General features: G+C 44.0%; 3 protein-coding genes, 1 long non-coding RNA gene and 1 other non-coding gene across 5 annotated transcripts; 2 read left to right on the top strand and 3 right to left on the bottom strand.

The window, feature by feature from the left end:
- Window positions 1–8,571: 8,571 nt before the first annotated feature.
- Window positions 8,572–17,975, bottom strand: LOC116359904 (sterile alpha motif domain-containing protein 9-like; the record flags this gene model as incomplete). Its single annotated transcript, XM_031813856.1, is given in 3 exon segments — window positions 8,572–10,528; window positions 17,569–17,617; window positions 17,793–17,975. Coding segments are annotated over 3 exon segments (2,024 nt in total), but the record flags the coding sequence as incomplete, so codon positions are not given.
- Window positions 17,976–18,170: 195 nt separating this feature from the next.
- LOC109881302 (serine/threonine-protein kinase/endoribonuclease IRE1) lies at window positions 18,171–47,258 on the bottom strand. The gene is made up of 23 exons (XM_031813852.1): window positions 46,929–47,258; window positions 40,985–41,105; window positions 37,406–37,439; window positions 36,997–37,069; window positions 36,326–36,398; window positions 34,691–34,813; window positions 32,545–32,646; window positions 30,067–30,328; window positions 28,748–28,826; window positions 27,589–27,748; window positions 27,187–27,302; window positions 26,886–27,089; window positions 26,302–26,545; window positions 26,008–26,098; window positions 25,516–25,705; window positions 25,190–25,289; window positions 24,785–24,984; window positions 24,409–24,556; window positions 23,611–23,738; window positions 23,346–23,469; window positions 22,572–22,639; window positions 20,210–22,482; window positions 18,171–20,003 (listed from the first exon to the last, which is right to left on the bottom strand). The coding sequence occupies exons 1-22, from the start codon at window positions 47,007–47,009 to the stop codon at window positions 21,862–21,864; spliced, it is 3,342 nt and encodes a 1,113-aa protein (XP_031669712.1). The 5' UTR covers window positions 47,010–47,258; the 3' UTR covers window positions 18,171–20,003; window positions 20,210–21,861.
- Window positions 47,259–47,336: 78 nt separating this feature from the next.
- LOC116359907 (uncharacterized) lies at window positions 47,337–48,698 on the top strand. Its single transcript, XR_004206803.1, has 4 exons — window positions 47,337–47,578; window positions 47,665–47,778; window positions 47,978–48,082; window positions 48,274–48,698. It is a non-coding gene; the product is annotated as an uncharacterized LOC116359907 (long non-coding RNA).
- Window positions 48,418–48,559, top strand: LOC116360036 (small nucleolar RNA SNORA50). The gene has a single exon (XR_004206878.1). It is a non-coding gene; the product is annotated as a small nucleolar RNA SNORA50 (small nucleolar RNA).
- A 399-nt stretch (window positions 48,699–49,097) lies between the features above and the next one.
- On the bottom strand, window positions 49,098–58,226 carry LOC116359906 (testis-expressed protein 2-like). Its single transcript, XM_031813862.1, has 5 exons — window positions 58,123–58,226; window positions 53,622–53,729; window positions 53,000–53,209; window positions 52,450–52,570; window positions 49,098–51,483 (listed from the first exon to the last, which is right to left on the bottom strand). Exons 1-5 carry the CDS (start codon window positions 58,197–58,199, stop codon window positions 51,328–51,330), a joined length of 672 nt encoding a protein of 223 aa, XP_031669722.1. The 5' UTR covers window positions 58,200–58,226; the 3' UTR covers window positions 49,098–51,327.
- Between the last annotated feature and the right edge of the window lie 1,732 nt (window positions 58,227–59,958).

The following is a 59,958-nucleotide window of genomic DNA, read 5'->3' as shown; positions in this document are numbered from 1 at the left end:
CAATAAACAGAGAGTTGCAGCAGCGTAAAAATGGAGTGAGGGGAAGGGTCAATGCAAATAGTTACAGTAGGGTAACCATTTGATTAGCTATTCAGGAGTCTTATGGCTTGGGGGTAGAAGCTGTTAAGAAGCCTCTTGGACCTAGACTTGGCGCTCCAGTCTCTCTTGCCATGCGATAGCAAAGAGAACAGTCTGTGACTAGGGTGGCTGGAGTCCTTGGCAATTTTTAGGGCCTTCCTCTGACACCGCCTGGTATAGAGGTACTGGATGTCAAATCTTGGCCCTAGTGATTTACTGGGCCGTACGCCACTATCTTTCTTGTACGTGCCTTGTGGTCCGGAGGCGGAGCAGTTGCCATACCATGCGGGGATTGAACCAGTCAGGATGCTCTCGATGATGCAGCTGTAGAACTTTTTGAGAATCTAAGGACCCATGTCAATATTTTCAGTCTCCTGAGGGGGAATAGGTTTTGTCGTGACCTCTTCACGACTGTCTTGGTGTGTTTGGACCATGATAGTTTGTTGGTGATGTGGACACCAAGGAACTTAAAGCTCTCAACCTGCTCCACTACAGCCCTGTCGATGAGAATGGAGGAGTGCTCGGCCCTCCTTTTCCTGTCGCCCACGATCATCTCCTTTGTCTTGATCACGTTGAGAGAGAGTTTGCTATCCTGGCACCACACTGCCAGGTCTCTGACCTCCTCCCTATAGGCTGTCTCATCGTTGGTGGTGATCGGGCCTACCATCGTAGTGTCGTCAGCAAACTTAATGATGGTGTTGGAGTGCTTGGCCATGCAGTTATGGGTGAACCGAGAGTACAGAAGGGGACTGAGCATGCACCCCTGAGGGGCCCCTGTGTTGAGAATCAGTGTGGCAGATGTGTTGTTACCTACCCTTACCACCTAGGGCCGGCCCGTCAGGAAGTCTAGGATCCAGTTGCAGAGGGAGGCGTTTAGTCCCAGGGTCCTTAGCTTATTGATGAGCTTTGAGGGCACAATGGTGTTGAACGCTGAGCTGTAGTCAATGAATAGTATTCTCACATAGGTGTTCCTTTTGTCCAGGTGGAAGAGGGTAGTGTGCAAAAGAGATTGTGTCATCTGTGGATTTTTTTAACATATTTTTATTTTACCTTTATTTAACTACAGTAGACAAGTCAGTTAAGAACAAATTCTTATTTACAATGACGGCCTACTAAATGGCAAACGGTCTCCTGCGGGGTCGGGGGCCTGGGATTAAAAATAATAACAATATAAATATAGGACAAAACACACATCACAACAAGAGAGACAACACAATACTACATAAAGAGAGACCTAAGACAACATAGCAAGGCAGTAACACATGACAACACAGCATGGTAGCAACACAACATGACAACAACATGGTAGCAACACAACATGGTAGCAGCACAAAACATGGTACAAACATTATTGAGCACAGACAACAGCACAAGAGGCAAGAAGCTAGAGACAACAATACATCACACAAAGCAGCCACAACTGCTGAAAAAGGGGGAGGCTTGCAAGCCGAAGAACACCATCCCAACCGTGAAGCACGGGATGGCAGCATCATGTTGTAGGGGTGCTTTGCTGCAGGAGGGACTGGTGCTCTTCACAAAATAGATGGCATCATGGAGCGGGAAATTATGTGGATATATTGAAACAACATCTCAAGACATAAGTCAGGAAGTTAAAGCTTGGTCGCAAATGGGTCTTCCAAGTGGACAATGACCCCAAGCATACTTCCAAAGTTGTGGCAAAATGGCTTTAGGACAACAAAGTCAAGGTATTAGAGTGGCCATCGCAAAGCCCTGACCTCAATAATATAGAAAATGTGTGTGCAGAACTGAAAAAAGCATGTGCGAGCAAGGAGGCCTACAAACCTAACTCAGTTACACCAGCTCTGTCAGGAGGAATGGGCCAAAATTCACCCAACTTATTGTGGGAAGCTTGTGAAAGGCTACCCAAAACATTTGACCCAAGTTAAACAATTTAAAAGCAATGCTACCAAATACTAATTGAGGTTATGTAAACATCTGACCCACTGGAATGTGATGAAAGAAATACAAGCTGAAATAAATCATTCTCAACTATTATTCTGACATTTCACATTCTTCAAATAAAGTGGTGATCCTAACTGACCTAAGACAGGGAATTTCAACTAGGATTAAATGTCAGGAATTGTGAAAAACTGAGTTTAAATGTATTTGGCTAATGTGTATGTAAACTTCTGACTTCAACTGTAAGTAAGAATGCTGTTCATCGATTACAGCTCAGCATTTAACATTATAGTACCCTCCAAACTCGTCATTAAGCTCGAGACCCTGGGTCTTGACCCCGCCCTGTGCAACTGGGTACTGGATTAGCTGACGGGCCGGCCACCAGGTGGTGAGGGTAGCTACTTCTAGTCACAAATGAGAGTGACCACTATATTTGTATATATTTTTTTATTTAACTAGGCACGTCAGTTTTTTTCTACACTTCCTCTTTCCTCTCACTAATCTTCTCTCGACAATGTTTACTTTTTGTCTCCAGATTTCTGTTTGAGTCATGTTTACGACCTCATGAGGGTCTCCTACTTGAAGCAACTAACTTCCTAACTACACACATGAAACATCCAGTTTAATCCTGTCCTATAAGAGTGGTATTCTATCCCATTTCACATATAACCATATCCTTGACCCTTCTAAAAGTCTGATAAACCTTGTCAAAATCACAATGTATACAGTATTAATAGAATAATGGGATACTACTTACGGTACCAGATAACTTATTCTGCTCCCGCTGATGTTGATAGCTTGTGAGACGTACACCGAATGAGGATATACTTCCTCTGAAAGTGGGATGGGTTAGAGGTGTGGCTGAGAAGTTCAGGTCTACCAGTACCACTAACAACGCAGGGTGTGATTTACTGTTGTAGGGAATGTAGAATGTAGATTAGAAAGGTAGAAACAGTATGAGAGAGAAAACAGAGGAACACTACAGATGTACAGTGTGCTGTAGAGTAGCTACTGTACATAAAACAGCAGACCATAAGGCCATATTCAATGAAAATCGATAACCAGAATAAGTCAACAAGTTTCTATAGACATTGAGAAAACCATGTTTGAAATGATTATACAATTTAGTTTCTTTATTTCACTCAATAGGCCTGATGTTTGTATTGTTGTGTGAATAACATGAGTCCAAACCTGTATTCCTGCAGGACCGGAAGATTGATAATGATTTTGACACAAAACCAATATCTGGGTTTCATTAAGAGGCCAACTGTCTCTAGTCCACTATTCTGCTGATGAATACTCATTTCAGCAACCCCTTCATGAAAGGATAACTAAGGGTTCAGATAGCACTAGAGAGTACTGCCCTGTATCACTGCCTGTCCTGCATCTGCTGGCCTTAGGAGGACGATACTATACTGCCAAGAGATGAGTCCTACTTTGCTGTACATGGCCTTCAGGTCAGAGACGGAAGAGGGAGCGAGAGAACTCACTCATTCCTTTTTTTCTGGTTCATGTACAGTCAATAAACATAGCAGACCAGACCCAGCTGCTAATGCATTGTTCCCTATGGGAAAGCCACCCCTTAAGCCGACCGGAATTGTGACAATTATTTTCAATGGCAAACGGCCTGAGTGGGAGATCTTTATTCATCCATCATCTTTCCTTGAGGTCTCTAGGGCCACGCTCAGGAGGGTGGAATGATCTGAACATGGTAGACATGTCTTGTATAGAACTGGCATCATTCCCCATTTTACATGACAGAGAACCATGTCTGTTCTACATAATATACAGTATTTCTATCCAGTATTTCCATCTGAGCATTCTGTAAAGTCAAACTCAACCCAGGTGGACTCTATGTAACTAGTTTATATTCTGAACATAAATATGTTGGGTATTAATTATACTCTACCACAACAGATAGGCATAATCCTCCCTTATTACAGCAAGTTGGTGGCATAATAAAAACACATTTTCCACTTTCTCTGGTGGAATCATATACATATACGGGTTGGAAGCAGCAGTTAGAAGTCTTTCTCCATAACAAAGGTCCCTGAAATGCTGAAGGTCAAAGGTGAACACTGTGCTTCACTATGTAGTGATCTGTGACTGTTACTGCACATCCTGACAACAATGCAGTGGATTGTGAATGTTAGCGTTGGTCATATCAATTGTGAAATACAGTTGACTCCTGACAAAATGTTAATTGTTTTCAACTCCATGCCGTTTTTTATTTAAACAGGGAGTCACATTGAGATGAAAATATATTTTACAAGAGAGCCTTGTACACATTACAATAAAAACAGAATATTACAACAACATACACGTATAAAACAATAGCATTCAGCACAATAAATAAAAACATCTAATAAAAGCAATCACATTCAATTACATAGAGATCCTCAATCGATGCAATTGTGCAATTACAGTAAATGAATGTAGGACAAAAAAACAACACACTTTTGTGCTGAAATTAACAAAGATGTGCCGTTAATAATGCACAACAATGATTGGTCATACATCTACTATATTTGATCTGATTGGTCATACATCTACTATATTTGATCTGATAGGTCATACATCTACTATATTTGATCTGATAGGTCATACATCTACTATATTTGATCTGATTGGTCATACATCTACTATATTTGATCTGATAGGTCATACATCTACTATATTTGATCTGATTGGTCATACATCTACTATATTTGATCTGATTGGTCATACATCTACTATATTTGATCTGATTGGTCATACATCTACTATATTTGATCTGATTGGTCATACATCTACTATATTTGATCTGATTGGTCATACATCTACTATATTTTATCTGCATGCCTCATATTGAGGAAAATATTTCACTGCTATTGAATACACTTCGAGTTTGCAACAAGAGGGTAAAATATCCAGCTATGATTCTATGACGAGATGCTCACTTATGTGTTGTTGATGTCGTGGATACACCTTAGCTTCATGCCATTTTGGTCTTCAGAGAAGGAATGGGACATCTAGTTGATGTTGACCACTGAAGTTATGTTGACAAACCAGAGTTCATTTCAGTAGACTTTACACAATGGACACTGTCCATCACAGTTCTAAGTGTTAGAAGCATTGCACTTCAGCCTACATACCTGCTTGTGGGTAGTTTGAACTCAACTGTTTTCATTATGTGGTCCTATGGATTCATGGGACAACCATTAACATGTTTATTTTCTATTTTTTATACATGTGAATTTCATGTTACTATTTTAGCATTGTTCACACATTTGCTAAAAGAAACAGTCACACAACCATTCAAAACAAACAAAAAGTTAAGGCAACTTTATTAGGCGTAACTAGTCATTCTTCATACAAAAAGACAATATTAAGACTGGTTAGAAAAAAATACATCAAATGTGAAAATCCTATATAAAGGGGCCATTTCACTGGTAAAACTATCATTAAAATGAATAAGAGAAGTACAAAGTAGTTGGTTATCAAATACCACATTTTGGGCACAATACATTTAATATTACACAGGCTTCCTGCATAAGACAAGATTTAATATAAAAATATATACAGTATTCAACAAACAAAAACAGATCATGACTGCATAACTTGACAACACATTCCTTAATATTTCCAGTCAACATAATGGTTGAACACAAAGCATTCCAACAAACAACTGTACACTTACAGTAAGCAAAATATCCATACAATTTGCCTTGTGAAATGGTTTTTACAGGCAGAATTTAATTCATTCTTAAGACACTAAACTGAATTTTGTACACACACACACACACAGTCTTCCTCTGACAATACGCTCTAAAACATACTCATTCATTGGTATGTTGGTCCAAAATGTTCAGGAGATATTCCATAAGACTCCTTTTCTGGCAGGATTTGTCTAAGTGGCGACCCTACTTTTTCACAGTGACGTTGTACGCAACAGGTCCTCTAAATGTGAACCCCAAGTAGAATGTGATGTTTTCATTGCCATAGGGCACAGAGGCTGCTTTCAGATGAGGAATAGTGAACTTCTTCTCTTTTGGGCCCTCAAGGTACACTATCCCATCTTCTGTCCACCCAGACACAGTCCTGAGCAGTTTTGCCATCTCTGGCATTTTCCACACCTCCCCACTGAACCACTTCATTCTCTTTTCTGAGATGGAGAGGACCTTTGTAATCATTTCAACCTTGCTTTTGTGAACAATCTTGTCCCACCCACTTCCATTACTAAGGAAAAAGTGTGTGTAAATCCTTTTCTTCCTTTGTGGTATATCCTTCATTTTGGTCCAGTAGCTCCTTTTGAGGTACTCAACAGCTGATAGAACAATGTTGTATTTGGTCTCTTTTTCAGGGTCTGTGTCATGATCTTCTGGCCAGAAGAGCAAGATGAGCAGGAACAGAGCACTGGACAGGCACTTCCGTTTCTCTTTTGGGAACTGCTGACTGAGTTTCTGAAGGTCTTTCAGAGCAGCCAACTTTGGAGATTGGGTTGTAAGGCAACTCAGAGCAATATGAGCTGCTATGTAATTGACAAGATCCATTTGATCCAGCCTGGCCATCAGAGGGTTGCTGGGGTAGAGCGATATGATATTCTCTAGGACTTTGACTTGGTCTCTTTCTTTCTGGTCAGTCAGAAGGGAGAAGATTGAAGTTATATTCCCCCCACCAAGCCGGTAAATGATCATGCGTTTCATGAATGGAGTTAAACTGCCAGGGTTCAACTGGCACAGCTTTGGGGCAATGCTGATAGAGGCATCACTGAAATATTTACCATACTCAGAGGATTTTCTTACCAACCATGTCATTGGATGGCTTATTTTCATCTCAGAGCTTTCAATTGTCTCCTCCTCATCTGCACTGATGTCTGTCTGGAAGTAACTCAGGTCCTCCGAGATCCACTCCAGGGCTTCATGCAGTGTCATTTGAAGGCCTTTCAAATTGATGTGAAAATTCTCCCAGGGCTTCTTCACTTCCTCAGGAATGTAATCAGTGAGAAGGTACTTCATACATTCTGAATGGCCATACGTTTTGCTTGAGAAAACACGCAATGAGAATACGAGCTTCAACAGACTGCAGCCAACTTCAACTGCAGCAAAAAAGCCACTGTTGTTCATGTTTTCAAGGTCTGAGATAGCAGATTTCTCACATTCTCTGAAACACTCCATTGCTTTCAGCGCAGTTTCAACAGCGTCTGCTGTATTTTCTGCTGTTTTTGGTACTTTCTCAATTGCTTTACACTTGGCGTTGAACCATCTTCTGTATACCTGGCCTTTCGTGTCAAGAATGTAAGAGTTGTTAGGCATTTGTTTCGCTGCTATCTCCGCCCAATCTTTTGCCTCTTCAAACTTCTCATGGGAGTAATTCAGGCGAGCAAGTTGCTGAGCAAAGAATGCATCTTTGTTGAAGCGTTTGTATGCCTCTTTGAGGAGCTCGATTGCCTTGTCAGGGGTTTCCTTTTCACTCACATGTTCAATGAGAGGAGAGAAAAAGCTGTTTGATTCATCACCTTTACTTACTCTGCAGCGTCTCATGAACAGGGCTCGCAGGAACTTCCCATAATCTTCTTTTCCAAATCTGTGCTCAAAAAGCCCATCCTCGTGGAGAAGATCCATGGCCAACCCACTTTGCTGCTTTTGGTCACCAAGGAGCTGCTGAAGGATTTCCTTTGCAACAAGTGGATGAATGATTCGAACTGATTCAATGTGCGTCTTGTCATCTCTCAGATGTATAAAGACAAGTTTGGCCTGCTCACTCAGTGATCTCTCAAAAGCATGCTGACGGAATCGATCTATATGAATGGTGAATACTAGCAGAGCTTCGCAATGGGACTGGGAAATGAATGAGTTCTGAACATAAGTGTTGAGCAATGCCACATACCGAATGAGCCGAGTGACAACCGCTTCATGATCAATGTCTTGGAGCAAATGTTTCACAAATTGCGCAACATACTCAACAATCTTCTGGTGTTCAAATTCTTCACTCATCAAGACGAATGTCAAAATGAATTCTGGCTGGTACTGTTCTTCAAGCTTCTGTCGTTTCCCAGCAAACTGTCTCTTCTCTTCTTTTGATAGTTTGTGAGTGACAGCTACATTCTGCAATGGTGCGTCTTTGCACATCTTCTCTGGGTTATGTGATCGTCTGCAGCTCAACATAATGAAGCAAGGTGTTCCTTGTTTGATTTTCTTAGTGTTGACGGCAAACTCTAATTCATTCCTCAGCTCATCAAGGTATTCTTTGTCACAGTCCTCAATCAGCAGGAGCACTGGGAGACATTTCTCAGGATCTTTTTCCTCATACTCTCTGAGCTGGACAGCATGTTCAGATACAGTGGCTGCCGAGTATGACGGCTTCACAACAGCACATCTTAGGTCTGTCCTCTTGTTCCATAACACTTGCCTTCCCACTGTGCTTCCACCGCTTCCTGGGTGATGGTAGATGTTGATACTGTTCACAGGTCTGTCTACACCCCATTTCATCGTGTCAGTGAGAAGTTCGGAGACCTCCCTGTATGCATCTCTTTGAATTACTTCTCCAACAAACCTCTTCTCTGCAAGCCAGAAATTCAACCAGGTCACTCTTCCCCCGTGGTAAAACTGTCTTTCAATGTTTTCTTTTTCTGCTTTGATGTAATCATCGCTTGTTTCATCACAATGATTGACACTCAGGATTTCCAAGGAATACATCCTTTCCTCGTCACGAGTTTCAAGAAGGCACTGTCCTTTCAGGTAGATAGGCAAGTGTTTGGTGTCTCGAGATGTTACAGGTTGGATTCGCTGCAGTGTCGCATCAACATGGCTCATTTTCATCCCGACAACACTGGAACGGTTCACAGTTTCTGTTCCACATGAACCCTCTGCAAAACTTTGCCATTTCTGATAGTTATCCTCAGATTCTGAGATGCAAATGATGTCTTCATGGCCTTCCATATCTGTGAAGAACTCATAGAAGGTGTGCAAAAGTGGTTTCTCAACAGGGGATGTGAGAAGGAAGACCACCAGGAATGCTCCTTTTGGCAAGACCTGTTTGCAGATCAATGACACAGATTCCCTCAGGAGTGTAATTTTTGTTTTGATCCATGTCATCTCATCACAGGGGTTTTCATTCCCTTTGTAATCGCTTCGTCCGTTGCAAAATATCCAGCTGGTTTGCTCAAACAAATGCAAATGGCTCACAAATTCGCCAATGCTCATACCACTTGTTATTTTGTAGTTCTGCATGAAATGCATATTTGCAGCATGGTGCTGAATATATTTACTGCACAGTCCTGACAGCTTAGAATCTGTGTCAAAGTCGAACACACAAAAAATATTCATGTTGAGCAAGAAGTCAATACTGCTCAAATCATCTGGTTTGAACTTGTTAGTGACAAGAATGTACCATTTCTCCTTTTCAATGAATTTCTTGCCACTGGTTATCAGCATGGTGAGTTTCCTTCCGAGGTCTTGGCAGATGTCCGGGGTGTTAACATATCGACAATGCTCAGCCTCTTCTCTTTGGGCATCTCTATCTCTGACTCGCTGGTAGAAGTCATTTTGATCACTCACTGGCTCGGTTTTTGATCCTACCCTTCGATAGATTGTTTCCTTTTCATGCTCAATCTTGTTAGAGGACTCTTTGAAGTTTGGCAAGCGAACAGAGTACACTCGGTTCTTAACAATGCTTATGGAGGGAATAATATCAACCTCCACCACGTATCTTTTTTCTGTGCTATTTATGTCCATAACCTCTATAAACCGAGGTGGACGTATGCACTGTCGCACATGCTCGCTGTCAGAGCGAGAGAAACTCCTTTCAATGTGATCCAATGCATCAACATATATATCTTTCTCAGAAACCAGAACACCAATTATCTCACCATGCACATAGCCTGCATCATCCCTACTGTCCATCACACCAAAGTGTATTGTGCCATTTGATCTGATATTCATGCAGCCACTACCGAATTTGAGAACCTCTTTGGCAAATTTTGCCTGTAGTCTTGTGCGGTCCAATTTGGCAGCATTGTCAAGTGACTTGTACTCATGACAGGGAGATATCAGATCAAATACACCAGATTCAGGTTGCAGAACACTATGTTTGACATATGTGAAAACAATGCCTTCTTTGCCAAATGGCCGTGGCTTGCAGTCTCTCTTCGTGGTTAACACATTGTCCTCAACAGATTGTCCTTGATGAGTTTGTTTCTCTTCCTCTGAAAGACCTTGATCGGTCTCTGGAATCTGGGGAGCTGATCCCGGCTTCTTCTTTTTACTTTCCTGTTCACTATTGTTGCTACTTTGAGGCTTTTCCTTGCCCCGAGTTGTCTGTTTGGTGTCTATAAGCTCATTTCTCTTTCTGATGATCAACAGAGCTGGTCCTGATTTCATTCCAATCTCTTTTCTCAGATAGTCCTCAGTCAGTACAAGGAGAATTCTCCCATCTACCTCTTCCTCATAAAGCTTCTTGATGTATTGCTCCTTCACTCCAATAGTTCTTAACCAAGAGCTCACGTTGGAGTCAGTCCATTTTTCAACAGGAAGTTCATCAGGTTCCTCTGCTGTAGAATATAATAGAAAAATCAAATAACTGATTAATTACCTATATGAAGTATTAGTAGAATATAAAAACATCATTACACCAATATCTCTTTCTTACCCATTATTGCACTTCAGTCTACGAGCTCACTGCTGTGTAGGGTCTTGCATAATCAGTCTGAGGAAAATAGTAACTTTTAATCAATCAACTACATCATCTAAAATAGCACTGCTTGTTTTTCTACTGTGTGTTGCTCAGTGAAACATATTTGAAATGAACAAACTACAAAAGAAGTACATCCTTTAGTAGGCTATGAATATATTTTTAAAAATGTCTTCTTTCTTGGTAGCCCAGTAAAGCAAAATGACCTTAAATGATGTTGAAAAAACATCTGACATTGGAACCATGTTAATTTTCAGTTGTAAGTGAAAGTTTAAAATACATATTTTAGGGATGTTGAAAAGACGACTCCTCTGGGTGTTGAAATGGTGTCTGACATTAAAGCCATGTTCATTTTCAGTTCTAAGTGAAAGATAAAAATCTGTATTTTTTGCTGTGGTTTCATAAGGTCAAATTGTAACCGTAACCAATTTCACTGACATCTCATGTCAATGATGAAAGTATTATGTCTCAATCCCAAAAATATTTGGTTCTGATTGATTTATTATTGCTCTCATCTGTCACTTGCACTTATATTAGCCATTTCAAAAGCTGAAGAACTGGCAGTGATCATGTTCAAAAGACACAACCAACCGAACACTAACTACAACAATATTCTCTATCGACATAACGTTTTAAAATATAAACACTGGGTATTATTCTAATGAGGTCCACCCCAAACAAGGCCAAATTGAGTTGGTCCGTTGGCGTTAATCGCATCTCCATTTTCTTCACTGCACGGATCCTTTTAAACACACGCATTTCCTCACGGAAGCTGTTAAGCACAGAACACAGCTACAGTCAATGCTTGCTGACGTCGCTGATGACTCTAGCCAAAATCATGTAAAAGTTATGCCCAATATCACAGGAGCTATGTTTTATTCTTTCTGCCACTGCTTTCAAAAAAATGGACTAAACTTTTAGGGACAAATTTGAGCAAATTCTAATTTTTTCAATAATCGTGATTAATCGCAATTAACTAACGCAATTAACCATTTTAATCGTTTGACAACCCTAAAGAATAGACATTTTCAATGTCCGTAAATGACATCTTTTAAACTTTAACTTAGAACTGAAGATGAACGTGACTGCAATGTCAGACAGAGAATACTTTTCAACATATTCTCTCTCATTGGGGTCTGTCTAAAAATGATAGTAAGACAAAAACAGTATGCCATAGCTCTATGTCTATGTTGGTGTGAATGGTGCAGATCTCTTGTAAAGAGTGCCCAAGACACCAAAACACCGGTGGAATGAGCACACTCAGAATCTCCGGGGGCTGTAAAACCCTTGCTAATATAAGTATATAATAGCCTCCTCCACAATCCAATGGGATAGCTGTTGATGAGAGAGGGGCCCACGTTTGCAAAGGGGCGCCCAGGAAACGAAGAGTAGGTCACCCTTTTGCCATGCTCTAGTTTGTCCAAGTAGAAGCGCAACACGTGTACTGGACATAAACGACGGAGACGCCCTTCTTCTGTAGAGTAGAAGGGTGACCGGTGGAAATCAATTAGCTCCAAGGCGATACAATTGTAATTGCAGCTGACCTTAGGCATAAAGGTGGGATTGAGTAACAACGTTACTTGGGGGAACCCCGGGGAAACTGTAGGCATGAATGGTGGACTAAAGTGCATGCAGCTCACTCACTCGCTTTGCAGAGGTAAGGGCAATTTTTTAATTTATTTTACCTTTATTTAACCAGGTAGGCAAGTTGAGAACAAGTTCTCATTTACAATTGCGACCTGGCAATCAGCAAACCGGTCTTAAAAGGAGAGATATTTAAAACTCCACACATTCCAGCTGCTCAAAGGTTGCTGAGAAAATAATTGCATCAAGCACAATAGGCAGGTCCAAAGACGTGGCTAAAGGGAAAGGGGGATACCTAGTCAGTTGTACAACTGGATGCATTCCACTGAAATGTGTCTTCTGCATTTAACCCCTCTGAATCAGAGAGATGTCTTGCTCAGGGGCAGAACGGCAGATTCTTAAATTGTCCGCTCGGGGATTCGATCCAGCAACCTTTCGGTTACTAAGCACTAGGCTACCTGCCGGCTTGGGGATTAGACGTAAGCGACATGCTTCCTTCATGAAACACAACTGCGGGTGTTACTCTACTCTAGTTGTCAAAGCCTAGATGACAGACCGAGAAAAATGCTAAATGGATCTAAACAGTGAACTGTTTTGGTCACACCACTTCTCGCAAACCAACCACTTTACAGTGAGAGTGTAGAAGGGGCTCCTGCACTCTGGGTAGTCTAGAAAACAGAGGCAAATCGCATTCAGATTCTCCTCCTCACAAGCCATGCACAGCGCGCCATAGTTTCCTAGAGGGCGGAAAATAGGGTAGAGACAGCGGTGATATGCTACATGAAGATGAAATTGACAACCATTTCAAAATAGAAACACATGCATTGGCTAAATAGATACATTGCTGCATTGCAAACATAAAACATCTAGACAAAGATAAATTAATTCACACAAGGAACCCACAGACCTGTCAGTGGCAGTGTCCCAGACAACAATATCTAACCTGTTCCGAATAAATAACTGGCGGGTTGCAGTAGGACGATATTTGCAAATTGGTGTGAACGGTGTCATTAAACAAGACGTGCTCATATTATTTATTTTATGTACTTGGTGAGAGGGCCTTTATCCGTGTTAGCTAGCTAGGGTTCACCTATTTGGCTAATAGCTTCGCTAGCTAGTACCACCTTAGCCGAAGACAACTGCGTGAATATTGTTGTTTCTCCGGTCTTGAGTCTCATATCACCATAGCATCGTGAGGTGTACTAAACGAGAGAAGCAAGCTGGCCAGTAGCTAGTTGGCTTTTCAGCATTGTTGTGAATTAGCCTTCACAGATGTGATAGCAACACTACTTGAGCAGGTAGGGAACTCCAAGTTATCTAGCCAGGTGTATGCCACTATGTGCAGGTAGGACTGCTAGTGTGGCTAGCTTGCTAGTTAGAAGCCTCACAGCTAATGCTAGTTAGGGCTAGCACAGTGTGAATGCCACGGCCATGAAGGTAGTAATGCATTATATAGCTAGCAACTGCCTTATGGCTAAGGTAACCAGCATATTGCTGGTCGGAGTGTGGGTTATTCACAAACGAGTAAACGTAGGTTTTAACCAAACGAGAGAATGGCTCAGTAGGAAGCTAGAAATGTAGTCCTGCTGAGGAGAGCTTTAATGGATGCAGTCACATCCACAAGGAAGAGAAGCAAGAATGACCAGGGCTGTGTTCAGTACGTTTTTACGATCTAGAATGTTCAATTGAACGGAAACGGCGCTTTACTGAATGACCAGTTAAAAATGGGGAGCGGTTGGGTTGTGGAACAATTTCAGCATTACCACTGCCCATAAAATAAACGTCCCTTTTTCAGGACCCTGTCTTTCAAAGATAATTCATAAAAATCCAAATAACTTCACAGATCTTCATTATAAAGGGTTTAAACACTGTTTCCCATGCTTTTTCAATGAACCATAAACAATTAATGAACATGCACCTGTGGAACGGTCGTTAAGACACTGACAGCTTACAGACGGTAGGCAATTAAGGTCACAGTTATGAAAACAGGAGACAAGAGGCCTTTCTACTGACTCTGAAAAACACCAAAAGAAAGATGCCCAGGGTCCCTGCTCATCTGCGTGAACGTGCCGTAGGCATGTGTTGGAGCGAACCATTGAGGAAAGCTCAGCATTGCATGTAGATAGATTTGGCTGCTAGGCTGAAGTAGCGAGGACATGCACATTAGGAGAAGATGATATCCAGGCCATATGACACCCAGACCATACTCTATTTTTGAAAGAATACATTAACCAAGACCATACGTGCATTCATGACAGCTGAACGTGCTGTGGTCAGCAGGATACAGGAAGAAAGATGTAGGCAAGATAACTGATGACTAACACGTAAAACATAAGCATGCAATACATACATTCTTTTTAGAACATGGAAAGAGTTCTGCCATCGTTGTAACCAAAAGCAGATACTAAGGGGGAGTAACTTTATTTACATATGTGATGTACACAAATACTATGTATGTATAAAAGCAGAGCCAGTGCTAAGAAGGGGCGGCTATTCCGCAGACCAGCACGGCTCTTAATAACTTGTATTAAAGTCTACATTGAATTCACAAAGTTCTTCTGAGAGTATTATATTTCTGAAACAATTCTCCACGACACATGCTGCAAGGAGGCATGAGGACTGCAGATGTGGCCAGGGCAATAAATTGCGATGTCCGTACTAGAGGTCGACCGACTATGATTTTTCAACGCTGATACCAATTATTGGAGGACCAAAAAAAGCCGATTGGCTGATTTTTATTTATTTATTTGTAATAATGACAATTACAACAATACTGAATGAACACTTGTTTTTATTTAATATAATACATCAATAAAAATCCATTTAGCCTCAAATAAATAATGAAACTTGTTCAATTTGGTTTAAATAATGCAAAAACAAAGTGTTGGAGAAGTAAAAGTGCAATATGTGCCATGTAAAAAAGCTAACATTTGAGTTCCTTGCTCAGAACATAAGAAAGTTGGTGGTTCCTTTTAACATGAGACTTCAATATTCCAAGGTAAGAGGTTTTAGGTTGTAGTTAATATAGTATTTATAGGACTATTTCTCTCTATGCTATGCCATTTGTATTTCATTAACCTTTGACTATTGGATGTTCTGATAGGCACTTTATTTCCAGTGTAACCGTATAGCTTCCGTCCCTCTCCTCGCCCCTACCAGGGCTCGAACCAGGAACACATCGACAACAGCCACACTCAAAGCAGCATTACCCATTGCTCCACAAAAGCCGCAGCCCTTGCAGAGCAAGGGGAACAACTACTCCAAGTCTCAGAGCGAGTGACGTTTGAAATGCTATTAGCGCGCACCCCGCTAACTAGCTAGCCATTTCACATCGGTTACACCAGCCATTAGCCTGATAGGCTTGAAGTCATAAACAGCACTGTGCTTGCGAAGAGCTGCTGGCAAAACGCACGAAAGTGCTGTTTGAATGAATGCTTATGAGCCTGCTGCTGCCTACCATTGCTCAGTCAGACTGCTCTATCAAATCATAGACTTAATTATAACATAACACACAGAAATACAAGCCTTTGGTCATTAATATGGCCGAATTCCGAAACTATCATTTAGAAAACAAAACGTTTATTATTTCAGTGAAATACAGAACCGTTCGGTATTTTATCTAACGGGTGGAATCCCTAAGTCTAAATATTCTTGTTACATTGCATAACCTTCAATGTTATGTCATAATTACGTAGAATTCTGGCAAATTAGTTCGCAATGAGCCAGGCAGCCCAAACTGTTGCATATACCTGGACTCTGCGTGCAATGAACGCAAGAGAAGTGGCACAATTTCACCTGGTTAATATTGCCTGCTAACCTGGATTTCTTTTAGCTAAATATGCAGGTGAAAAAATATATACTTCTGTGTATTGATTTTAAGAAAGGCATTGGTGTTTATGTTTAGGTACAGTCGTCCAACGATTGTGCTTTTTTAGCAAATGCTGGTTAAATCATCCCCCAGCGTTGCATCGATTATATGCAACGCAGGACACGCTAGATAAACTATTAATATCATCAACCATGTGTAGTTATAACTAGTGATTATGATTGATTGATTGTTTTTTATAAGATAAGTTTAATGCTAGCTAGCAACTTACCTTGGCTTCTACTGCATTTGCGTAACAGGCAGTCTCCTTGTGGAGTGCAATGAAAGGCGGGTGGTTATAGCGTTGGACTAGTTAACTGTAAGATTGCAAGATTGGAACCCCCGAGCCGACAAGGTGAAAATCTGTCGTTCTGCCCCTGAACTAGGAACGGTTAACCCACTGTTCCTAGGCAGTCATTAAAAATAAGAATGTGTTCTTAACTGACTTGCAGGGAAATTGTTTAAATGATTTTTCCACCATTAGTTTTTCCCATTTTAGAAACACTTAAAACAAGGGCCATGTTTTGTGTAGGCTTACCCTGGTGTGAGGTTTTGATATTCGTGTAAATCTTTCTCAGACAAGGTGACTTTTAAATCAATAAATTCAGCTCTATTTACTCTCAGATTCGAAAATTATAATTAATGACATCATGTAAGACTACAAATACATGCATGTCTCTCTAGCTGACACCTTTGCTAACAGGTATTGTTTTATTTTAAAACATGACCAAAATAGTTTTACTTTTATTTTTAAATGTGGCCAATTTATGCATTACTACATTTTGCTAACATTAGATAGTTAATCCAGAGATTCTTACCTTTGCCTGGATTCAGCAGTCTCGTCCAGATAGTAGATAGATAGTATTTGTAGTTCCGTCGGATAGCCTCATTAGCAGCTAATTAGCATTTCATTTTGTTATTATACCAGCGAATATATTAATAAGTCACCTTGTCCGAGAGAGATTTACAGTTATCAAAACGTTACGTAAATTTACACATAAGAGTCTAAAATCCCCTATGGGAAAAATGAATGGTTTGAACCATTTCCCTGTTTGACCGCTAGGTTATCTGGGTATTATGACTCATATTGTGGTACTCTTTGGAGGAGAAGCTCACCTCATTCACCACTTCACCTGTGTCTCCAACAGATGACGTGTGATTGGTTACTTTGAAAGATTGTGGACATGCCCATAGCTAGACATTGAAACGAATATTTGAAATATAACCTATTTCAAGACAACGAAGCTGCTAAAATGTTTAGTTGATTATAAAATCACAAGGGAATGCTGGCCAATGCACGGTTTCAAATGAAATGGCTCAAGCCTATTAACGTTGGCTACAGTTAGTATTTTTAAATGTTCAAGAATCTCTTAAGTAGCTACATACATCGTTTTAATAAAAATTAAATTTAATCTGTAGTCTCAAAAAAGAAAAAATAATATTGGGTTTACCAATGAGCGGGCGAAGATGAACCAGACGTTGGCGGGGATGTTGTCCTCTCTGGAAAAAAAAATATACTCCAGTTTTAGATTGCAGAGATAAGACTTCAATATAGTGTTTTTCCCCTGCAGCAGATAAACTTTACACCAAACAGAAATAAAGGGCTAAGAATGTGTCTTTCCTTTGCTGGAGAGCACTCTCGACAAGCGTAGCCTATAATTGATATAGTTCTCACCTCTTTAAATTGTTCCATTGCCAACAGAAATATGTTTAGCTCTTAATTCGCCGCACGTCGTTCATGCTTTGGAATATTCGGTGTGATAGAAGACGAATCTTTTCAACTGGTAGATTTCTGCTGCTGTACTAGATAGGTGGTGTCGAATGCTAGAACGCTCAGTCACTCCCTAAAACCATGGACCCGAACTACGTCAGATCAGAGGAACGACGTCACGAGGCTTGTTTTTATCCGTAAGTTTCGTTTAGGAGAAAAGGAGAGTTATGACACTGGCAACTTGGCATGGACCCCCTCAGGCTTGCAGTGGAAGTCCGTTACATAACAGGCAATAATGAATGTATTATGTTTGCTTAGTCCCAAGAATAACTGACAAAAATGTAAAGTTCAAAAGGCACAAATATAACGCTGATTTATTTGGCTTTTTCACTTAAAACAGCTGCATATTCGTTGGCAATGCAAGATGAGAAAATGTTGAAACAGTGTAGTATGGACAGTACATAACAGCTTACAAAATAAATAAAATATTAGACTATTACAGTTAAATGTAATACATTAAATACCTATTAATCTGTTATTCACTGACAATGGATATGATTGAATAAAACATGTTTCACTGGATCCTCGTTAAGGAATATGAGATGAGAGAAAATAAATATAATCCCTCCATCAAAGAATGGACAAAGAAACTCAAGCCCATAACCCGGAATGTAAAGGGAATACATTGTAATCATCCTATCATGACTTGTAGCCAAACAAGTTTTAGTTATGCCTAGTGTGTCAAGAGATGAAGCAAACAAAACTGGCTGACACCCTGCAATAAAAAACAACAATATTTATTTGTGCCCGATGTACAGCACAACGCTAACAGAGATAAGATAAAAGTAGAAAAGAAACACATGCTTCTACCAGTGTTCAATTCAAACACCCTTTGGAATATCTCTCCTTGACTGCACAGGAAGACAGGCACTGAAATAGTACTGAGTCAAGAGACAAGCAGCATCTGCAGCAGCAAGCAAAACTATTCCAGACACATCTACCCTCACAGAGCTCACATACACAACACAGTGTTATTTAAAAAGGCACAATGGCCACATATGATTATCATTGATTAAGTCATTATCTAGTCACATATACAAAAATATACACCTCTTTACAGTGAAAAGGCTCACTGAGGGAACGTTGTACAGTAAAACTACCATTGTTGACTTAAGTCTTCCAACATAAACAGAAGACTTCCTCCCTTGTATTGCCAAGTATTTTGTACCCAACAATACTTGACATAAGGCGGGACTCCATTGCAAATAAAACAGGTTCTCTCTGCCCACACTAGTTCATTTCCACCCTGGCTTCTTGATGCATCGGGGGACCTTGGGACGGTTCCATCCTGAGCCATTTTGTCTCAGTAGAGTAGGAAAGGCCCTTGGTTTGGGCTGCTGCTGCCCCGTCGGCAGGTCCCAGGCAATGCAGGCCTGGTCCTCACCAGCACAGGAAAGAGCCACAGGGCCCCAGTATGTGTCCACTCGTAAGGCAATCAATCAATCAAATGTATTTATAAAACGCCCTTTTTACATCTGCAGGTGTCACAAAGTGCTATACAGAAACCCAGCCTAAACCCCCAAGGCAACACTCCTCTGTGCCGTACCCATCACCTGGCTTTCAGGCAGGCTCCGTGTCCTGTGTGGCACTGGTGGTTCAGGTGGGACAGGATTTGTAAGGGGGATTTCTGAGGGTGTGGAGGGCTGGTTGGGCATCTGTCCATGGGGGCAGGTCTGGCAGTGTGGATGAGGGTGATGTAGGCAGTACTGGTTTGGCTGGTAAGAATGTGGATGATACTGGCAATATGGTTGTGTTGTTGTGATTGACAGTGACTATGGGTGTGGAGTCTGATACGGTCACTGACTGTATGGGTGCTGTGGATGGAATTGTGCCCGACACCATCACAGGCTGTGAGGGTATTGTGTTTGACAATGTGGGTTCCTCTGGCTGCGACGTGTGTGTCTGCAGCGGGGGGGTGGCCTCGTGGTGTGTGTAGGGAGTCCGTATCCAGTAGAGCTGCTCTAAGCTGGAGTAGTTGGGAAGGAAGTGCCTCCTGTGCACATGTGTGCATGGCCAGGTAGGTGTGGAGCGGGAGGTGAAGTAGGTGACAAAGTCATCAGCGATGGAGCCCAGAGTCTCCTGGACCTCAGCTGGTAACTCCCTGTAATGGTGCTTCTATAGGAGGGACAAAAGAAGAAGGATTCATATACACGGACATCTAAATCAGGTAAACACACATAGGAGGCTGTTGCATAGAAAAGGGTCTGCATACATTGTTACACCAAATCATAATTCACCAATTAAAAGTACAGCTTTCATGGTTGTTAACAAATTCAAGTAAAAAAACGTTAATAGATTGCTTTTTATAAATGTTGTGCTACATTTAACTGCCGAAACTGCTGTTGGTGAAGTCTCTTCCTTCGTAGGTGTTGTCAGAGGTCAGCATGTGGGAGAAGCCGAGATCAGGGATGATCGATGAGTTTCTCACTAGTAATTGGAAGTTGTAGGTGCGTTCAAGTGGATTTTTCCCAGTCGGTATATGGTAAATACCACCTTCCCACTTGGTTATGAATGCAGCATTAGTTCCACAAGCTCAAAATATCTGCAAACTAACACAGTAACAGATTAATGCTGATTTAATTTGGCATTTTCACTCCAACAATGGCAGACATGTTGGCAAAAGGAGACAAATGCAAAATTGAAAATGGAATATCATAAAACAAACTATTCTTGCATTCAGGATGGCATGTTAGAAATGAAATCTTAACACTAAAAGGCATCGTCAGGCGAGACTGCAAAAGATTCTGTTCACTTTTGCACAAAACCCTCTTCACTTCATTTTAAACAGCTTGCATTAGACAAAATACTGTACATTCTTGGGGTTTTTGATGTACAATGAACAGTACAAAATAAACCTGAAGTAAATGTATTCCACTTAAAAAATAAAATATGAACAAACTATAACAGTTAATTCATGTAATAAATGAAGACCTATTTAACTGCCAATCATTATACAGACAATATGATTGAATAAAACATATTGCATTGGATCATCATTCATCAAAGCTAGGATGAGAGAAAACACCATTGCTCAGACAGCAAAACCAGAATGTGAAGTGAATGTTTTCTGTAATCATCCTGTCATGACTTGTAGCTGAACCAATTTTAGTAAAGGCCTCGTGTGTCAGAGGTCAAGCAAACAAGACTTTGGGTGATGTCCTGCAATAAAAACACACATCAGATCACATATTGCCTTGTGCCTTATGTACAGCACAAAGCTATCAGAGATAAAAGTAGAAAAGATAAACACATTATGCTTTTACCAGTGTTTAGTTCAAACACCCTTTGGACTATCTGCCTTCGCCTGCACAGGAAGACAGGCACTGAAATAGTATTGATTCAAGAGAGAAAAGCAGCATCTGCAGCAGCAAGCAAAACTATTCCAGACACATCTACCCTCACAGAGCCCACATACATAACACAGTGTTATTTAAAAAGGCACAATGGCCACATCCCATGATTTCAACGATAGTCATTATCAAGTCATCACCTATACAATAATATACACCTCTTTACAGTGAATAGGCTCATTAAGAGAAAAAAGATTCCACAGTAAAACTACCATTGTCGACTCGTCTTTCAACAACATCAACAGAAGAATTCCTCCCTTGCTTTGCCAAGTATTGTGCCCAACAATACTTGAATACCTCACAATACTTGACATTAGGAGGGACTCCATTGCAAATAAAACAGATTCTCTCTGTACTACACATTACAGCCCCCACTAGTTCATTTCAGCACTGGCTTCTTGATGCTTCGAGGGACATTGGGACGATTCCATTCGGAGCCATTTTGTCTCAGTCGAGCAGGAAAGGCACTTGGTTTGGGCTGCTGCTCCCCCCTGTCGGCAGCTCCCAGGCACTGCAGGCCTGGTCCTCACCAGCACAGGACAGAGCAACAGAGCACCAGTATGTGTCCACTCGTAAGGCAATGCTCCTCTGTGCAGCACTCATCTACCACCCCTCATCGGCTCTCAGGCAGGCTCCGTGTCCGGTGTGGCTGGATGTGGCACTGGCAGTATGTGTGGCTCAGGTGGGACGGGATCTGTAAAGGGGGTTTCTGACTGTGTGGGGGGTTCTGAGGGCAACAATGTCTGTGGAGGCAGGTCTGGCAGTGTGGATGAGGGTGATGTAGGCAGTACTGGTTGGACTGGTAATGATGTGGATGATACTGGCTCTGCTGGTAATGTGGTTGGCACTGACTGTGGGGGGGTTGTTGTGATTGACAGTGACTGTATGGGTGTGGAGTCTGATACGGTCACTGACTGTATGGGTGCTGTGGATGGAATTGTGCTCGACCCCATCACAGGCTGTGAGGGTACTGTGTTTGACGGTGTGGGTTCCTCTGGCTGCGACGTGTGTGTCTGCAGCGGGGGCGTGGTCTCGGGGTGTGTGTAGGGAGTCCGTATCCAGGAGAGCTGCTCTGAGCTGGAGTAGTAGGGAAGGAATGACCTCTCGTGGGCACAGGTGCGCATGGCCAGGTAGGTGTGGTGCAGCAGGTGGGGGAAGCGGGAAGTGAAGTAGGAGACAAAGTCATCAGGGATGGAGCCCAGAGTTTCCTGGACCTCTGCTGGTAACTCCCTGTAATGGTGCTTCTAAAGGAGGGATAAAAGAAGAAGGATTCATATACACGGACATCTAAATCAGGTAAACACGCATCATTTAGCTGGAAAGACACCCATACCTTGTTTCTCATGGCACGGAGAAGATCTCTGACAGACCCTCCTTTATACGACCGGAATTTGCGTAGGTCTGCCAAGAGAAAATACATGCAATGAGTAATCCACACAGTACATTCTAATAATTTATCCTAAAATGTATAATTTATCCTAAAAGTCTCATAATACAGCAAGATTGAAATACCTCACAATGTCCTGGTCTAAAATGAGATATCCTATAATATAGTCTACCTGTCAGGAAATCTTCAGCCGACTAGTTCTCCACAAGGCATGAAAACTAAAACATAACAACAAGCTAAATAGACAAATGACTGACATGCAAATTAAAAACGAATGAATGCAACAGTCACAGCAAACCTTCTCTTACCATTTCTTTCACATACAGTGGCATATTAAGATTAGGATTAGAACAACCCTATGAAACAACCCTATTCAGATGAACACTCAACAGGAAGCAAAGCAGCCTTTCAGGTTGAGAAGAGCTCAGCTAAATGCTGCAGTCTGGATTGACAGGAAATGCAAACCACATCCACAGTCACAGCATTTTATATCAATGACTACACTCACATCTCTTCTGCACTAATCAGGTTCAGTATAAAACTGTAGTAGGTCATCATTTCTTAATGAAATATATACCCTTTAATTTATTAAAGGCACTAGCATAGTAGTAGGGTTAAAATTGAACTCGGACCAGTCTCTTTACCACTCATGACATGGACAAAGTCTTGTAAGACTGGTGTGTGGTTGTTGCTACAACTGATCTCAGGCCAGTCTCTTACCGGTCTGTAGAGGCACTGTGATGTGTTCCCTCCAGTCCAGCTTCACCACGGCCCGCCCCCCTCGCTCCAACTGCCTTACGATTGGTCCGTCCAGCGGCTCCTTCTCTATCCTGTCACTCAAGTCCTACAGGGGAAACAAGATTAAATATGGGTTTTTATTTAAAAAAGAAAATGTCGTTATTGGAAAATGTTCCGTTCACAGTTGCATCTCGTGCTGATTTATGTGGAACAGTTTAATTAGAAAAGTATTGGATTTGATTGTGACCTGGAAGAACTGCAGCTGTTTCTCCAGGCTCCAGAAGAAGGGGTGTTTGAGCACACTCTCAGCAGAAGGCCTCCTCTGGGGCTCCATGTTCAGCATCTGTTCTATCAGGTCTGTGGCCACGATGTCCTCTGGGAAAGACAAGACCAAGCACTCTGTCACTATGGGGCGATGTTGTGGCAGAATTGGGGTGAGCCATTGTCACTTCTCAAGAGTTATGTTATTGTTCTGTGTTGGACTGTGATGTTATGCATTTCATAACTCCTGTTATGTCTGCACCCTATAACAAGGCCATTGTGTTCTGGAACTGTTGCTTGTATAAAATAACTTGTAACAATATGATTGTATTATTACCTTCCACTATATAAGGGACATGTAGCCATTTACTCTTGGAGCTCCTTCCCTGACTGCGATCAGTGAGGGATCTACCTAGCAGCTTCTCGTCTGCATTAAAGATTCACTATTATAAATTAGTCTCTGCCTAATCTTTGGATCAAATTTTCCACAACAGCGGTCTCTGATGTGAAACAACTGATTGTCAATGTTTGGGTTTGCATTAAACAAAATTGCAATAACATCAGGACCCTGTCTGTCTATAATAACTCTAATACTGCCTTTACCAAAACTGTCCAATGTAAACTTATTGCTCTCTTTGTACTTTTAAAGGCTGAACTGATGCTTACCAACAAGAAACAACTGTTTCTTAGACAGTCAACATCCTGGTTTAAATCAAACCAATCCTACACCAACTTCCTCTCACCGCCTTCCTGTGTGTCTGAGAACAGGAAGTGATGTCCTCACCATGTTTGTGGGGCTGTAGCTGGTCCAGGCTGTAGGCTCCCAGCAGTATGTTGGCTTGCCTCTGCAGAGACTTGCCAAAGGGATGACATCCCCAGGACACCACATAGTAGAACACACAGCCTGCAGAGAAGATGTCCACCGTGCACGTCTACAGAGGAAGAGAGCGAGAGGTTAGGAGTTCAATAATGGCGTTCTGTTGATGGTTAGCAATCAATGTCTTTGATAAAGGCAAGATAAGTATGTAACAGTGAACTGCATTCACATCAATTTAAATTAGTATCAGACAGCGACAGTCACACAGGCTTTTGTTTCATGACAGCTGCTATCTGTAAAATCAGGACCAGTCATGTGTCCAGTAGAGAGAGGGACCACTCACAGGGTTGTCCTTGCAGTCCTCACTGAGGACCTCTGGGGCGATCCACCCCTCGGTGCCGGGCACCCCGGACCTCCTGCTGAAGCTGTGTCGGCCCACCGCCAGCTTCTTACACAGGCCAAAGTCAGAGATCATGGCCCGCGCCCGACCGTGGGCGTTGGGCATGGACACCAGGATGTTGTGGGGCTTCAGGTCTCTGTGCACTGGGGACGGGAAGAATGGAGAAGATCAGATCAGACTGGAAGAATAACCTGTAACCTAGGAGATCTTAGATGTTTACTGTACCTAGTCCAGCTGCAGTAGTCTTGTGAATCTTATTGAAAATATTACTGTATGGTAAGAACCTTTCTGTTCTTCATGAAAACCTATATTAAAACCTAGTGGAGGTGCACATCTTGTGATTATTACCTATATTGAGGGAGTGCAGGTGTGCCAGTCCTGACATGGTCTGCTGCAGCAGCATCACAGGCTCCAGTCCATGCCGATCAAAATCCTGTCTCTCCACATACTGAAAGAGGAAACAATGAGTCCGTATGCAGTGAGTGAGTAAAAGTAACAAGAAGCAAGTTTAAGAGGATGAATTAATTAATAAATGAATGAGAGCGTAAGCTGAAAGGTCAGGAAGAGAGAGGGTGTTGTAGGTGCTTAAGACAACTTTGGAGGGCCAGATACATTTGGCTCGTGGGCCGGGTGTTGCAGACCCCTTGGTTTGGTGGTCAGTGAGGCTGCAGTACCTCTTGCAGTGAGGCGGCACACAGCTCTATAGCGATGTACTGGAACTGGCGGTCCCTCTCTGTGCAGAAGTAACGGATGACGTTGGGGTGCTCGTCCGACTCGCGCAGCAGGTCCACCTCACGGTCAGCAAAGCTGAAGCATTCTGGGAGGATCCTCTTGACTGCCACGGCACGGTTGTCAAACTGACCCCTGGTGGACAGAGCAAGGGAAGGTTAGTAGAACATTCCTAAACAGACACTTTACAAAGAAAGGTTGACTTCTTGTCTGTATGTTTGTAAAACTGAACATTTGTCAAAGTAACTGAAAAACAAAAAGGTTGTGTCCCAATTCTCTTCCCACTTGCACAGAAATAATGGGGATGCGGCCAAAGACTCTCGAGAGTCTATATGACGAGTAGAGATGATTGAACAACTGAGTAGCCTCAAAAGGCACTTGACTTTCATTTCACTTTGTTACAAAATGTAGATACATTAGCCTGGGGTGAGACTTACTTATACACGATGGTTCCCTCTGCACCGTGTCCCAAAACATTTTTGGGACGGAACATTATCTTTCCAACTCTGACCATGTTGGAGTCCTCATCTGATGAACCATAAAAAAAGCACATCAGATATTGGAATCAGAAGAGTATCTTCTCTCCTTTTCAAAACAATTGCCAGGCATCAAGATGAACAGAGCAGTGCTAGACCTACTATAAGTGTGTGAGTGAGTATGTGTGAGTAATTGTGTGCGCATCAATGTGTGTTGTCTTTATCAATGTGTGTATCCACTTGTGTCCTCCATACCTCCATCCTCGTGCTCGTTGGCGGAGCTGCCCAGCTCGGGCACAGACAGGTTGGAGTGGTTGGATGCACGGGGGGTGATGTTGGGGGTGCCGTTGGGACTGCTGTGGTCTGAGTCAGCGTCCGGGGCCAGCAGGGGCAGGTCGGTCCCTGGGGGAGAGAACGGCTGTCTCCTCAGGAGATCCAGCCGCTCATCTAACTGCCTCTGGAACTGTTCATGCTGCAGCTGCTGCTGTTTGTGAACACTCTGGGAGAGGAGAGATGGAGAATAGAGGGTGTGTGTAAACCAGAAGTACATGTATAAGTGAGCTATAGTGTTCAAGTCAGGATTGTGTTATATCCATAACTCAGCATTTCAACTAAACTGTGGCCTTACTTCCTACATTTAACACAGAGCCTACCATCATACTGGAACTAAACTGTGGCTTCCTACATTTAACACAGAGGCTACCATCATACTGGAACTAAAATGTGGCTTTACTTCATACATTTTCATCACTCATGTTCAGCTTGTTGACTGACAATCTGTACAGCCAGGTAGTAACAGCCATACACCAGATCACCACTAGGTGTCAGTGCTCCCTCACCTTGGGGTAGATGATGATGAAGGCTACCCAGCCAGCCAGGAGGAAGGTGCTGAAAATGATGCTGGCCATGTCTTTAAGCATAGAGTCCACAGGGGCCTCCACCCTCACCTGTGAGGTTCGCCCCGGCTGCTCCTGGATGGAGGTGACCACCGGGGGGCTGGGGCCCACAGTGGGGCCTTCTCCCATGTCACTCTCATTCACCTTCTAGGGGAGGACGAGGGAGAAGATATTTTTTATACCCCAACAAAATCAAATCAAAGAGGAGAGGTTAGTTGGCATGCTGAAGGACTGAAACACACACCTCCTCTAGGGTCTTCTCTGTGGTGGAGGGGATGACATTGCCCTGCTGGCGTGGGATACTGTCAGGGAACTTCTCCAGGATCTTGTTATGGGCATCAGGAGGCGTCTCATGATGACCTGGGAGAGAAACGCATCCAACCAGCATCAGCATCATCACTATGATGATATTACAGTGTGTGTAATATCTATAAACATCAATAACATATTCTTAAATCATTATCATGCTGACATCACTGAAAACCAACTTCCATCCTTATTCTACAGCCACAACTGCATTGAAGTGTATGGACTTGGACAATGCTTGTGTTCCACATTTGAGAACTGAGCATCCAGCAGAGGGCACTATAATAACACAAGGTAGACACTGGGAAGGGGGGAAATGCACAAGAGGAGTGTTCTCTACCTATGAGGAGCAGGTGGTTCCTCATGAAGTTGATGCGGTTGCGTTCCCTCAGGGCAGAGTTGAATTTGACGCTGGTCCTGGGGGTGATCACACACTCCTCCTCCATTGTTACCTCCTGGCTGTTAGGACCCTCCAGCATGGGGAAGGTGCTGCCGCGGGGCTACAGGAGACACACAAACCACTAGATTATGGAACTTTTTTTAACTAGGGGAGTCACCTAGTGATTGACATCCTTTTAGTAGTTCAACGTTAATACACACTACCTGGCCAAAAATATGTGGACACCTGCTCATCGAACATCTCATTCCAAAATCATGGGCATTAATATAGAGTTGGTCCCCTCTTTGCTGCTATAACGGCCTCCACTCTTCTAGGAAGGCTTTCCACTAGGTGTCGGAACATTGCTGCAGGGACTTGTTTCCATTCAGCCAAAAGAGCATTATGCACTGATGTTGGACGATTAGGCACTGATGGTGTTTGATGGGTTTGAGGTCAGGGCTTTGTGCAAATTCTTCCACACTGATCTCAACAAATTATTTCTGTATGGACCTCACTTTGTGCACAGGGTCATTGTCATGCTGAAACAGGAAAGGGCCTTCCCTCAAAATGTTGCCACAAAGTTGTAAGCACAGAATCGTCTAGAATGTCAATGTATGCTGTAGCGTTAAGATTTCCCTTCACTGGAACTAAGGGGCCTAGCTCGAACCTTGAAAAACAGCCCTAGACCATTATTCCTCCTTCACCAAATTTTACAGTTGGTGTCCACATGTAGTTTAATGTTGTTAAATGTTGGCAGAAACTAATACATCCTTTACTACTTAGAAGGAAACTGAAATAAGTGGGATGTCACTATCAAACGGATTACATCAAATTAATCTCAACATCTTATTGTAAATAGATAGAAATAAGGGGTCTTGCTGATACTATCTCATGTTCCTCTGTGCTGCAGGGACCCAGGCCTGAGGGGATTGTGACCTGGGTTGTGGTCAGGTAAACAATCAAACCAACACTAGTGCAGGTCCCTGTGACTTTTAACTCACATCTTTGATCTTGGGCTAAGAGATCAGCTCCCAGAAGCGTCCAGTTGTTTGATGATGTTCTAGATTCTAGACTGAATGTCACATTTTGTTCTAACACAGAAGAGCCTAGTGCCACTCACCACGACCGTGACCCCATCATGCACCAGGGAGGGCGATGCGTACAGGCTGGTGGAGTACTTGCCTACGTAGAGTGTGGCCCTGTGAAGACAACAGAACAGGATAGTCTTAATGTTAGCTTTAAACAAGGAAGAGAAGCCTAATAGACTACCTCAACCAGGACATTTAGAATAGGGAGATTCTCTATTATACTGTAGACCGCTTTGACTTGAGTCAGAAAACTGCACTATTGGTTACAAACAGACAATTTCACACACACACACTACAAGATCACCCACTGAAACTCTTATTTCTCCTTTCTTCTGAAAGCTGGTGTAAATAGAAGTACAGAACTGTATTGTGAAACCATGACTGAAAGAGTCCACCTGTGTTGGTTAGATATGCATCCCTTTATGAACAAATGAAACACCTCTACAAGTCCTGACTACACCACCACTGGCTCATGCAATCATCAAACATAGATATAAAGAGATATTCAATACACCCCATCAATGATTCAGAGCCCTGGAATGCATATCAAAGCTCTAACACGAGATGGGGCCAACCCCTGTTCTCAGGATGGGGAGATCAACCGTAACACGTGCTGCTTGCAAAATCAACTTACTCAACCCATCATAAATTACTTGTGAGACTTCAAGAGTTCAGTTAAAGCATTTAAGGGGCCCCTGTTAACAAAATAAATGCCTTGAAGGAAAACAGAGATTCGGAGTAAATTATTTAATTAATCATAAGAGAGAAGGAAGTGGCTAAATAAGCGTGAAACTAATTCAACAGAAGTCAAAGGAGAATGGTCTTGGCAGAAATGCTGTGGCAAATGCTAAAGGGGAGAGGCTCTGCTTGGAGTCTTGCTGAGCATAGACTGGAGCTGGTAGAAACCAATCAACATTGTTTATAGAAAAGGGTGGGGCTTCTATTCCTAACCCATCAGGACAGAATCCTCAACCCAGATATGCAAATATATACAGTACCAGTCAAAAGTTTGGAAACACCTGCTCATTCAAGGGGTTTTCTTTATTTGTTGTTATTTTCTACATTGCAGAATATATGTGTATGCACATTCAATGCCCATGGCTATGGGAAGATTTGCATGAAAGTTCAAGCTAAAACAGTAGTCCGCTCTACACTTTAAAATACCCACCCCTGGGGGTATTTACTATAGATAAACAATGACATGAGGGTAAAATGGACACAAGTGACAATGAAAAAGTTTCATCCAATTGTCTGTGTTTTTCTATGAAAGCATAAGACGCCTACAAAGTCATCTAAGTCAGGGTTGTGCCTCCATAGCAGAGTAACTAAAGGGAAGCCACAGTCTACTTACATGAGCTTGTTTTTGGGCTTCTTCTCCTTGGGGAAGGGATACTTCCACTGTGTGATGCGGCCCACCTCGCCTGACATGAAGGTGAGGTAGCGCAGCGTTTCCACAGCGACGTTGGTGAGAGGCACCTTGCGCAGGCCCTCGCGCTGCCATATGTACATGGCCACCACGGGGGAGTTGTAATTCTGGATCCACTGGACGTCACCCGACTCACTGTCCACTGTCACCACCAGCCCGTCACCATTGGAGACAAAGTGGGCCATCTCTGTAAGGGGAGGGGGAGAGGGGGGGTTACATAAACTGGGTGTACGCATTGCATCATTGCAACTATGTGAAAGATGATGTGAGGTGGACAATACACATATATAGAAAGAGGTAGAGAGGGAAAGAGATGGAGATGTGAGGAGAGGGAGAGAAACGTGAGGAGAGAGAGGAGAATCATACACTGCTCAAAAAAATAAGGGACCACTTAAACAACACAATGTAACTCCAAGTCAATCACACTTCTGTGAAATCAAACTGCCCACTTAGGAAGCAACACTGATTGACAATACATTTCACATGCTGTTGTGCAAATGGAATAGACAACATGTGGAAATTATAGGCAATTAGCAAGACACCCCCAATAAAGGAGTGGTTCTGCAGGTCGTGACCACAGACCACTTCTCAGTTCCTATGCTTCCTGGCTGATGTTTTGGTCACTTTTGAATGCTGGCAGTGCTTCCACTCTAGTGGTAGCATGAGATGGAGTCTACAACCCACACAAGTGGCTCAGGTAGTGCAGCTCATCCAGGATGGCACATCAATGCGAGAAGTGGCAAGAAGGTTTGCTGTGTCTGTCAGCGTAGTGTCCAGAGCATGGAGGCACTACCAGGAGACAGGCTAGTACATCAGGAGACGTGGAGGAGGGCGTAGGAGGGCAACAACCCAGCAGCAGGACCGCTACCTCCGCCTTTGTGCAAGGAGGAGCACTGCCAGAGCCCTGCAAAATGACCTCCAGCAGGCCACAAATGTGCATTTGTCTGCTCAAATGGTCCGAAACAGACTCCATGAGGGTGGTATGAGGGCCCGACATCCACAGGTGGGGGTTGTGCTTACAGCCCAACACCGTGCAGGACGTTTGGCATTTGCCAGAGAACACCAAGATTGGCAAATTCGCCACTGGCGCCCTATGCTCTTCACAGATGAAAGCAGGTTCACACTGAGCACGTGACAGACGTGACAGTGTCTGGAGACGCCATGGAGAACGTTCTGCTGCCTGCAACATCCTCCAGCATGACCGGTTTGGCGGTTGGTCAGTCATGGTGAGGGGTGGCATTTCTTTGGGGGGCCGCACAGCCCTCCATGTGCTCGCCAGAGGTAGCCTGACTGCCATTAGGTACCGAGATGAGATCCTCAGACCCCTTGTGAGACCATATGCTGGTGCGGTTGGCCCTGGGTTCCTCCTAATGGAAGACAATGCTAGACCTTATGTGGCTAGAGTGTGTCAGCAGTTCCTGCAAGAGGAAGGCATTGATGCCATGGACTAGCCCGTCCGTTCCCCAGACCTGAATCCAATTGAGCACATCTGGGACATCATGTCTCGCTCCATCCACCAACGCCACATTGCACCACAGACTGTCCAGGAGTTGGCGGATGCTTTAGTCCAGGTCTGGGAGGAGATCCCTCAGGAGACCATCCGCCACCTCATCAGGAGCATGCCCAGGCATTGTAGGGAGGTCATACAGGCACGTGGAGGCCACACACACTACTGAGCCTCATTTGGACTTGTTTTAAGGACATTACATCAAAGTTGGATCAGCCTGTAGTGTGGTTTTCCACTTTAATTTTGAGTGAGACTCCAAATCCAGACCTCCATGGGTTGATACATTTGATTTCCATTGATAATTTGTGTGATTTTGTTGTCAGCACATTCAATTATGTAAAGAAAAAAGTATTTCATAAGAATATTTCATTCATTCATTCAGATCTAGGATGTGTTATTTTAGTGTTCCCTTTATTTTTTTGAGCAGTGTATTTAATATTAGTTTCCTTTGATATTGGATGATGTTCAATAGTAATATGTTGTGAGGATAATGACAGTAGAAAATCATCTCCCTGGATCTATGTCCTATGAGATATGCTTTCAACCAGAGAGCAGGACGATATCAGTAACACAATACTCGTTAGTATCATGGCAAGGAAACAAAAACACGAAGAGGATTTAACTTCTTTAGGAAAACAGCCCTGATGTCATTGTTGTCATCCAGATTCACACGTATTTATTTTCCAAGCTATAGCACACAATATGTTACATCCAGCAGGTTTTTACAGGACCAAAGAGTTACATCTGCTTCCTGTTTTCATTTTTGCCATGGAAAATATATTGTGATACTGGCATCATCACAGCCCTACCAGACAGCAGGTCTCAAACAACTCAGTCTCTCACATACATAGCCTACCTTCACTGTCGCTATGGAGAGATATAAAAGCATGTCTTACTGTATCTGGTGTCGTCGTCAGGCAACGTGGAGGCGTAGTCGAAGTAGGTGGCATTCCAGCGGAGCTCTCTACTCTTGGTGTCGTACATGGTGATAGTGTACTCTGGGGAAGGGACAACATCATATACTGTAGCCTAGAACATGTAGGATATGCCAGAGTAGTGAAACTAAACTCAGCAGGACTCAACCCATGGTGATATTGTGCTTTGGGAAGAAATGGTGAGAGCGCTCATTACAACTATACAGCTATGGTGACAACACTGACCAAATTCATGTTCCCCTGACAGAGGTATCCCACGTCTCCATGTCTTGGAGTGCTGCCCTGGCAGCCTGACCTTTACAACCGCCATAAATATCTACAACAAGCCACACACAAGTCATCTAAAGTGACATCAAAATTAAGCGGATGCCATAGGACACAGGGTATGACAGATCACCACAGTAATAACTGGGAGTACAAATGGGCATGGAAGTAGAGTAGCATTTCCAAGGCAGTAAAGTTTCCCCTAATCGCTGATCTTGGGTCAGATTCACATTTTCCCCTTTAATGGTTAAGGTTAGGATTGGGGGAGGGGAGGGGAGCTGATCCCAGGTCTGTAAAGGGGATGTAAATGAGGATGTGGAAAATTAAACCCAGTACAACAAGATCCTGGTTAAAATGTCAGAGGGAGAGAAATTTCACTTGCTTTGGCAATGTAAACATATGTTTCCCATGCCAATAAAGCCCTTTAAATTGAAATTGAAAAGAGGCTTTGCGTTGATGCCAGACTTTTACATAAGTGCCATTAGCAGAGAGGGTTGAGGCGTCCGCATGCTCCCCAGCTGAAACAGTTCAGAAGAGTTTGTTCATATATTATGATGACATTTTGTGACGTTTTCGTTTGTTTTGGACTTCAGTGAGGGTTTTTGAGTGTTTGGGCACACACATTTCTGTCTGGACGCAAGACGAAGTCGGTAGCCGAAGTCTACGCCCCTTCGTCTGAGATTGGTCAACAGTAGGGATTCTTCAATAAAGTCTGTTGTCATTCGACGAGCGACGACTCATTTTCATGCACATTGTTTCATTGAGAAATAATGCACCAAACATCTTAGTTAGATTCAAAATTGGGCAACAAAGACCTACTCGACAAAAAACGTAAAAATGAATGACAGATTCCTTGAGTTAGATTAATTCAGACTATTTTGAGGAAGTGTACACTGACGACGCTGTCTCAAATGGACAAATAGTAAAACAGCTGCTTTTTTCTAGTTTTTCAAGCGAATGTCTTTTAAGGGAGTATGTGAGCACACAAGTTCAGTTCGCCTAGCTGACTTCGGCTAGCTGCCAGCTGAACAGCATGCTGACGCCTTTAGACGGTACAAATAAATTAGCTGGGATAGGCTGGAGATAAGATACCTATGGAGATTAAGTAAGTAGATTTGGGACTGTGGGGAAAGGATAGGTAGGGCTGACCAGGTGAAGCCAGGGATGTAGAGGGGACAGGGGTTGGGGGCAAACGGGTCTATCCATAGAAACAAATAGACAGAACACATCTCTAAGAGCCTGGGCCTAACTGAACCTCATAGGGATTGCCCAGTGGCTTTTTTATTTTACCACCCTTTCTCCCCAATTTCATGGTATCCAATTGTTTTTTAGTAGCTACTATCTTATCTCATCGCTACAACTCCTGTACAGGCTCGGGAGAGACGAAGGTTGAAAGTCATGCGTCCTCCGATACACAACCCAACAAAGCCGCACTGCTTCTTAACACAGTGCGCATCCAACCCGGAAGCCAGCCGCACCAATGTGTCGGAGGAAACACCGTGCACCTGGCAACCTTGGTTAGCGTGCACTGCGCCCGGCCCGCCACAGGAGTCGCTGGTGCGCGATGAGACCCTACCGGCCAAGCCCTCCCTAACCCGAACGACGCTAGGCCTATTGTGCGTCGCCCCACAGACCTCCTGGTCGCGGCAGGTTGCGACAGAGCCTGGGCACGAACCCAGAGCCTGAACCCAGAGCCTGCAACAGAGCCTGCAGTACAGCGCCCTTAACTACTGCGCCACCCGGGAGGCCCAGTGGCTTAAGGGGGAGAAGTGAATAATGAATATCCCATAGAGATGTTTAGACCCCAAGCCAGCCAGGTGTAGGCTGGGCTACAGGTGCCTACCGGTGCGTCCCAGGTAGAGCAGGGAGGAGGAGGGACACAGCATCTCAGCAAAGGAGGAAGTGAGGGTCTGCTGCTTCTCCCCTGTCAACAGGTCCACCACGTACCACAGGTCCTGCTTCTTACCTGCGCATACACACAAAGTGATACAAAAACAGACATAAGGACATCATGAGGACACAAACACATGGACACAATAGGGCTGGGTGATATATATTGAATTCATTTGTTTGTATGGGAATTTATGTCCACTTCTCGTGTCTTTTTGGTCTCGTCTCCTTTTCATGCTCAGTTTCAGTCGTACGTGGAATTGCGTACCACTAGGAGCATTTTAGCCAAAGCCTATTATTCAAGCTGTCTAGTCTATGTTTTAATAAATATGCAATAAGTATAAAAACACAAATATATACGGAATTGGCAACTCATTCTCATTCTAGGTAGGCCACTTGATTTCAACATCTGGCTAGCATGCTGTTCAAACAGCTGGATACGGACAGAAGGGTGTGTTCATAACAGTTCAACTGTTCTATCTAGTCAACTACCAAATAGATCCAAGTTAGCTAAACTTGAAATATAAATATTATCTGGATACTCACTAACACGTGTGCTTGTAATTGAGAGAATGTGTATGAGACCCGTGTTAATGCTCTATAATGCCTGCTACAAGAAGTGAATCCTTATTATGCATGGTTCTTTTTAGGCCACATCGCCCAGCCCTAGGAAACACAGAGCAGTCAGCCTAATAACATTGTAAAAACCTACTTGTCTCTGGTCTGAAAGCAGAGCCATACATGCAGTTGAACCACATTCAATCTGAGTTGTTTATTATGCTTATTATACTTTGAGTGAATGGGAGGGTCAGAGGGCGGGCAACCTCAGTTAAGTAAAGGTGGGCTAGACAAGCACCCAGCATTCTCCCAGGGGGTAATGGGTGTTAACCTACCTATAGTCTTATTAAAAACACCCCATGCCCTGGTAGTGCACTGTCTCCCTATTGTGTTGGTGAAGGGAGTGACACTAATCGTTATTCTGGCTGGACTGTAATAACAACGCCTGATGGATTACGAAACAGTGTCCCATCTGCAGTGCTGGTGGCCCCACCCGTGAGTAAGATGTTGTTGGCTGAGCTGCTCCTCAAACTGACTTTGCAGGACGGCTTTAGACTGAAGATTACGGTTGTCTGTCTAGCACAAATTAAGGTGAAAATTGCCATTGGCCAACAGGTTTGACAATTAACACAGAAAATTCTCCCTTAGTGCTCGCAGTGGCTTCAGTGAATGGGTGTGAAAACTTCTACAGGACTAAGAAACATGACATCCATTTTCTCCGCTGAACAATGGCACGGTAGATAGGTTAGATTACGGTCACGCCTTCGTGCCGCAGTATATTCAAAGGAGCAGGAGTTATGATGACCGTGAGGTGAAAGGAATGGAAATGTAGTATAACGTCTTTTAGTTCTAACAAGATTATATTCATTCATTAGAGGTCAGCCTGATCGGGAAATTAAATGGTAGTCCCGCTTGGTAGAGTAGATAACCATGACAACGTAGTCCAAACTGTTCCTGGTCTGTTCTAAATGTCTACATGTCATGTCAGTGTGTCGTCATATACTCCAGGTCTGAGAGCTGGAAGAGTTACCCATGTAGATGATCCCGTCAGAGCTGCGGCAGGGTGACGCCTGGACCAGCTCAGGTATGGTGAAAGGCAGTTTCTGTGGAAAACAGGGAAATGTCCATTGGCCCACTCATAAGCATGTTTACTGTGAGTGTATCAATATCAAGGGGTCAATGTTGAGCAATGCCATTTCATCACAAACCACATACTCACTCACAATCTCACACAGACTCTGCTACTACAACCACGCCAAACAAATATGATGTGCGTGCGCACACACACACACACACCTATGTGCACTACATGTTTTGCGTGACTTGCTTATCACCTGTGGTTGGCAGATATGCAGAGGCCTTCTAGAGAAAGAGGAAACTGTCAGTTCCTCTCTAGTGAGGAGTGACCCTGTTAGTCTAATAAGGGGGTTCAGTGGTTCCTCTCTAGTGAGGGGTGACCCTGTTAGTCTAATAAGGGGGTTCAGTGGTTCCTCTCTAGTGAGGGGTGACCCTGTTAGTCTAATAAGGGGGTTCAGTGGTTCCTCTCTAGTGAGGGGTGACCCTGTTAGTCTAATAAGGGGGTTCAGTGGTTCCTCTCTAGTGAGGGGTGACCCTGTTAGTCTAATAAGGGGGTTCAGTGGATCCTCTCTAGTGAGGGGTGACCCTGTTAGTCTAATAAGGGGGTTCAGTGGTTCCTCTTACAGTCAGTCCCTCGTTGTTCTTCCCTCCTAGAGAGTACAGGCTGCCATCATTAGGGTCAGGCAGAAAAGCTGGCCTACGGCGAGAGAGAGAGATGGGGTAGAGAATGTTAACACTCCGACAGATCATACATAATTCAAGGTGAAGTGTGCTGTGACACCTGTGCACTATAGGCCTAAATAAAGTTGGATTTGATTGTTGGGTAGGGCTTACACTTTGTCAGATCAGTCATCAATGAACCCGGTTGTATTTTGAATAGAGTAGTCTTATTGCTCAAGCAGAACAGGACAAAAAACAGTTATGCATGCTCAGCACATTGTGTTAAATTTCCTGTTGCACTCAATACACTATGACACCCAAACTGACAGACTCGCACACGCACACAAAAACACACAGTCTTCAGGATACTTACTCCGCCACATGCGTTGGAACCTGCAGAACAGGATCTGTCCACAGAAGAAAACAGAAGAAAATGTGCCTTTCAGTCATCAGTGCCATGAATAGTACACTACAAATGATGACAGTACCGGTTGATCAAGAATCAGCAGCATGTATACAGTACACAATATGAACCACTACACTGCTGTCTTTCCTGTTTGAATATAAACCCCATAGTTCTTCAGTTCATAAACGATTACTCCCAAACACAGAATTAACTCAGAAGATTTACTGAAAACTTTAAGGTCAGGGACCTTTCACTCTGATCTTGAGAAAGGAAGAATTAAGGATCCAGCTTTAATATCACAAATAATTTTAATTTTGCTCCTAAATTAATCTTTGTGTGCGCCTATATTTTTCAACTTACGCCACACATGCTCCTTGTAAAAATTGTCAGCATCGACCCCTGCATTGTTGGTCTCAGGTTAAGCATCTCCTTAAACCACACTTGTCCTAACTGATAAGAGGCCAACGCCCCTTATTTAGCTAATGACAACAGTATAGCCTAAATAAACAGTGGCCAGTAGCCCACAGGGGACACATTAATACTCACTGTAAGGGCCCAGGTCGTATTCTGTAATGTATTGTATAGAGCGGACACGATTCCCTATTCTACATGATAGAGAAGCAGGTCATATATTACTATCTGAATGTCCTGTAATGTCACACCCCACTGAATGTGATACAGCACCCAGGCCACCCTGCCAAACTGGCACACACAGGGACCAGGGCGTAATGACATTACTACTAGACAAACACACACAGCGGCAGCGGAGTCCACAAGGTCAGCCAGATGGAACCTCTGCTCTGACTGGCAGAGGTCTGTGCTGGGTGGTTTACACAGGTAGCCCAATTGTGTGATGACATCTTTTACAGACGACCATGCAGGAGATGTATATATTTTTTAGTAGAACGTTTTCAATTCAATTCAAAGGGGCTTTATTGGCATGGGAAACATGTGTTAACATTGCCAAAGCAAGTGAGGTAGATAATATACAAAAGTGAAATAAACAATACAAATTAACAGTAAACATTACACATACAGGAGTTTCAAAAGAATAAAGACATTACAAATGTCATATTACGTATATATACAGTGTTGTAACAATGTACAAATGGTTAAAGTACAGAAGGGAAAATAAATAAGCATAAATATGGGTTGTATTTACAATGGTGTTTGTTTTTCACTGGTTGCCTTTTTCTTGTGGCAACAGGTCACACATCTTGCTGCTGTGATGGCACACTGGAATTTCACCAAGTAGATATGGGAGTTTATCAAAATTGAGTTTGTTTTCGAATTCTTTGTGGATCTGTGTGTTTTCTCCATTTGTAACTGACAGAGAGCCGTGTTCCGACCTCAATGTTCTTTCCCTTCACTGAATATGCACCTCACCTGATAGCGTAACTGTTTGGGAGGACACACTGACTATTAATGTGTGTGTTGTTGTATGTGGTAGGTGCAGCAGGGTCAAGACAGCGATGCATCGTTTTATCCACGCCTACCATTTATCCTAGCAACATTCAAAGCCGCGCTGATTGGTCAGAGTTCAGTTGTTCCTGCGTTTTGAAAGAACAAACGCTACAGACAGAATCGCCTCCAAAACATTGCCATCCATACTTAGCATTTCCCCTGAATTTGGATATTAAGTTGCATTTAACTATGTAGCTTTTTAGTTAGTGACTGCAACCAGCCTGATTGACCAGATGGATAGCATTGACATCATGGATAGTTTGTTTTTGGAGATAAGTAAGATGTAACTTATATCAAGTGTTATCGCTAGCTTACATCGCCGATTGGGTTGAAGCTGTCTAGTAGTGCGTTGACCACACTAGGAGTTCGAAGTGTTTACAAAATGACTATTGAGATACTTAGCTACATTACATTTGTGCTGGTACGCAACTAAACGAGATGCTAGCTCCATTCATTCACCATTACTGACAATAATGTAATGTTAGCCATCTACAGTCACTTGTTGCTTGCCTTTAGTTAGGATAATTTCAAAACGAAGCCGCGGAACTCCCGCGGTTCGTGGCATGGCAGGCACGAGCAAAGTACGAACTCCCAGTTCGCGGGGATTCCTCTTCAGCTATCTTCCGCGTATTTACTTAATCAGTATCTCCGAACTCTTAACCAATCAGCACGGCTTTGAATGTTGCTAGGTTGCTTGTGGGCGTGGTTTGGCCCCATAAAAAGGACACACCAGGGATGGGACCCATGCCAACCCTGGGTTGGATCCTACCTGCTGGGCCTGAGTGACAGGTTCCTACCTCCCTCCAGGCTCCTTCTGTGGGCATTATAGTCAGTTAGGCCTCAGGGAAGACCTGCATATCTCCTGGATGTGGGCTTTAGTTAGTTAGGCTTCAGGGAAGAGAGCAGATGTTTGAGAAAGGCGACCTGTTGCTATCCCTGTCCATGTCCATATTAAAAAGGCCTTTTGAGGAAACACAGGGCTCAGATGGGACCAATTCCATATTCTCATGTTTATTAATGATGTTATACAGTATCAGGTGTGACTCGCTGGTTTGACATGAAAGGTCAACCATTTGTGATCCACCGTTTCCCTGTTATTCAGCCCATCTGATACGATTTGCATTTGTTGTTCACCTTGAATCCAAAATGGAGATTCAGTAACGTTACTAGCCTAGCTACATGACTTCTAGTAAATAGACCCTGCATTAATATGCTAATCATACCAATGCTCATTCTGACCATGTAACCTCAGACAGGATGTTTAGATATGAAAGTGTTTTTTTTTTTATTGTCATGTGCACAAGCAAGTACAGTGAAACGCCTTTCTTGCAAGCTCTCCTCCAACAACGCAGTAATCATTATCAGTAGTACTATAAAATAAAGTAGAACAAAAACAAGAGAAATATAAATACAGCGAAGCAGTTCACCCCTGCCTATTATGGCTGACCACGATTAAAGGCTATATCTGTCCCACTCTCTCCAGGTTAATGATTACCAGGTTAGCATGCGTGGGCAAAGAGTTCACTGCATTTACTCATGCGCCGGGAGAGCAGAAAATACAGTGAAAACACCCACCATTATCTAAACCCAGAAATGCCTCAAAAATGCCATTTACACAGTGAAAAATAATCTGTCAATACATCCCTTTATGAGGTAGGCCTGAGAATAACACAGTTACCATAGTTTATGATCGACAGCCTACTCCCACGCTCACTAGAGCAGTGTTGATTTCTCTAACCATTCAGTACCTCAATAGCTGTAATTACAGTATTAGTACATGCAATGATACGCAGCTGAGGTTAAAAAAAAGTAGGCCGACACGAGCATTCTTCCCACTGCCTCGTACACTGTGTGATTAGTTCTGAAAATAATGTTTCTGCTCTGAATCTGGTTTCCACCATTCAACAAAAGACGAAATAGAGCTCTTCTTCAGTTTCACAAACTAAAGGGGTCTCGATTGTGATCCTTGTGGAACAACAATGGCACTTTGTTTCACAGGTGTAACTCAAACAGCAGCTAAAGATTGATAGAGACAAACAAAGGCGCTAGTGCATTACTCAGGACTCTCCTCTTCCTCCTTACCCTCTTTCAGCGTCCATTTGATAGAGCCTGATTTCTTGCTGACGGCGTGTAGGTTTCCATCCAGGGTGGACACAAAGAGCAGGCTTTCGGGGAGGGAGACGGTGCTGGCGCGGCAGAAACTCTGCAAGACAGAACACAAAATACTGTAAAAGCACATCTATAGGGGAACAGAAGATAGTCTTCTTTAGTGGTATTCAACATAAGCCAAGGGCCTAATCTTAGTATTCTCCTCTTTCAAAAAGAGTTTCATCTACAGCCAATGCAAGTACATTCTGTTGACCAAAGAGCTCTGGCCATATCAGCCCTGATATGACCATGGCCTCTATGGCTAGACACTATAATAATGGAAACTATAGCCATAGAGCCAAGGACGCATGTGTGCCGTTGTATTGTATACGTGATGAATAATGAACGGTTGGAACTAATGAAATGGTGGTATTAATGAACACGGATTCATAATCAGTTTGATCATACCTAACTATAAAATAGTCTACACTACATAGGAATACAGGCAATATGCTGCCATAGTAGAGAACCTCCTGCAGTTTATAAGGCCCCAGAGGAATGCCAATACTGAGAAGGACCGTTTCCCTCAAGGACTGCCGGGGCGGCAGGGTAGCCTAGGGTAGCCGAGTGTTGGACTAGTAACCGAAAGGTTGCAAGGATTAACTGCTGCCCCATATCGCCAAACATTACCCCCTCCCCAAACTGGCTGTGTAAAACACTTAGGAGCAGATGAGGGGTTAGGTCTCGCTACCTGCCTGCGGGGGAGTTAAGGATTCTGCATGCTTCAGTTCGTCTGTGCTCGCATAGTCCCTAACAAGACCTTCACTTCACTTGAAAAATGAGAAAAGGAGGCACGCAGAGGCCAAATCAAGCTCTGTGCCTCATATATATATATATATATATCTTCTTTTTTTTTACATAATTGGTTGACAGTAGGTTGGGGCAGTACGTCCTGTATAAAACAAACTCACTCCTTTGACAACCTCCTTCACAATAGCTCTGCTCCGCTAAGCACAATAAGCATGAAAGCTCTGAAGACTGGAGGCTGCTTTGCAGTAAATGCTGTACGGCCACTTCAGATGTCAGATTGACCATGCAGAGCCTTTATTTGTTGTTTTCAAAAGGGAGACTGAAGAGTGGGGAGGAAGGCTAGGTAAGGGTCAGGACTGGGAGACTGAAGAGTGGGGAGGAAGGCTAGGTAAGGGTCAGGACTGGGAGACTGAAGAGTGGGGAGGAAGGCTAGGTAAGGGTCAGGACTGGGAGACTGAAGAGTGGGGAGGAAGGCTAGGTAAGGGTCAGGACTGGGAGACTGAAGAGTGGGGAGGAAGGCTAGGTAAGGGTCAGGACTGGGAGACTGAAGAGTGGGGAGGAAGGCTAGGTAAGGGTCAGGACTGGGAGACTGAAGAGTGCAGCTAGTGCACAAAGGGTGTGAGGAGGAACACGTGTGCCAAGATTTAAGAACTTCTGCAAAAGAGCCACGCTGCTGTCTGCAGAGTCACCAATATCACCATTTTGGCTCCCGAGTGGCGCAGCGGTCTAAGGCACTGCATCTCAGTGCAAGAGGTGTCATTACAGATCCTGGTTCGATGCTAGGCTGTATCACAACTGGCCGTGATTGGGAGTCCCATAGGGCGGCTCACAATTTGCCCAGTGTCGTCCAGGGTAGGCAGTCATTGTATTTGTTCTTTTCTTAACTGACTTGCCTAGTTAAATAAAGGTTACATAAAAAAATATTGGGCTGATAAAGAAAGCATGGTCGGCTTGCTTTACTGTGGAACTCAGGGAGAAATGTCTCTCTCAGTCACCGCACAGACAAAGAGTGGGCTGAGATGGACATGTGAATGTGTTTCTCTCCAGTCCTTCTCACATCACTCTCTCTGGGAGAGGGACACAAGCCCACATGGGCAGACTTTGACTGGGTTCAGTAGAAAAACATGGACAGCAATTTTGGAGAGAAGGAATGAAACAACCAAAAATGTATGCAGGCGTAAGTGGGTGTATGCCGCGCCTGAATCACTGACCACACTTTAGGCTCTGACAGAGGCCCAGTCAATCCAAGGGGGTGTTTCTTTCCTTAGAAGTCTCTGTGGTCAGTGAGTGCAAGGGATCTTTAAAAAAAAAACATCACACTGATATGCGATACGTAGTCTTCATTTTGATTTTGGCACAGGAAGAGGCCAGGTGGGAGTGTCTGTACTGTAGAGTGCTCTGGCTGCTCATGGGTTTTGACTAGATGGGATACAGCTTTTGTAAAAAAAAATAAAAAAAAAAAACTTTCCCTAGCAGGTTAGGATAATTAGCATAGCAGGTTAAGGTTAGGAAGGGTTAGGGATAGCTAAAATACACCAAAAACATATTTTGACATTCATTTCACAAAAGCTATACATCTCTTATAGCCATGACCCAGCTAAAGGAGGCAGCTAGGGCCAGAGGGATTTTAATACCTTGCATGACTTGTGTGTGTACCAACCTACTCCACTAACCCCACCCCCACTCCTCCAGCCAAACCAAAGTTAGAACAGTAGAACATAGAATTGAACATCTTAATTCAATGGGATGAAACATGCCCTCCAAAGGGCACTCAGGATAGTATAACTATTCCCTGCTGTTTCTGTTAAAGGCAGATCACTGATCTATAATTACTCCAGGACCTACCCAGCACTCAGACACTTACAAGGGAGAACTAGGCCTAAGTGCTGTTAGGCCAGAAACCAATGTGCCCCCCCCCCCCCCCCCATCACAACCAGCAAGCCAGGGCCTGAGGAGCACATGGCATCCAGAACAAACAGAGTACACTTCAGTGAATCACCCCTGGCCTTCTATGAATCAGACAGCCTTGTAATGTTGTCTTCCTCCCAGCCGTCTACAGTCTACGAAATTGACCAGACCAAACACACTCGGCCTGCTGGAGTAACGAAAGAAAACCAAGGTTACTGTATGACGCTAGGCCTATCTGATGAAATCAAAGCAATTATAACCTAACCACTTCACTTAGGTGCTGTTTGCTAGCTACAGCTCATTTATTTAGCAGTTTATCTAAAAATGTATTTGGTATAAAAAAGAAGGAAGCGTGTGTGTTCCTGGGTTTGTTTGTTCAGTTAACCCTGCTGTAATCTTACAGTCTACACACCGGAGAGAGCTTGTGTCAATACTGGACACCTGTGGTTGTTCCCACTGGTTTATCACCTCATAAGAACAGTACCAGGAACAGAAAAACAATAACCATCAATGTCAATGTATTATTATTCATCCCCACAAACCTCCAGCCTGCTCTCAGTTTCAAAATCAACATCTCTGGAACATCTGTCAGACGGTTGGAGTTTGTGAGAAGCAGCACTCTGTTCGAAACAACGTTTAACACCTACAGGCCTAAAAGTGCATCCTTGAGACATCTGTACGCGGTTGTTAGGCTATACGGTATGATTGATAGTATAGAGGAGGGGAGTTCAGTTCTATACTGGTCTGTATCTGGGAGCGGGAGTAGAGAGAAAAGGTCATTGGAGCAGGCCCCGTTTGGTTTACATGTCCTAATGCTTTTTACCAGGGAAAGAAGTCAGACATTGCGTAACACTGCTAGGGTTACATAATGTACCCAAACTTGGACGAAACAATTCTTGGCAGGTTCCGAGCTTTCACTCTGCCTCTGCAATGAGGCCATGTTCCATTAGAGAGACAGAATGAACATGCCTAAGAGTTCTCGGGCAGTGGTATCAGGTACATGTGATTGGCAGGTTTCCCACCATCAGTCAATAGGAATCAAAGCCTTCCAGGGAAGAGGGAACACAAAGGAGGGGCAAACAAGTACTTTTTCAGTGTAATGTAATGCTACTGATGCTTAGAGCTAAAGGTCTCACTGGTAGAGACCGTTGAGAGTGTATTTTTTTAATTTTTACATTGCATCTAGGCTTAGGCCTAAATGTTCTCAACCACTACTGGAACCACTAAGAGGCACTAGCCTACAGAATTCATAGGCCTAATCAAAAAGAGAGTGAAAAACATTGACGCTAGATGCACCCTCCAGAAGGGACATGGAGAACAGAAACCAGACACGGTACAAGCTGCTTCAGAAATACTTAGTGGAACTGAATGTAGAAATTACCTTCCAACCCAAATCTGCAGGATCCCTGTTAACTGACCTGCTATATCAGAACAGACCATTGCCTTGAAGAGGTGTTATTGACAGCAAATTTGACAATTTGTACAAGGTAATTAATGCTTGACTCTATCAAGTGCTTTATCAACCTTGCCTCCATTATTCACCTTCAATGGAACATTTCCAAAACAGTCTGAATGTTTCCTCCCATTTGTAGACTCGCTGTAGCGCTCACAGTTTGTGTGCAGGCATGAATTAAGACAGGAACTGATGATGCTCATTATCTGGTGACCACAGATCAAAATCTAAGAGGAAATGTTTTTTGAAAAGGTGAAGAAATTAAACTGACATGGTGTACAAATGGCCATGCATGACCAGGTTATGTATATTTTGTGTTGAACAACCTGCGTGTCCCATCTTGAGCATCTTGCCCTCAACACCACCTTGCATTAAATTTCACTGTGGTTTTATTTTAATTGTCTACTTGTTTTGCCCACATGCAATGCACACGTAGGCAGGTCAGATGGCCAGATATTAGTGTGTGCAGAGACTTAAAACATCAAGCATGTTTGTTTTGTGATTCCTCTGTGCATGGCCATTTTAGCTTCCTTCCACTTGTCAAAATTCAGTGGCACCGTCTCTGCACAGACCCTAATACAGCAGCACACAGTGCCTGCACAGCCATTGGCCTTGTGATAAGATAGGACGCCCACACACAGTCAAACAGAACATACACAGACTGAACACTTGTCTATACGCACATGGTAGCACGGCCTGCAAGTATAACTGGGACAATGAACCGAAAATTGTCAACACCAACCAAACCGACCACTTATCATGGACATTTTGCTGATATCATTCATTACAATAAATACCCTATAGGGGCCTACTAGAGAAATGTGAAGTTTTAAATTAAATACGTTTTCTAATATGGGTGATTGTTGATGGGAAACTGATAGCTACAACATTCAAAGTAGTAATATTAAGGGTAATAAATAAAAAATAAAAACTGACCCACATTAATGTTAACTTATAGTTCAATGTATTGTTATCATGACAATAGTCAATTTATCGTTATATGGATTTTTGCCCAGCTCTACCTACAAGTCTGACTGCAAGAGTGTGAGCACAACCAGAACAAGCATGCTGAATTACTAGGGCACTGAGTGTGTTAAACAAACATCCCTGCACTGCTATTCATAAAGCGACATGTTGGATAGCTACATTTTGAAAGCACTATCAGAATATTTTTATTTTATGTTTTAGAAAGAAACATTTAACACAGAGCAAAGGGCTTGCTCCAGCAACTAGTGAGGTGGTGGAACTTCACCTGATTGGTCTTTACTGACAGACTCTTTACATGGGGGTCTAAAGTCTAATCGTATCAATTTAGCTAGGGTCCCCAGCCTGGCTCTAATGCCTTGGCTTCATCTTATGGCATGGTTAGATTAGCCAACTAGTGTGACTTAATGGCTAGGTTGTTGAATAAATGCTGTACACTACATTATCTGTAATTTTACCCCTACTACAAAAACAGGAGACTAGCTAATACTACAGTAGCTACTTCAAGCAATTTAACAACATACTATATTAGCCTTAGCTTAGTTGGAGTCGACACTAGTTAACTAGGCATAAAATATATAACTGGTTGTTAGCTAGCCAACCAGCCAAGTATACTAGCTAACGTTAGCTAGCCTAATAACCATTTAGCCAAAAATATCAGCTAGCTAACTAGTTGTAAATATTAGCTAGGTGTTAACCACTAAACCCATTAGCTAACTAGTTAGCCAATATGTCAATTCCTCCCACTAAGGTTCAGTATCGTAAGTTAGGTTAGCTACTTACCCTTTGAAGTGGGTCAATACTACACAGTAACGTGAAAATGCACCACAATAGGGCCCGACTGCTAACCGTCCAGTCCATCATACAGTCCAGACGGGGTAGTACGAGTTACATAGAATGCAATGCGTCGATACAACCAAGTTTTAAAGAGGCATTCCCAAAGAGTTACGATATCAAAACATTTCAGTTTGTCTGTGGCGTTGCTACTCTTCTCGCTTCGGTAATCAAGTGTCTCTGGCTCTGTGCCGGTCCAACTTGCATCTTCCTGAAATGAATATGTGGGTGTTGGACTTAGATTGCGAAGTCCGAAACAGTGGAGGAGGGGGGGAAATTCTAGGATGTCTCTCCACCAATAAGTACACAGCTAGCTACCGGATATGCTTTGCATGCAAGTATAAATTCGTCGGGGGTCTTCCGGTCACATTACATCAAGCAAGAGGAACATGGAGCGTACGTCTGACGCATGGCTCAATCTGTGCAGACTAAACTCGATTTTCTTTTTTTACCCATATTGTTTGATGGACGCCAGAAGATTATACATTGAAAACTGTAGTGAGTGAACGTCAACTAAATCCCTATTATGTAACTTGGCAAGGAACTCAGTAAAAAGGCCAGTAGCTAATGGCTAACTAGCTACTTACGACTCGTTCAAGGTAAGGTTCATTTATCGACATCTGGATTGACTTTAAACATCCTTGATGCTAAATCATTTCGTTAATGTTTTGATTCTATTCCCCAGGAAAGTCGGAGGCCATTACGAGCACCACAATCATGTGCGGAGACTGCGCACGTGGTCCGCAGCATGGCCCTCGAGTCCACGTTGGGACCATGGAACCCCTTGTGTTCTCTTGAGGTAGTTGCATGCAATGGCAATCCAATAACCTTAGAAAATATCCATGGTTGTATGAATGATGTTTTAACGCGTTAGACTTCTGATTGACAGTGAAGTTGACTTTTGTTGTTCTGACTCCTAACCCAGGTATGGACATCAATGTGGTTGTCTCCAGTCTTGGTGAATAACTTTGTGCTTATTTTTGCCTTTGCGACTTCAGGGAAACGTAGAGTTAATGTGGCTTGTCTTGGAGCAGGTGACGTGTAAGTGGCGCCTTTCTACGAAGGAACCCTGCATCATTCAGGTTTCCCTCAAAGACATGAAGGTGAATACTGTGATCTCGACATCTGTAGTGCAATGGGGGGTGGCTTTATGAATGATGTTTAATGCGTTAGACTTCTGATTGATGGTGAAGTTACCTTTTGTATTCTGACATAACCCATTCTCATATCAAACTGACTGACTGTTTGAAATAGTAGGCTTATTTGTGTTTTTTTTTTCTCTTCGTGGATCTAGATGCAGTCATGGGAGTCCAATGTGGTGCAAAATGAATACCATGGAGCGACTTCAACTAATACAACTCTGTTTATTGAACATTAAGTTATCCAATAAAGTCATATTTGTAGTGGACTGTTATGTTTTAATTTATATCGTAACTGTATGCACTGTCTTTGAACCAGCAGAGCCCTCTCCATGGCTCTGTAGGCCAAGCTACAGCTGCAAGAACAAATCAAAGGCTTGTTATAACTGGGGTTACTTGGCATTTCATCCCAAGTTTCTCTTTTAAATGCAACTCACATCTACTCACTAATATTTGTCATGTGTGTATTCTGAGCTTTAATCTGAATACTTGGTGATTTTGAAGTACCATTCCCTAATTTTAGAGCTACAAGGAATAAACCAGTATTGTTATAGAAAGATTAAATCAACTTTTTTTTTTAGCTCTGCATACTATTTATTCAGTGACATTTTAATGTCCCTATAACTCAAAAGCACAAGTCACGATGGCCCAAACAACCACTCATTAGTTTGAATGAGCCTAGGATGAGGTACTGTTGTCAAAGCATGCCTGGTTACATGCAAGCAATGTTTTATTGATCAGAACTGTAGTGACATCGCTCAACGCAACTGAAATTCCAGTTTATATATTTTTCCCGTCACTGCAACTGTAATGATCGGTAGTGTATGAGGAAAGAACCTATGACATGACTTAGCTGTAAACATTTGACTAGAATTTCTTGTTATTCAAGTGGCACTAAAGCCTCACACACACATTTGAACAAAGTTGTGGCAAACAACCCAAATGTCACCGGTAAAAAACCATCTGCGCCAGTCATTGCTTGATATTTGAAATGGTTTATTTTTCACATGTACATAGCATGAAGTCAGGTATTTCAAGACAGGAAATTGATAAAGAAAAGCAGTCATATTTACTGAATGGCTCATGTTTCCATTGGTTGAGCGGTATGGCTAACATAAGTTATGGCTGTTTGAATCACCAGCTGCAGGCGTCTAAACATGTTCAGAATCTGAGTGTGGAAGCTGTAACGTATCCTAGCTGGTGAACGTGGTCTAAGAAAGTGGTGCTCAATGGCCGGGCCCTGGGATGTTGCTGATCAGTCCCTCCGATGGGTGTCTGACAATGGAGTAATGTAGCGCAGTGGTGCTCCAAAGAGGAAACGCATAGCTTTGGCAGCAACTAAGCATACCTTGTCCGGACCAGAATGGACCACAGGGCAGGAGCCTATCTCCTGTTTCTGTATTGTGAGACTTGCTGTACAAGTTCACCCCCTGAATAAGACACCAGATTTGCCAGTTGCTGGTACAAAAAAGGTTGAGAAACAGTTTTAAAAAGAGATGTGTGTGAAAGTGCTGCTTGGCCTATAAGACGAGACAAATGCATTTGACTGCGTTTTAAAACAGTTGATAGAAAATGAACTCCAGAAATATCTCCTGCCACTGCCAAAGTAATGACTCGATTCAATCAGATCAAGCATTTACCAGGGTTAGATGACACCCGCAAAGCTAATGTTTTGGAGGTGTAACTGTTGAAGCTGTGAAATCGGTGAGCAGCTGCTCTTGTGATCATTGTCACAAAGCCACACCGGCCCACACATTAGAAGTTCAGAATGAGAAAGTATAGTCTATATAGAAAATGACACTCAAATTGAAAATCATTCAAAAAAAAAACTAACAGCCTAATTAAGGTGTAGAAAACATCTCACATTCCAATGTTGGAACTTGTAAGCTGGTCTGCATAGGATTTCTCTTAATGCGACTCAAAACACAATGGTAATGTCTGCTTTAGGTAGAATTCCAGAAGCCGCTTGTGGATTTGACTGCTCTAATGCAGTTCCACCAGCAAAACAACCATTATGCAGATGTCGCCTAAAGCGGATCTGATTGAATCGAGCCCTAGGTCAGCAGTCTATTAGGGTCCTTTATATTTGACCCAGTTAGGGAACTGCCTGCTTTACATGTACAGGTACATTCATTAGGCCTTCTGTCTACACTCTACACACCTCTTTTGACATCATAGCTGTAAGACTTGTGACAATACATAGATTTATGGTTGGTATTTGTACACCTCGTCAACAATGTGGTTTGACTTCAGAATGGCTGAGGCAATGGTGGACAGAAGACACTGAAGGCCCTATGCATTTGATGAAAGCTCCCAAGCTATACAGTCAGTAACTACTATATATAGCCTTCATCTGTGACTTACTCGGGTTTCATACCCATGCCACAAGAGTGTGAGCACGCTGAGCTAAAGCATAGACATCTTGAGGATCCAACACACATTTTCAGGTCTCAGGCAAGGGTATTCATCCCAGGCTATTCAGTAACTACCACATGCCTGCCTTCTGCAGTTTGAGTTGTTTTGGGGGTAGGATGGTATTGTTGATCGATGCACAGTGGCGTTGACCTGTTTGCATAAGGAATGCCACGCTATGGATGGGGAGGGGGCGGAGAAAGGGATAGACATTGTCTCACAATGCCCATATGTGCATTAGATGATGAAGCATGTGACAAATCACACACACAGCCTTCTCTCTATGACCATCTACACCCATTCTTTTTTCATGGGTTTCGGGTCTGAAAGTCAATGGAAAAAGAAATGCAGGGCATATCATGGAATTCGATTAGTACACACACTTTTCATGTTCATCTATGACGTTTGGTGTAGCTGCTGTATATCACAGGTAGTGTGGTTCTTCAGTTTACACTGCATGGCAATTTGTCTGACCACACACACACTTACAATCCAAATGCTCTGTGAATCCATGACCTGTCTGACACCGTCCTCAGATTAATATTCCCTCAAACCAATGATGCAGTATTTCCCAGCCAAGTGAGAAGTAAGCAGGCTGTCTCTCTCCATCTCTCTGCCTTTCTTCACTTCCTGGTAGAGGATCCACAGTCTGGAGTGGCTGTGGGATTGGCCCACTGTCCTGAGGGAAGGAAAGTAAGCCCCGCCCACTGCGACGCTGGCACCAGTGGTTACTGGGATGTCAGGTCGCCAGTGACTTATCCTTAGCAACACCCCAGAAACGGAGAGTCTTGTTGTCTTCACACGTCAAAGAGTTCAGGCTCCGAGAGGTCTGGGTCCCTCAAGGCATCGGTCGATGTTGTCACAGTAGCCAGGTTGGCATTAGAACGGGTGTCCATGGCAGAGTGCATGATGGGTAGCCAGAGGTCATCCATGTTTGGCATCACAAATATTTTCTGTGAGAACAAAAATGAGAACTTGAGTAACTAGGAGTAAAACAGAAAACACTTCAAGCTAAAGGTGTGCCACAAATATTTATTACATTTATGATAAGCCTTTTGTCTGTATGTTTGACAAGAACACAAATCTTAGTTTATCACTTGAATGCTGAACGAGGTGCTTTGGTCTAGCTGGTATCACAAAATAGCAATTTATAGTAGTTATACAGTATGTGTTTCTGTGAAAACAACAAACAGGCCTCAACACCAGTTACAGCAGAAAGGCAGATTTCGGACAAAAACCCAGGAGACTGCAGTCAATCTTATTCTGTGTGATTGGATTTGGGGATTGTCTGGAGTCTGGTATTTTTGGGAAGCCATACATAGTCACTCACAACTGATGTGTGCGTACTTCTGTGCCTGAGTGTGTGTGGTAAGGATAATAATAATGTAGCGAAGTCTCAAACAGGGATACATGTAATTCTACTTCGTAGCCTGGCAGAATAACTGAGTTGTGAACAGGTGTGCCTCAGGGCAGAGTTCTAGGAGCAGCCTGATCATTATATGAAGACAGAGAGCCACAAGCATACTGTCTTTGAAGTACAGCTTGGTGGGATGCTGTAAATACATCACACACCACTCTTATGTTGTCCCAGTCCCATCATTGTCTAACACTGGGAAGACATTCACTTTGTTGACAAGGGAAGAGATGCAAAGCTAAGAGAAATTGAAAGCTTTCGATACATATTGAACAAAAGATACATTCATGTGATGATATGATTAATCAAATTGTATTAACAAATAGTTAGGGGGACTTAGATCTTTCTGACCAGGAAAGACTATAGAGCCCGAGATGTTCCCAGGCAGATCCCATGTTCAGGAAAAGCTCAGTCAAAGCTCCTGGATTTCAGATCACACAATACAGTTATTACATAATCCAAGTAGAGAGCTGTTAATGCTCTACTCTCCCTGGTCTCAGCGTACCTGAAACTCCTGATCCAGTTTCTTCTCGATCCAGTCGGTGACGTGGGCCAGCGTGACCTCCCTCTCACCCAGCTTGGGCCGGGCTTTCAGCTCCAAGTGGGGGGGATTCCTGAAGCCATACCTGGACGGGGAAGGTTCCCTATGTTACACCCATTGGCTTACTGTATCCTAATATCCTGGGGAAGGTTTCTCTTATACCCGTTGAACTAGTAAGCTACTAGTCTTCCTTTTTATAATGCTTTGACTCCTCTACTTCATATTACCAGCAGAGGACATGTGGGCTACTGTGTCAACAAGCCAGGCTAAGCCCTTCTGTATCTCTATAGCTGAATAACATGCATATTCACACTGGATATTCAATATTCAGACCTTACCCCTGGAGCGGAATGTACCAAATTCTGTCTGCGGGGGTAGGTGCTAAGTATACTGTATGAGGGTGATGGGGCGTTCTATATCCTAATGGTGGGGGGAGGTGGTATGTAACTGTATGAAGGTATTGTGACGTACCATTATCCTGTCAGTGAGGGGAGGTGGGATGGATGGAACGTACCATATCCTGTCGGTGGGTGGGGGTGGTATGTTGACAGCCAGCATCCCGCGGCACTCCAGCACCTCCACGGTGAGAAGCAGTGGCGTGTTGGACACCTCCTCGATCTTCTTCTTGATAAACTCTGTCTCCGTGGCCTTCTGGAAGTACTTAGACTTGGCGATCTTGTCCACAAACCTCATGATCTTACTGGGCCGGTGGCCTCCGACGAAACTGTGAGGGAAGAGGAGGAGATGAAGTAATAGGAGGAAGAAGAAGGAGAGAGAGGAGATGGAGAACGAGGGAGAGGAGGGGAAGTGAAGGAGGTGAAAGAGGTGTCGGAAAAGGAAGAGGAGGGAGTGAGTCAGCATCATCAGATATTCATTAGTCTCTCCCTCCACCCACTATACAGGGCAGTGAGTGGGTACATTCTGTCACTCTGGGCCGGAAAGCAGTTCCTGCCTGTATCTGTTTGTGGCACTTAGGACAATACCTTAAACCGGGCTGTAAAATAAAGTATAACCAACAATTGCTGCACGATTATTAGCCTGCATAATTGACTGTGTTCTCTGTTTCTTCTTCATTGTAATATAACACACAAATGGAAACAGAGACAGACACGGCCTGATGCTAATGATGTTCTCACCCCTCCGCCCCCAGCATGTCCATGGGGATTTCTGGGGGATCCTCTTCGTCAGACGATCCAGCACTGGAGGACTCTTCGTCACTATCTGCCAGGCAGTAGGCCCGAGGTCTGGGCCTTTACACACACAAAACATGAGAACAAAGGGGATGAGTATTAGTCAGCTTTAAGAAATGGAAGTGGAAAACAGATGAAATTAGTATGAGCAATTGTCTGTTGTTATTGGGGAGCGGTGTTGGCAGCATTTGTGCCTAGGAAGCCCTCAGCAAATCCAGTCTGGACACAGCAGTTCGTTCCAACGGTCAAAGCTGACACTCCTTCAGTACTGAACGGGGACTAACATTTACCCTAGACTAAAGCCTAAAGGACTCCCATGTGGTACAGCATGAGAAGTCATGTTTCTGCTCACAAGGCCATGCCCACTGTTTGCAGAGGGAGTTTCTTCCCTTTTCGTCAAAACAAGTACACTCCAAAGAGGATTCGCTGAGCAGCTCAAAGACTATCATCAAATCCCTTATTAAACATTCCCAGAACGATTGATCCCTCAGAGGCCTTGGCTGGGAAATAGCCTGGTCAGTGGTCACCAACCGGTTGATCACGATCGACTGGTCGATCTCCAAGGCATTCCTAGTAGATCACCAAACATTTCTGTAAAAAAAAACAATAATAAAGCCTTGTGTTCCTTTTTTCCCGTTTCACTGTTGGTGGTAGGTGCACTTGATTCAGCATCATTAGTTGCACCAGGAAGGCAGTGTTCCCATTCTTTTACAATTTCATGCATCTGAAGGTAGAACTCAGACAACACAGCAGGCCCAAAAAGCAAATCAAGTGCACCTATAGGCCTACCACTGGCCAATCAGGTAGCTCAGACCACCGTGTGTGCACAGTTTCCTCGAGCCATAGATGGTAAAAAGAAGCCCAGAATGCACAGTAAAGTTGATACTGTGAGATTTCAAAAAGTTTACGAATAAAGCAAAGAGCTGCTGTTTTTGTGAGCAAGTTTATGTTTAAGTTGTCATTCAGCACCGTCAACACTTTAACCAATAAAATGTGCGTTCTCCCTACTTCCACTAAAACTAGCACTGCAGCTGCATTGAAGGAGTAGTCGATAGCAGAGTGCTCAGATAAGCTTGCATTGCTATTACCAGTGTGATCATATACCTAAATGTTTTAAATATCATTTCAAAATGGTCTGAGAAGAACAACATTGGCAGGGCAATTCAAGCATAGCAATATGCAATGATAATGTGTTGGGCCTATAGCCTACTGCACAAACCTCATTGTTACAGAACTGTTTGTAATGGGCTTACGTTTAAGTCATGTTTGAGCTGTAGATATCGGCTTGCATTTGACTCAGAAAGTGATCTCGACTCAGAAAAGGTTGGTGATCACTGCCATAGAAGATGGCAAGACAGCACAAACAGATCTGGTACCAGACTCATTCCTTGCCGGGGCTTTTAAAGGATCAACTGGCTTGCAGGGAAGCTGATTCCATGAGACAAAAGAGGGTGAAATATGAAAAGAGAAAAAAAGAGGGATGATTTCAGTATACCAGGCAGAAAGAAATCTTTCCCAAACTCACCAGCAATAAGACACATCCACCGAGGTCAGAGGTAGAATCCAGAGAGAGAGGGAATAAAGGAATGAAAGAAGAAAAAATTTGCAAATGTGACAGTTAACAATGCCTCTCTCATTCAAACGCAGTGTTTTCAATCCTGTTCATGTGATGCAGGTTTTTGGTCCAGCCCAGCACTAACACACCTATTCTTGAATCATGTGTGTTGATGTGGGCTGGAACAAAAGCCTGCATATCCTATGAGCGTAGAACAACACTGAACAGACCCTATCAATTCAGCCATTAGCACATGCTCAAAGGCCATGCTGTTGATCTAGATTTACAGCAATTTTTTTTGTAACTCTCATTACCCCCTCCCAGCATCATTATCCCCTCCCAGCATCATTATCCCCTCCCAGCATCATTATCCCCTCCCAGCATCCACTAATTGACTAATAGCATTTTGGAAGTCAAACAAAACACGTTAACAGTTCCAGATGAAGTCAGGCAGTGAATGGAGCCAATAAGTATTTAGAAAGGTGTTGCTAAGGTACACTCTGTTCAGTATCATACATCCTGAATGCCACTAATCCTCACATGTATTGCCTACATAACCAAAGAGGTGCACATACTTTAAAGTACTATATAAGTCAGTTACTTGATTTTAAGATTTATAATATCTCCCTGAGTGCTCTTTTTAACACATAGTAAATAGAACATTTTAAATACAACATATCTCTATGTCCTTACCCCTCGCTCCCCCAGCCCCATCTCCCTCCCCCCTCCTATCTACTCACCCTCCTCCCTCCCCTGCTCCTCCAGCCCCATCTCCCTCCTATCTACTCACCCCCTCCCTCCCCTGCTCCCCCAGCCCCATCTCCCTCCTATCTACTCACCCCTCCCTCCCCTGCTCCCCCAGCCCCATCTCCCTCCTATCTACTCACCCCTCACTCCCCTGCTCCCCCAGCCCCTCTCCCTCCTTCTACTCACCCCTCCTCCCCTGCTCCCCAGCCCCATCTCCCTCCTATCTACTCACCCCTCACTCTCCTGCTCCCCCAGCCCCATCTCCCTCCTATCCTACTCACCCCTCACTCCCCTGCTCCCCCAGCCCCTCTCCCTCCTTCCTACTCACCCCTCACTCCCCTGCTCCCCCAGCCCCATCTCCCTCCTATCTACTCACCCCTCACTCCCCTGCTCCCCCAGCCCCTCTCCCTCCTATCTACTCACCCCTCTCTCCCCTGCTCCCCCAGCCCCATCTCCCTCCTACCTACTCACCCTCACTCCTCCCCCTGCTCCCCCAGCCCCTCTCCCTCCTTCTACTCACCCCTCTCTCCCCTGCTCCCCCAGCCCCATCTCCCTCCTATCTACTCACCCCTCACTCCCTGCTCCTCCAGCCCCAGCCCCATCTCCCTCCTATCTACTCACCCCTCACTCCCCTGCTCCTCCAGCCCCATCTCCCTCCTTCCTACTCACCCCTCTCTCCCCTGCTCCTCCAGCCCCATCTCCCTCCTATCTACTCACCCCTCCCTGCTCCCCCAGCCCCATCTCCCTCCTATCTACTCACCCCTCACTCCCCTGCTCCCCCAGCCCCATCTCCCTCCTATCTACTCACCCCTCACTCCCCTGCTCCCCCAGCCCCTCTCCCTCCTTCCTACTCACCCCTCTCTCCCCTGCTCCCCCAGCCCCATCTCCCTCCTATCTACTCACCCCTCACTCTCCTGCTCCTCCAGCCCCTCTCCCTCCTTCCTACTCACCCCTCTCCCCTGCTCCCCCCCCCCCCCAGCCCCATCTCCCTCCTTCCTACTCACCCCTCACTCCCCTGCTCCCCCAGCCCCTCTCCCTCCTTCCTACTCACCCCTCTCTCCCCTGCTCCCCCAGCCCCTCTCCCTCCTTCCTCTACTCACCCCTCACTCCCCTGCTCCCCCAGCCCCATCTCCCTCCTATCTACTCACCCCTCTCTCCCCTGCTCCCCCAGCCCCATCTCCCTCCTATCTACTCACCCCTCTCCCCCCTGCTCCCCCAGCCCCTCTCCCTCCTTCCTACTCACCCCTCTCTCCCCTGCTCCCCCAGCCCCATCTCCCTCCTTCCTACTCACCCCTCTCTCCCCTGCTCCCCCAGCCCCATCTCCCTCCTATCTACTCACCCCTCACTCCCGTGCTTCCCCAGCCCCTCTCCTTCCTTCCTTCCTACTCACCCCTCTCTCCCCTGCTCCCCCAGCCCCTCTCCCTCCTCCATACTCACCCCTCTTTCCCCTGCTCCTCCAGCCCCTCTCCCTCCGCCATACTCACCCCTCTCTCCTCTGCTCCCCAAGTCCCTCCTCCATACTCACCCATCTTTCCCATGCTGCCCCAGCCCCTCTCCCTCCTTCCTTCCTACTCACCCCTCTCTCCCCTGCTCCCCCACCCCTCCTCCCTCCTCCATACTCACCCCTCTTTTCCCCTGCTCCTCCAGCCCCTCTCCCATACTCACCCCTCTTTCCCCTACTCCCCCAGCCCCTCTCCCTCTTCCATACTCACCCCTCTCTCCCCTGCTCCCCCAGCCCCTCTCCCTCCTCCATACTCACCCCTCTTTCCCCTGCTCCCCCAGCCCCTCTCCCTCCTCCATACTCACCCCTCTTTCCCCTGCTCCCCCAGCCCCTCTCCCTCCTCCATACTCACCCCTCTTTCCCCTGCTCCCCCAGCCCCTCTCCCTCCTCCATACTCACCCCTCTTTCCCCTGCTCCCCCAGCCCCTCTCCCTCCTCCATACTCACCCCTTTCTTCTCCTGCTCCCCCAGCCCCTCTCCCTCCTCCATACTCACCCCTCTTTCCCCCCCTGCTCCCCCAGCCCCTCTCCCTCCTCCATACTCACCCCTCTCTTCCCCTGCTCCCCCAGCCCCTCTCCCTCCTCCATACTCACCCCTCTTTCCCCTGCTCCCCCCAGCCACTCTACCTACCTCCTCCATACTCACCCCTCTTTCCCCTGCTCCCCCAGCCCCTCTCCTTCCTTCCCCAGACGGGCCAAGTTCATCTTGGTCTCCAGGGTCATGATGAAGGAACCAGTGTAGGATACTCCAAGATCAAACCACAGACCTAGAACGTGTAGGGAGTGAGAGAAAGAGAGAGAAAGAGAGAAAGGGATAAAAGAGGGATGGTAAATCATTACTAACATACCATCGTTGCCATTGGACGGCAATAGTGGAATAATGAGGCAGAACTGTTTTCACACCTCCCTGCAATGAAAACGTTCTCCACCGTTGAGGATGCAGCCAACAAACTACATAGCCATATCAGATTAGTTACTACAAAAGCACAAAAATGTATAGCTAATGCTGACGGTATATAAAAGCTCTTGGTCCTATGTGTAAGTGGATAAGTCACTCATCCACTGTGAGCCTGAGGCAAAGAGCAGTAAGAGATCCCTTAGTTTTATCCCACCTGGACTACTGCCCCAGTTATAGTCAAGTAAAGCAAAGAAGAATATAGGCAAATTACAGTTGGCCCAGAATAGAGCAGCACGGCTGGCCCTTAAATGTAGAACGGAGGGACAATATCAATAACCTGTATGTCAGTCTCTCCTGGCTCAAAGTAGAGGAGAGATTGACTGCATCCCTACTTTTCTTTGTGAGAGGTGTGTTGAATGCACCAAACTGTCTGTTCAAACGGCTAACACACAGCTCAGACTCCCATGCATACCCCACAAGGAATGCCACCAGGGGTCTCTTCACAGTCCCCAAGTACAGAACAGACTCTGGGAAATGCACAGTGCTACATAGAGCCATGACAACATGGAACTCTTCCACATCAAGTAACTCAATCGAGCCGTAAAATCAGATTGAAAAAACCCCAGATAAAACAACAACTCACAGCACAACGTGGACTGTGAAGAGACACTTACACACACACACACACACAATGCAATATTGTGGTATAGTGTATTTTATATTGTAATGTTGTATAATAGAGTCATAATGTATTGTGTTATTGATGATGTAGGCTGTTGTTGTGTTTTGCTGGGATGTAATTGTTTTAACACTGTTTAGACCCCAGGAAGAGTAGCTGCTAATCTCTCTCTCACTCTGGTCAAAATGTTGTAACGTATAGACGCTCCGTCGCTCTGTTTGCTTGAAGTTTGTAGCGGCCCTTAAGCAGCATCACATCTGCCTTTGGGGCACTCTGGTCGCTAGCAGCCCCTGGTGGGAGCACACATGAACAACAACTTGAATACTAAGTTCTTATGTTACCCAGTGTTTGATGCAATTTCAAGATCATTCATTCAGCATTGTTTGCTTGGCCCTGTATTAGTACTATTGTAAAACTCAGTTAAACATTGCATGTCTCTAAAGTACAAATGCTAAGGTTGTTTTTGTAGACTAACCAGAAGTTACCCGCCGGACTCCTAATTGCAGTGAAGCCACATGCTGTGTCTGACTGGTAGGGAGAGGAATGATCCTCTAGTAAACACACCAAAAGGTCAACACTAGGGCAGCCTCACCTCTGATTGGCTCAGAAGCTGGCTAACTCACCAGGCTTCTTCCTGGTTTTGGGTGGGAAAGGTCAGAACCCAGCAGCGTTTTTTGGTGTGTGTGTGTGTCACGTCTCTCTATACGGGGAGGAAATATCAACACGTTTACTCTTCATCTCTCTCTCTCTCCAAACTCTCTCTCTCTCTCCAGACTCTCTCTCTCTCTCTCCAGACTCTCTCTCTCTCTCTCCAGACTCTCTCTCTCTCTCCAGACTCTCTCTCTCTCTCTCCAGACTCTCTCTCTCTCTAGACTCTCTCTCTCTCTCTCCAGACTCTCTCTCTC

Source organism: Oncorhynchus kisutch, unplaced genomic scaffold (genome assembly GCF_002021735.2).
Source record: "Oncorhynchus kisutch isolate 150728-3 unplaced genomic scaffold, Okis_V2 Okis06b-Okis10b_hom, whole genome shotgun sequence".
Taxonomy (NCBI): domain Eukaryota; kingdom Metazoa; phylum Chordata; class Actinopteri; order Salmoniformes; family Salmonidae; genus Oncorhynchus; species Oncorhynchus kisutch.
This window is presented reverse-complemented; position numbering and strand designations above follow the sequence as displayed.

Coding starts and splice junctions, on each gene's coding strand:
- LOC116359906 (XM_031813862.1), bottom strand. CDS start 58,199: ATGACCCTGGAGACCAAGATGAACTTGGCCCGTCTGGGGAAGGAAGGA. Junction 53,730..58,122: donor GGGGAGCAGGGGAAAGAGGG/GTGAGTATGGAG, acceptor GTAAAGGCCCAG/ACCTCGGGCCTACTGCCTGG. Junction 51,484..52,449: donor AACTGGATCAGGAGTTTCAG/GTACGCTGAGAC, acceptor TTGTTCTCACAG/AAAATATTTGTGATGCCAAA.
- LOC109881302 (XM_031813852.1), bottom strand. CDS start 47,009: ATGATGGACTGGACGGTTAGCAGTCGGGCCCTATTGTGGTGCATTTTC. Junction 36,399..36,996: donor AGAACAACGAGGGACTGACT/GTAAGAGGAACC, acceptor TGTTTTCCACAG/AAACTGCCTTTCACCATACC. Junction 28,827..30,066: donor AAGCCCAAAAACAAGCTCAT/GTAAGTAGACTG, acceptor TTGTCTTCACAG/GGCCACACTCTACGTAGGCA.